General features: G+C 50.7%; 1 protein-coding gene across 1 annotated transcript; it reads left to right on the plus strand.

Moving 5' to 3' along the window:
* Positions 1-20,296: 20,296 nt before the first annotated feature.
* Positions 20,297-52,751, plus strand: TGFBI (transforming growth factor beta induced). The gene is made up of 17 exons (XM_082651898.1): positions 20,297-20,482; positions 25,122-25,220; positions 34,811-34,875; positions 36,106-36,266; positions 36,582-36,746; positions 36,994-37,140; positions 39,178-39,319; positions 41,898-42,110; positions 42,945-43,082; positions 43,648-43,793; positions 44,386-44,522; positions 45,363-45,493; positions 47,874-47,998; positions 49,444-49,546; positions 50,131-50,210; positions 51,602-51,626; positions 52,101-52,751. The coding sequence occupies exons 1-17, from the start codon at positions 20,349-20,351 to the stop codon at positions 52,139-52,141; spliced, it is 2,052 nt and encodes a 683-aa protein (XP_082508024.1). The 5' UTR covers positions 20,297-20,348; the 3' UTR covers positions 52,142-52,751.
* The last annotated feature ends 17,957 nt before the right edge of the window (positions 52,752-70,708 follow it).

The raw sequence follows: 70,708 nt of genomic DNA on the forward strand, positions 1-70,708 counted from the left end.
CTTTGCCTCATCACACATGGGTTAAATAACGTTAGGATCAAAATAGACATTTTAGGAAGTAACTGACTTCACTGTTTGTTGAACTTGCCGTCATAAAACTTTACCACACGGAAAACAACATTGGATGGAGGAAAGGCACTAAATTTTTTTTTCCCCTAAAACTCTTACCAGGGCTTCCCTGGTGGCGCAGGGTTGAGAGTCCGCCTGCTGATGCAGGGGACGCGGGTTCAAGCCCTGATCTGGGAAGATCCCACATGCCACGGAGCGGCTGGGCCCGTGAGCCATGGCCGCTGAGCCTGCGCGTCTGGAGCCTGTGCTCCGCAACGGGAGAGGCCACAGCAGTGAGAGGACTGTGTACCGAAAAAAAAAAAAAACAACTCTTACCAGTCCACATTTTGCTCTAGAGTTTAAATTCTTTCATTCATAAGAGTGCTCCTCTCCAACTTCTGTTCTCTCCAGGCTCTGCCACCATCCCATACTTCTTAGTTGACACAACTAATATAAGACAGTTAGTTCTTTTGATTTAAAATTAGCAGGCAACATTTTCCTATTTCGTTTTTCTTCACTTGGATAAATGTCTAGTTCCCAATTCATCATCACCAATAACTTAAGACTGCCATTTATTCTTCACTCCAAGGAGACTGTCCCAAACTGTTGAAAGCAATGCCGCTATGACTCACACTTCACATAAAATATGTCTGGGTGTTTGGGAAAACGGCCAAAAGGATTGTTTAATCTTACCTTGTGATAAGAGATATAAAGTAGTTGGGAATATAATAAGAGGATTTGTTTTAAGCTTTGAAGGTTTTTTTTTATTTGTTTATCTTTTAAATCTCTTTTTTAAAATTGAAAAGCAGTGCACAGTGACAGCTAACAGGAGACTTATCCAATGTCTAAGTATTCACATGTGTAAAAAGTTGAATGTGGAACTGAATAGATGCATTTGAAACAAATCATGGCTGAGAAATAACAGAGGATCTTTTATTTGATAATTATTCTCTCTAGGTTAATAAAGGAGAAGTTTACTCTGGGTGGTTGTAGCCAAAGATTTAAAAGCTAACTATTGTTATCATCCTTTGGTTTTGAAAATCAGAAATGAACTTGGAAAATGGTTTTCTAGAATTTCCAAGGAACTCGGGGAAGGTGAGGAGTCTCTCCCTTGTCTTTTCTTCCTATAATGCCGTATGCTTTTCTTTGCCTGTAAAGAGCACACGTATATAATTTTAGGATTTATCATTTAGCGTTTGCTGTGGTTTTGTGTATTTAATATTTCAGACAACTGCTTGTTCACATTAGTTGAAGAAGAGAGGAAGTGGAGTATTGTGTAATTAAACGGAATCTCGAGAATTAACGCTGGTATTTGGTAAGCCATTTCCTCTTCTTACTATAAGGGTCTAATTCATGCTTTTCCGGATAAATAGCAAAATTGCAGTTCTCATCAGAAACCTTGAACTCAAAATAGAAATCTCTAAGTGCCTAGTGAACTTTGAGGTGGCATTTTCTTTAAAAATTTTTGGAAACAAGGGGGAGTTCAGAATTTAGATCTTTGGTGATTCTGTTAGCTGTGAAGAGCTGAATGTAACAGGCACATGCAAACAAAAGTTTCTCAGTGTTTGGCCCAGAGAAAAAAGCTCAAATTTTTCCCCCTCTGGGCTGAAGTTTCTGTGTAGAGTGGAAGTTATACAGTGTGCTGAAAACCCTTGTTGAGATACAGGCACTGAAGCAAAAGTTGGAGAAGAACAGCAGGCTCATCTGGCTCTGGATGAGGCCAGCAGCACGTTTCACAAAGTCCCTGGCTAGAAGCAGCTTTCAAAGGTCCCTTTCCCCACCCCTCTGCTCTCTGTGCTTGTCCTCGGCCAAGGGTAATAGGCGGCTGTATGTTCCTAAAGATCTCCTCAGGACACCTCCCAGCAGCTTCTGCAACCCATTCCAAGCCTAACACTGAAGATAATCTTTTAAACATGTAATCCCAATTTGCCCAGCTCTAGCCTGGGGCCCTGGGGGGTGCTGCCTTAATACCACATGTCTAGGTGAGGCGCAGGGAAAGACTGACTCATTTCAGTCTCTGTCAAAAGTCTTCCTCTTAAGTAACATGCACTAAGGAACCAACACTTTCTAAAATATCTCTTGAGACCTCTGGTTTGGTGCTAAGAAGATAAGAATGCGAAAAATTGCTGGCTCTCTAGTAAATCCTACTGTACAGTTGCAACCTTGTCAGGATAAATTTGCATCTCAGAGACAAAGTGAACTTTGAATGTGACCCACACTGATACGCTTCAGGACCCTGTCTAAAAAATGGGCTGGCGGGCTTCCCTGGTGGCGCAGTGGTTGAGAGTCCGCCTGCCGATGCAGGGGACACGGGTTTGTGCCCCGGTCCGGGAAGATCCCACATGCCGTGGAGCGGCTGGGCCCGTGAGCCATGGCCACTGAGCCTGTGCGTCAGGAGCCTGTGCTCCGCAACGGGAGAGGCCACAACAGTGAGAGGCCCGTGTACCGCAAAAAAAAAATAAAAAAAATAAAAAATGGGCTGGCAGAGACATAGGAAGAGTGGGGACCAAAGCACTAACACAAAAATATATATGCACCCCCATATTCACTGCAGCATTATTTACAGTAGCCAAGATATGGAAACAACCTAAGTGTCTAGTGATGGAAGAATGGGTAAAGAAGATGTGGTGTATACATTTATATAATAAAATGGGTTATTATTCAACCATAAAAAAGAACGAAATCCTGCCATTTGTGAAAATGTGCATGGACCTCAAGGGCATTATGCTAAGTGAAATAAGACAGAGAAAGACAAATGCTGTATGATCTTGCTTATATGTAGAATCTTTAAAAAAAAAAAAACAATTCCTAGAAACAGAATAGATTGGTGGTTGCCAAACAGGGGAGTAGAGGTAGAGGTAAAAGGGGTCAAAAGGTACAATCTTCCAGTTGTAAAATAAATAAGTCCTGGAGATCTAACGTACAGCACGGTGACTATAGTTAACAATACTATATTGTATATTTGAAAGTTGCTGAGAGAGTAGATCCGAAAAGTTCTTGTCTCAAGAAAAGAAATTGTAACTATGAGTGGTGATGGGTATTAAATAGACTTGTGGTGGTGATCGTTTCACAATATATATCAAATCACGTTGTACACCTAAAGCTTATACATTGTCATTTGTCAAGTATAGCTCAAAACAACAAAAAAAAGTGGGTGCCTAGCAACGGGCAGGAGATGAAAGGAAGAAGGCCACCAACACTAAAGGAGCAGCAGCTTGGATCCCAGATTCCCTGGGGAGGAAAGTGCATGGTCAGCCCTGCTCAGAAGCACAGGGACGACAGTGATGTGAGGTGAAGTCTTCCCTGCATCCTGTTTCTAGACATTGAATATCTGGTTCCCTGCCTGAATTTTATAAGAGCAAATCACTAAATGATTCCCATAACATGAAGGGAAAACAGGAGAGCGGTCCAAGCCCAAATGCTAATATGCCAGTTTCTGCATCAAAAGAGTATTTATTAGGGGTTTGAATCGAGGCCAGGCCCAGGCAGCCAGGGTAAGCCAGAGGGGGAGATGGAGAATGTTTCCTTTGAGGTTTGGTGGTCAGGTTTCTGCTGGCTGTGGTAGTGAACCTATCTTGTCCCACCAAAGAGTAAGGCTATTATTTAGAAGGGAGAGGGCCCACATTTGAAGTTCTGCATTAACATTGCTACCAATGATAGAAACCTTTTTATTTCTAGGCAACTTTTATGTTGCAGAGACCAATGCAACTTGCCTAATGTGGGTTTTGCCCACTCCCCTTAGAGTAGTAATTTTAAAAGAGCTTGAATTTAATGGAACAAATTGGCAAGTCAGATAATCCCCAGCGGTGGTGGAGATGGTCTGCAGCGCTATAGGGGCTCTCAGGCCCTGCCTGAATTTTCCAGGCTCTGGAGTTGTCCTGGGCCTGCCCTCTGCCTGGGGAAGGAACAGGGCAGGGGACGCAGTTGTGTATGAGTAGGTCTCGTGTGCCAAGCCGAGAGCCAGGATAAACAAGGATACGTGGGACCCTAGTCTGCCCTTGAAGCCTTCAGCCTCAGGGGGCGGCTTGGAAAGGGGAAAGAAGATGCCCAGTGTGAGTCCAAAGCAGAAAACAGGAAGGGCCATGAGAAAGTCAGATAAAACATGGCGGGGAGGTCACCACCGGGCGGAGGGGATCATATTTCACATGTGCCTCACCAGATGGGTAGGATTGGGGCGAGAAATAGTACAGAAGATAGATCGAAGGGGGTGAACGTGTGGGAAACTTTGAGGGGTGCTTGGGGAAGAGCAAGTCCTCCAGTTTGATTGGAAAGTGGGGGAGCCTTTGGAGCCAAGGTTGGGAAGAGTATGTAGGGCTAGGTTGGGAGGATCTGGCTTAGGGAAAGGGCTGGGGGCTGCCAGAGTAGCCCCAGGGAGAGGAAGTGAGAGTGCAGCTGTGAAGGGGGTGCTGAAGGCGTGCCGATGCGTCCGCGACAGCGGCTCTCAGCATTGGCTGCACACGGGATCGCCCTGGGAGCTGAGAAACTGCTGCTGGGACCACAGGACCGGAGCTCTGGTTTAAATGGTCTGAGGTGTGGCCCCGGGCAACAGGATTTGTGAAAAGCTCCCCGTGGGCAGTGATTCTAAGATGCTGCCAACGTTGAGAACCTCTGGTTTGTGGCAGAGTCTGGTTCAGTAGGGTGGGGCTGAATCTCAGTCTTCGAGTGGCAAAGGTCTGTAGGACTTGGCCATGCCATGCCAGCAGAGCACCTGCCTGCAACCTAACCCTTGTGCGAGGAAAAAGTGAGAAAACCTTTGGCCTCTTTCATCTGGTTTGCTCTGGGATGCTGGGCCCCTGCTGAGGGAGGGCAGCCTTGTTCACTAGTGGTCGCTGACCTTCAAGGGCAAATGGAGACTTTAAACTGAAACACACATACCCCTGGGGCTCTAGGAAGCCCTGCAGGGGGTGTGTGGACAAACAGAGTTTTTAGCAGAATCAGTTTTCTCAGCTTCCACGCCTACGCTCTTCTACAGCAGACCTGCCTGAGCGACCCCTCCTCCATACCGATGCACCCATGCCGCCTCCTCGCTCCCACTGTCCCGCACGTACTCAAAATACAGTATTCTGCATCTTTGGCGGTTACTTAAACGTATGATAGAAAAAATTTATATATCAAGTTTAAAATTTGGCTCCGTGATTATGCGGTCTTGGCCCAATCCCGCCCCTTCTGAGGTTCAGCGCCTCCTCTGTAAAAACGGGGCCAACCAGCTCCACTCAGCAGGGTTGTTGAAAGATCAAATGAGGGAGCCCCAGAAGTAGCCTGGCCTGCAGCCAGCTCTGGGTGAATGGCAGATGTTAATAACGGAAAACCGTCTTGGCATGTGCATGAGCTCCTTGAATGTGAATGCCCTTCCCCCTTATTAATGGGTCCCAGATTTTATTCCCATGGAAGCCCAGACCTCTCGTGGAAGGTGGAGTGTGATGCAGTGAGGTTCTGTGCCTCTCTCGTCTTCCCTTCTCCAACTTTGTTGAGGAAGACCTTCCAATGCACCTCCTCCAACTGGCCTTCCCTGAGTAATGAAGCCTCATGACGCACGACTTTTCTCTTCTCTGATCATTTCACTGGCTCACTCTGGGTATGACATAAATGAGTTGATACATCAATGAATGAATGCCGGGAATAGGGTAGCGAATGAGGCAGGCAGTTCCCCCGCCCTTTCCAAACTTGCGGTCTAGATGTCACCAGACAGTTACAACACTGACAGATGCCACAGTAGTAAAAAAAAAAAAAAAGAGAGAGAGAAAGAAAAGAAAAGAGGCCGATGCAAGCCCAGTGAAAGGGCATGAAGGAAGGGAAGGCTTCCAGGAGGAAGCGTTGTCTAAACTAAAATCAAATGGGCAACTGGAAGTCAAGCAGCAGGCTTGCCTCTGACCAGTGGGTTCAAGGGCCTGGAGGTAAGAAAGAGCATGCTTGTCTCTGAGAACAGAAAAGACTTAGTAAATTTGGCCATGGAGATGAAGGTTTCCCAGTGTTTTTCTTCCCTTTTGTTGGCCCTCCCAGATGATGGTATGCTCTGGAAAACACAAAGGATCTTCTACATCTTTTATGTTTATCCCCATATTTGCTCCACTATGCAAAACCCACTACTGACACTTTAATAAATGCTCACTGGGCATTGAACTTACTAGCAAAGGACGCCTCCGAGAGCTTCTCTGGAGCTCTTCTCATACCTCCCCGGCTCTGGACAGCAGTGCATGGAACCCAGTCTAGCCAGGGAAAGGGCTAACAGAACCCCATCTGCTGGCCCCTAAGACATGAATCCCTGGGAAGCCATGCTCTGAAATATCTTTTCATGCGTTATTCCAAAATCGGGATTATGGAGGAGCATTTCATCTCCAAGGGGTGTGCACCCCAGTGGCCCTGGGGCTGAGGCCAGGGGCCTGGGGGATGGATGAAACGTGTGGCTTGTGTCAGCCTGCCTTTCATGTCCGAGACCAGAGAAGGGCAGAGAGACAGCAGCAGGGACGGGAGTGTAGGATCATTCATTTACTCTCTGGCTCTGTCACTGGCCCATCAGGTCCCATCACCAGCAGACAGATTCAGCCTTGCTTGCTACCCCACAGTGGCCCTGGCGAGCCACATTCTCCCCCTTCTCCCTCACACCCTTCGGGGCTTCCTGTTCAAGTGTACACAGTTTACTCCTGCAGATGACTCGGGAACAAGCTCTGGTCCCTGACAAAACCAACCGAGATCAGATATATCTTTTGAGGCACGAAAGCGGGAATTGTCTGTGATCTTTCGGCATGGTATTTTCCTGGAAATCCACAACTAAGCGCTGCTTGTGGTCTAGAAAGCCGTGAAATTCATTCTTACGGTTGGCTCCAAGCTGGTCAATGACCGCACAGGCCAGCTTACTCCCTATCTGTCTGCGGGACAAGGCCACATGTATGTCAAACCAGTTTATATGCTTCTAGTTTTGAATATTCAGAGCTGATTTTCCCTGTGGTTGGATGAGCAGGTTGGCAAATAAAAATCAACAGAAGAAGGAGGCTTTCCCAAAAGGCAGAGGAGGACGGAAGCAGAATGTGAGAAGCCTGGGCTCCGTTGGCCTGGCCTCACGGCCTTGGACCTCTTGGAACCTGACTGATGCCTTGACCGTGGTCGGAGGTCCATGGTCAAGTTCCCCATGTGCGGACGCTGGCCACTTGGTCTATGCCAGAACCTGCCATTTCCTAAGAGCACCTCTTTTTGCTACTGAAAGCAGGCCCAGCTGTCCTTTATGAGTCCTTTCATGGGCATGTTCTATAGGATGTCTTTCCTGACAAATCTCAGCTGGGCCCATTCACTCCTGGCTTTGTTTCATGGGTGTGTGCCCTGCCTCAGGTTGTAAGTGCCCTGAAGTCAGAAGCAAGCCTGCCTTCTCACCTCTCCTCTCGGGAACTGTAGAGGAGACATTTCATCAATGGTAAGGACCGGGTCCTGGGCTAACGACTACACATGTACCATTTCCCTAGTGATGTGATGTTTGCCCCCAACTCAGCCCCCATCTTTCTCCGTCATTTAGGGCTACTGTTATAAGGATACGATTCTTTCAGGAGACGCCTTGCACTGAGGTTCTTGCGTTTGACTGGAATCAGTTCCATGGCCTGTGCCCACTGAACACTCAGCAAGGGCCATGCTTCCAGCCGAGCAAGTCCCCTGAGATGAAAACACAGAGAGGAGGCCATTTTGCCGGGACCATGAGCCGCCTGCTGTTAGCTGGAGAGGAGGGACTTTCGTCGGTTACTGTCACCAGGCTGACACTGTACCAGACCCCACATCTGGAAACAGTTACGACCCTGCAGTCCTCCTTTCTGCTCCTCCATTTGTTAATTTACTGGTGTGGAATGATCAGCTCAGGTCCCCGGTGTAAATCATAGGAACCAAAGTTAAAAAAGAGGCCATGACTGTCACAATACTCTTTGAAAACAGACCAAGGCCTTTTTATGGGGTCTTGGGTGAACTTTGTATCTAAATATGTTTTTGCAGTTGCGTATTGCGTTGGGCTTTAACCCCCGAGCCATGCCTTTATGAGCTCTGCCATGAGCCTCATACCCCTCCCCGACTCAGCACAGCTCGGCCCCATCTGTCTCAAGGGCCCCATAGGATTTGCACTTCGTGGATTTGGACCCACACAGTCTGCTGTTTGCATGCACATCATACAGACACACACAGAGACGTACACTTCTTGGCCTACCCTGCCCCCTTTAAAACGTAAGCAAGTAGAAGGCTTGGAAGGAGCCTGAACATGTTTGCACGCCAGCAGCACAACATGCCATTAGTTGCTGATGGTGCCCTGAAGATGAAATAGAGCCCCAAAGGCGTAGGGGCCTGCTTCAGCGCCTGTTGCTTTTGGAGTGGAAAGTGCTCGCATAGAAGACCTGGGTCTATTTTTGACGGGAACCAAAAATTAAGCCTTAGGATGTTTAGTAGATTTCTAAACAATGGAGGAAAAAAACCCTGGATGATCTTGGGAAGATGGCGTTTTCCTTGGCCATTAAGAGTGGACGCACAGAAAAGCAATTCTTTGAGGCTCTTCTGTCTCGGGAACTGTAAAGCCCTAACGAGAACCAGAAACGCGGACCAGCAAGTATGTCTCTGGTACTAACCCTGTCTCTGGTTTCTGGTTTGATGAGTTGCAGTCTACCTTGCTGACTTGGCCTCTGTTTCAACCAGATGATGAATCACCTTTTCTGGGAAGAATCGCGGTCCCCCGTCACCCCTCCCACCCTCCGCTACACCCCCCATCCTCTCTCTTCTTCCCCGTTACCCGCCCCGACACCACCCGCTGCAGCACCCGAGTTGTTGGGTACTTCCCTTTGGAGTTCCTTTCATATCAAGCCACGTATTCGGCACTTACTTCATCGTATGTGCGCCTGGCTCCCCAACCAGACTCAGTGCCTCTTGTTTAGAGAACGCCTGACTCATCCACGCTGGGCTTATAGCATGAGCTTAAGGAGTGTTTGTATTAGAATCCGTCCAGAACCACTCTCTGGAGCAGAGCAATTTGGTCGTCCATACATTGTCGGCAGTATTTTTCCAAATGATGTAGACCAGCAGGACTAACTCAAACTCTCATTCAACTGTAACTTCAGAAATGTGCCAGTTAATGGAGGCAAATCTTTTCTACAGACACTGGGGGTCATTTTAATTTCTTTCGTCGTCCTGGGGTTTTGTTGTATTAAATGTTATTTAAAGTGCCCATGCCGGGCTTCCCTGGTGGCACAGTGGTTGAGAGTCTGCCTGCCGATGCAGGGGACACGGGTTCGTGCCCTGGTCCGGGAAGATCCCACGTGCCGCGGAGCGGCTGGGCCCGTGAGCCATGGCCGCTGAGCCTGTGCGTCCGGAGCCTGTGCTCCGCAACGGGAGAGGCCACAACAGTGAGAGGCCCGCGTACCACAAAAATAAATAAATAAATAAAAAGTGTCCATGCCATTCGTTTGAAGAAATCTTGGGCACAGATACTTAATATTTGATCAGTAATTTAAAAAGGAATAAAAGGAACGTTTTTTTAAATGCTCCTTGCCAAGGTGTTGTCGCAGGTGGGGTCGTGCCAATTACCAGGAGAAAATTACCTTTCACTTATTTTACATCCTTTCATGGTGCTTTCAGAGAAACAATGACCACCAGGTATAGATTAGTCCATCACCAATGTGAAATACATCAGGAAAGAAAGTGACCCATCTTGCCAACCAGAGTCAGACAGAGGTCACTGTGGAAGCACAGAAAGCTGTGAGAGGCTCCTAGATAGTCAAGGAGGAATGGTGGGGCCTTGCCAGCTCCTGCTGCAGCATGTTGAAGAATCCCACGTGAGCTGAGACCGTAAATTGGCCCCTGGAGCCCAGAGGAGACCTGAATGGGGTGTGGCTCGGGGGACGTTCCCTTTAGGAGGTCCCAGGCTGCAGGGAGCCCAGGGTCAGTGATGCAGATTCCCTCGGCTATCTACCCAAACCCCGGGGAAAAGACAGGGCTGTGCTTCCCACACGTTCAAGGAAACAATTGCCCTCTTGCCCAGGCTAGCTGAGGAGCAATTTTACTTGTTTAACTCAAATTCTAGAGACTTCGTCAGAGGGGGATCCTGCAACTGGATGATTTGGAGGAGCCGAAAGTCGGGGCTGCCGGAGCATCAGTGGCCCTGGGCTCATCGTCCGGCCCCCGACCCTTGTGCCTGGGAGGCACTGGCCCCCACGGATTCACTGAGCAGTAGATACAGAGCACTCTATTTGCAGGCTGGAAGTGGCCATGGCAAGGTTGTTAAGGATTGCTAAATAAGTCTAGCTGATCCGTTCAAGGAATACTGATTTCCTGGTGAAAATAAATTGCGGTTCCAACAGCTCAGTTCCCCTGCCTGTCTAGGGTAGGGGGGCAATGACTGTGCCGGCTGCTTTCCTCACCAAGACTGCCTCATTCTCCAGAGTGGCTCCTGGGGACTTGCAGGGCTTTGCTCTCCCTTGCTGTGCGAGGGAGAGAAAGTTCCAGGGCTCTCCAAAAATGTGCAGCTACACTACCTGGAGAGGGGCGTAGAGCAGTGATACAGGTAGGGCAGGCGCTGGGAGCTGGGCTGTTTCCACTCAAACCCTGACTTTTCTGCTTTCTGGCTTCCTCACTACTCTGGCAAGTTGCTTCACCTCTCCTGGCCTTTCCTTCCTCATCCGTAAAACAGGAAAAATAACAATACCCAACCCACAGGATGACTTTAAGGATGGAATGACTTAATGCATGCAAAGTACTTAGAATAGCACCTGTCGTTGGTAAGCTATAGCTCTCCTTTACTAGGCTCTGACTGTGTGTGTGCGCGTGCAGGCACACATCCGCTCTCCTCCCTGATTGCTTCCCTGCATCCCTCTCAGGCTCACAGCCTTTCCTAGACACAGCCGCACCTGGGGGAACCTCAGAGGCAGAGACCTCCCTGCTTTGGCTGTCCTTAGAAGCAGCCATCCAAGTCCCTTTAAGTGCCTCCTCTTATTGCAGCATTTACCCCATTCACGTCCAGTCAAACATCAGGAGGCCTCTGAAGGAAAGAATGAGGAGGAAGATGCAGGAAGAGGCTGGGGAAGGGGTGTTGCACTAGCTGACGCTGACAGGTGTGCCCTTGGGCCTGCCTGCTGGGTGAGGGGGAGTGGAGGGTGCAGAGAAGTTGGGGTGGGTATCGTGGGGCACGCGCATGGGTTTAATTTTGCCCTTTCGTTCCAGGGTAAAGGAGAATGAGTTTGTTCCACCGTGTTAAAACCAACAGGCTAAATTTTGTGGCTCTCATCTCACAAGCTCCCCAGCCTACACAGATTGCCTTCTATACCCTGGATTCAAATGTCCAGAGCTTTTTGGTGGAGGCAGGGTGGTGTCAGGTTAGAAGCAATTTCTTGGGCACTTTTTTTTTTTTTAATAAATGTATTTATATTTGGCTGCGTTGGGTCTTCGTTGCTGCGCGCGGGCTTTCTCTAGTTGCAGAGAGCAGGGGCTACTCTTCATTGTGGTGTGTGGGCTTCTCATTGAGGTGGCTTCTCTTGCTGCGGAGCACAGGCTCTAGGTGGGCGGGCTTCAGTAGTTGTGGCACGCGGGCTCAGTAGTTGTGGTTCACGGGCTCTAGAGCACAGGCTCAGTAGTTGTGGCACACGGGCTTAGTTGCTCCGCGGCATGTGGGATCTTCCCGGACCAGGGATCGAACCCGTGTCCCCTGCATCGGCAGGCGGATTCTTAACCACTGAGCCACCAGGGAAGCTGTCTTGAGCACTTTGAATGTGGCTCTCAGAATGGCTGCTACAGAGCCAGCAGCTTCCCCTTTCTGCTCTCTGATGCTGGCACAGCTCTGCAGCTGAGCCTTTCTTTTCAGCTAACATGGGGGAACCTTCCGTGAATTGGGGAACATCGGCCCCAGAGACGCTGACGCCTTCCTGCTAGGGAACTGAACACCCGGCTAGGGAAGGTGGGGAGACGAGCCAGGACCAATGTTCCTTAAGGCCCATCAGAGTCTCTGCCTGACCCGGAAGGCCGCACAAGTCAGTCTAGCCCAGGGTGTAGGGTGGAGCACCCACCTAAAGCAGTGCCAGTCTCTGTCTAGAATCCACTGGAAGGGGTGTGAATTGCACCAGCAGGGATTTAGGCTAGACCTTTCAAAACACAGTCCATTAATGAATCTGTAAATGTTAACTGGGTTCCTTGCTGACTTATGATGAGGTTATAAAAGAAGCACAGGTATAAATACGTGGGCCAACTGTGATGGCAGACCCAAGGGCTAAAGGCTAGAGCTGGTGGACATGGCAAAGGAGAATCTCCATGAAGTGGGAAGGTCATGGAAGGGAGACCAGCTGAAAGAACAGTAGCCCAGAAAGGTTAAGGAATTTGCCTGAGGACACACAGCTTCTCAGTAACAAAGCCGGGTTTAAAGGGAGAGTATTATACAGGTAAGTGGAAGCAAAGAGGTAGCCCAGGGCTCTGCACAGAAGAAGCGGAAGTGGGCTGTGTGAACCGTGTGTGGGGAGGGTGGAGGAAGCACGTGCCCTGCAGGAGCCAGAGCTGACCCTGGGACACATGGGAGAGCAGGCGAGATGGATGACGAAGAGGAATTCTACGAAGGACTTAGAAGCCAGGCGCAACAGAGGGAGGGCAACACCTTGGAAGTGTTTTGGTGTAGGAACCAAATTTGGTGTAGGGTGGATAACTTTTATGCTCTAATGTAGCCTTTTCAGTGTGTTCCAAGCTTTGTTCAATGTGCATGTATTTCTTTTTAAATCAGTGGCTAAAAAAGATGTTCATTTAAAAAAAAAAGAAGAAGAAGAAAATAGGCAGAGAAGTCTGGATTTTCTCTCATAAACAATAAAAGCCATTGGTAGTGTCCTAGGAAAGCAGTGCTTTGGTGAAAGTGGTGTTTGGGGAAGATAAGACCAGTAGTGGTGGGATAGATGGATGGCTGTCGATCAGAGGAGGGGTGTGGGCTGCAGGTGGTGAGAGGTGAGGCCTTGGGGATCTGGGGTATTTGAGTGGTCGATGGGGAAACAAACATCTAGGAGCAATTTAGAAAGAACACTTGTAGGGTCTTGGTGACCGATCGCATGTGGGGGGGGGGTGAGGGGTGGGGGGAGAGGCAAAACTGGAAGCAGGCTTTCCAGCCTTGGGCAGTGAATACAGAAATGGAGAGGAGCTGGACAGAGGCGGTGTGAGGATTAGTGGACTTGGAAAGGCGTTGTTTCTCTGGGGCGTTTGCCCTCCATGCAGGAAAACTTGACGGGAGCAGAGGAAAGGCATGAGTAAGCTTTGCTTCTCAGGCCAACAATCGTCTGGTAAGTTCCCTACAGTGGGCATCACTCCATAAGAGTATTTGAGGTCAGGCAATTGAAGCAACCTCAAAAGTGCCTCTGGATTCTTCTCTTGTAAGATATTTTATCTGAGCCAAATCAATGCAACTCTCTTGTGAAAAATCAGTTTCCCTGGAAATAAAGTTGGGTTCTAGCCAACAAGTAGCATTTGGCAAGCCCTGATTAAGAAAGCCAGTGTTCAGAGAAGTTGTGAAAATACAAGTCATTTAGGAAGGTAAACACTGGGTACCTAATGCCATTTTAGGGCTGTGACAGCTGTTCTGTCTCCATCAGTTGTAGAGCCTGAAACTACAGGTTTATTTTAAGTTCTTGCTGTTACAAACCTGTAGACCACCCACGCCCCCTTTGCAGGCTTTGAAAGGGGAGACGAATTGAAGATGACCTGGACTGAACACAATTTCCTTTCCCAGTTCAGCGAGTGGAAGCCACCAAATACCCAACAGCTGGACCTAGAGAAAAAGCCACTTGCCAGTCACCCAGGCATCTTGACTGTCATTCACAGTGTGAGCTGGGCTTCCATGAGAGCAAAGATTTCCAATGTGGTCCTTGGTACAAATTTTCAGGGGGTTTTTTTTTTTTTGGTCAATGGCTATGTTTCTTGAAAAGTTTTATGTAAATTGAATCCTATTTTGAACGCATCTGAGCTTTAGCTATTTAACAGAAACCTGTAGGCCTGTGCTTCTCAAACTTTGAGGTACACACAGATGACCTGGTAAGCTTATTTAAAATGCAGAGTCTGATTCAGTGCGGGGGGGGGGGGGGGCAGAGGGCAGTATCTAAGATTCTGCATTACTAATACGTTCCAGGCTGCTGTTGATGCTGCTGTTGCACATCACATTTTGAGTGGCAAGGTTATGGAAAATCCTTGAAAAACCAAATCTGAATCCCCTAAATTGCACTATAATCACCCCTTAATTTTAGTAAGTGGGGATGTTACTTGCCTTTGTTTGTTGGGTGGATGGAATAATTGCAGTGTGTAAAGTACCATTCTAAGTGCTGTGTATTGTACAAGGAATGGAAAATTTCTCCCAAATTTGATTCAAGTACTCTTAAAAATTGGATATCTCATGCCAAAACCCACCCTTCCCTCTCCCTGGCGAGTAGTGGGGAACTGAATTGTAAGAGCTCTCTCATTCACTACATGGTGGCAGGTTAGAAAGCCCAAGTGTCCTCTGGGAATTATTTTGACCGTGTCACCTGTCTTCACTGATGCCTAACATCACCCAGAACACCACCCAGGGAGGATGGCAGAAGGGAGGCATGAAGTTGGTCAAGCGGCAAATGCCAGGTCTCCTGCCGACAGACCCCAGAACCAGTTTCTTTCTGTGTTTCCTTTGCGGAGAGCTTGTTGGAACTACTCACTCATCTTGATGTTGAAGCCCTGTTGTCAAGCACAGCAGGGTTGTTTTCAAAAACTAAACTGTTCTTGGTGATCTCGTAAAAGCCACAAAATGAGAAACTAGTCACTTTTATAAAGTGTCTGAAAAAGTCTAGTAATTATTGTTCCAAACAAGCCTCTCTTTCTCTTTAGTTGGTCTAACATGGAAAGAAGAGGGAAATCTTTCCCAAATGAAAGTGAGCGGGGCCAGCCGCAGTTGGTGGCAGGACATCTGGGATGGAGGACCCCTGTTCCTATCCCCAGCAACATCTTTTCCTGTGGAAAAGCACCCCTCCCACAAAGCAGCAATCTATGGTGGAAGAACGTGTTTACATTCACAGGGCTCTGCATTTTCTGGTTTTGGAGGGAGGCGAGTGGTGGAACACAGAGTTGGAATTTTTTTTACATCTAAACAGTAAATGAAGTATTACTGTAATCTCTTTCCTGAGCTCATGGAAAAACTCAAGTCATCGAATGTTAGTTTTACAGATCAGGGAAGTTTTTCAACGAGATTACCTGACTTGTCCCGGAGCCTATAAATCTTGCTAGAGGGAGAGCTGGGCTGGGGAAGGCACAGCTCCCAGGCTCTTACACACACGGGGCATCTTCCCTAAAACTGTGAAGCAGCCAATGCTCCCTCCCCAGGGGAGACATCAAGCCCAAGCTTGAATCTCTGTGAGCACTTCCCAGTGTCCTATGCCAAGCAGTCCTGTTGAAACAGAGAAATGTTTTGTTTTCAATCAATTAAATGATTATTTTCAGATGATTACACTTCTGTACGTGCTAACCTATCATATCTTTTCAGTGATCTCTATTACATAGTGCCATTACTGGGAGAGGTAATATCTGTTGGCCACTTTACATTAATTATATCATGTAATCTACCCTAGAGTCCTCTGAGGTAGGTTTTGTTATCCACTCTATGGGCAAAGTAGCAACTGAGGCTCCGAGGGGTTGAACAACTTGCCCAAGACCACACAGTTTGTAAGTAGTAGGACTGGGATTTGAACCCAGGTCCCCTGCCTCCGGAGCCTGCACTCAGCAGCTTTGTTTTACCAATGCCATCACTCCGGCAAGGCTGGCAATCTACCTGATGGATCCTGGCTTGGGCACCCCAGCTGTAAACCTAAACCGTGAAGCAAAGTTGCTAAAGGCTACTTCCGCACTTTTCAGCATGTATCCTTCCCAGAAACTTCCTTTCATTCCTTACCCTACCCTTCTGGTCGGGACCACCTCGTTTTTATAAAGGAGTTATTTTACAGCAGCTTAGACTAGACAATCCATGGAGGCTGCTGTGTTCTTAGACCTCAGCCCAGATTTCCAGCTCATGATCTTAGCAGCCGTCCACCTTGACTCACTGAGTAGTCATTGCCAAAGACACCTCTTTCTTTGCACGAGCACTGTCTGAGAACAAAGCCAGCAGATAAGATTTTTGATGTGGAAATCATCAAAACAGTTCTTCCTATCCCCTGGCTTTTCTTCTTGAGGCTCCAGAAAAAAAAAGAAAATGATAAACCCTACAGTGAGGAAAAAGGACTCATAGATAAAGTGGAGCTAAATCCCAGGCGCCTGAATGCTGAACTTAAAGCCACGGGAGAGGCGTCCTCCTCCCTCAGAAAGTTGTTTCCAGGAAAGTCCACTCATTCCAGACTGAAGTATGCGTTTGACAGTCCTCACCAGCCAGCAGAATGAGCCCCATCTGAACAGAGATAGACAAAGGGATCATCTCCTCCAAAGTGGCAGAAGTCCCAGCCCGGGAAGCAGCGCCCCACAGCTAGCCAGGGGAGGGACTGTCCCAACCCTCCCTCCAGGGGAGATGGGAGGAGAGGAATGAGCAAGGGGATCAGGGAAGGACCTGGCTCTCCCCAAGGTCAAAACCACCCCGGAACATCCCCTAGTCTTCAATGAGGAAGGTACAAGCTGGGGTTAGAATGTTCCAGAAGACATTCCGTAGTCTTGTGGTCTTTGGTTTGCTGACCAAAGACTAGGAACCGCACAGTGATAGGGTTCAGCTTGGATCCTCTGCCCCACCTGGCAGTGATGGTGGCTCTCTGAAGTCCTCCTCTCCTGTGGCCTCTCAGGATCTCCCTGGGCCTCGGTTCTGTCAGGGTTCCTGCTCTGTTTCCCCTCAATCCCTCCAGATGGGTGCTCCCCAGGGCCTGCCATCTCCTCCTCCTGTTCTCCAACACACGCGCCAGAGGGAGACTGCCCAAGTCCAGGGCTTTAGCCACCACCTGCTAGTGTGATGACTCCAATCTGCATCTTCAGTGCTCACACCTCCCCTGAACTTCAGACCTTCAAAGGCAGCTCCCTCCTACACATCTCCACCGGAAACGTGGGTGTCTTGTCAGGCATGATACGAACGCACCTGGAGTCATGCCTCCCTCCCCACGGGCAACCCAATGTGCACCTTCACCAGCGCAGCGTGCCCATCGTGCCCGTCCTGCCTCTGATCATCCCAGCTAGAGACCTTGAGGTTGTCCCTGACTCCCCACCCCGCTCCCCTCCATGCCCTCAGGTTTCCCAGTCTAGTCCATGCTACCATTGAAATCTCCCTGAAACCTGAACCGCCCTCTCCTCTCCCTCCGCCACACTCCCAGCTCAGGCCCTCAATGGCTTTTACTCCCTCTGCTCTCTGCCCCTCCTCCAGCCCCAAACTGCTCTGCTCCAGCCTCTTCTTGCTTCCCTTCCCCTCACTCTGATGATCCCCTCCTCCCTCCCTCCTTTCCAGCAATGTCCTAGCATGTCCAGGCCTCTGTAGACTGTGTCCCCTGTCTTCCACACTGACTCTCCCCTTCCTTTCTCAGATAATCTTCTTGGAAGAATCGTCCACACTCTCTATGGCGCCATCACTTCATCAAACCACCATCATCTGGCTTCGCCCTCCTGCTCCCATAGCCAAGTCCCCAGCGCCTGTCTGTTTCCCACAAAGCAGATAAGCTTCAGATCTGTGTGCAGCGGTACTCGCTGCTCACAGCCCCCTCCTTCTGGGGCTGCCCATTGCCTCCTGCTCTCTGTCAGCACTGCTTCACCTCCTTGCTGGCTGCTCTCTGCCATGCCTCCTCTCCATCATCTGTCGTCACCCACCTCTTGCTCCACACGCCCAACCAGAGAATCCATCCGCTCCCATGCCTTCAGCTGCCTACAGCTAAGGCGGACTCCCATGTTTGGATCTCCATCCCAGGATCCTCGATGGAGCCCCAGATCTTTACATACAACTGCCCACAAGACAGCTGGATGCGTCGCAAACACTTCAAGTCAGTATGTCCAAAACCACTGACCCTTTTGCGGCAAATCTGCACCTCCCTCCATGCCCCTGCCAATAGCACCTTAGATATCCCTGGCTCCTCCCCGCCCCCCCCCCCGCCACTCTCTGGGTACAGCCTCCATGTTCTGCCGAGTCTGTTACCTCCTAGACACCCCCTGGTGTGCCACCCTTCTTCACGCCCACCTCCACTTCCACGGAGCAAGCTCTTGGTCCCCTCCTGGTCACCTGACCTTCCTGCCTCCAGTCTTGCTTATTTTATGTTATCCTCTCCTAGCCTGCTCCTGCCCCTGGCCTGCTTCTCCATCATCTGCAGGACTCTTAGCTTGGGTCTGGGTCCTGTGACATGCCTTCCCTTCTCTCTCTCCTTGACTCTGCCTCCCCGTGCTTCAGCCAGCCGGACACTTTGAGGGCCCAGAACGCCCTCGCTTTGCCTGGCTAACTCCTTCTCACCCTTCCAGCCTAGAGCAGGTGCCACCTCCTGTCAGGCCGGTGCTTCCTCGAGGCTCGCAAGGCCCCAGCTGCCCCTCCCCATAGCAGCTTGTTTTCTGGCCCACGGGTATCCGGCCTGTGAACTTTTTCAGAAAGAGCCTGGATCTCACTCACGCATCCATCTTTGTCTCCCCAGGCTAGCAGCTCAGGTAATTGGTGGGCGATTAATAGGTGCTTCAGTGAATACTTATCTCCCTGCCAGGTGACTGTTTGTTTACTTGCTCTGAGCTCCTCCAGGGCAAAAATCTTGTCTTTGCTATCTTTTTCCAGCATCTTTCTCACACTTAGTGCTATACAGATGTTTATGAACAGAGACATTTCTCCAAAGAAGATATACAGCCTGCCAACAAACACATGAAAGAATGCTCAACATCATTAAACATTAGAGAAATGCAAATCAAAACTACAATGAGATATCATCTCACACCAGTCAGAATGGCCATCATCAAAAAATCTAGAAACAATAAATGCTGGAGAGGGTGTGGAGAAAAGGGAACACTCTTGCACTGCTGGTGGGAATGTGAATTGGTACAGCCACTATGGAGAACAGTATGGAGGTTCCTTAAAAAACTACAAATAGAACTACCATATGACCCAGCAATCCCAGTACTGGGCATATACCCTGAGAAAACCATAATTCAAAAAGTGTCATGTACCAAAATGTTCATTGCAGCTCTATTTACAATAGCCCGGAGATGGATACAACCTAAGTGTCCATCATCGGATGAATGGGTAAAGAAGATGTGGCACATATATACAATGGAATATTACTCAGACATAAAAAGAAAGGAAATTGAGCTATTTGTAATGAGGTGGATAGACCTAGAGTCTGTCATACAGAGTGAAGTAAGTCAGAAAGAGAAAGACAAATACCGTATGCTAACACATATATATGGAATTTAAGAAAAAAAATGTCATGAAGAACCAAGGGGTAAAACAGGAATAAAGACGCAGACCTACTAGAGAATGGACTTGAGGATATGGGGAGGAGGAAGGGTAAGCTGTGACAAAGCGAGAGAGAGGCATGGACATGTATACACTACCAAATATAAGGTAGATAGCTAGTGGGAAGCAGCCGCATGGCACAGGGAGATCAGCTCGGTGCTTTGTGACTTCCTGGAGGGGTGGGATAGGGAGGGTGGGAGGGAGGGAGACGCAAGAGGGAAGAGATATGGGAACATATGTATATGTATAACTGATTCACTTTGTTATAAAGCAGAAACTAACACACCATTGTAAAGCAATTATACTCTAATAAATATGTAAAAAAAAAAAAAAAAAAGACAATGAGCGTGTACCAAGGTGGCGGACCCCACCCTTCTCCACGGTTTCCAAGAGTAGCTTGGAGTCTAACAAAACCTGCCATATATATACATATATACACACACATATATATATATATATATATACACACACACACATATATATATATATATATATATATATAGTCTTCTGTCAATCAAAAGATTTACTCCCTATCCATCTTAAAGTTAGCAAGTTGGGGGAGGAGAGAGGTGCGCGTGGAATGCAGAGGCAAGTATGATGGGTAGAATATTGTGGGAATCAGCATGGCCTGAGACCGCTGAGGCATGTTCGGACTCAGGACCCTGCAAACCTCGAGGAGGGAGTGAAGGAGTGAGGCCCCGTAGGCCCGTTGGTGGACGCTGGGGAGCACGGGAGAGAGGGGCTAGTTGTGAACGATCTTGGGCCGCGGAGGGGGAGTGGGCGGGGCGCGGGGCGTCCGCAGCCCGCCCTCCGCCCGCTCCCCGCCCCTCGGGCGGCTCCCTGCGCTCCTCTTACTTAACCTGCCGGCGGCGACGGCATTCGCACTCCCGCACCGCTCGATCGAGCGCTCCGCGCCACCTCTCGCTCCATGGCGCTCCTCGGGCAGCTACTGCCCCTCGCCCTGGCACTGGCCCTGGGCCCCGCCGCCACGCCAGCGAGCCCCGCCAAATCTCCCTACCAGCTGGTGCTGCAACACAGCCGCCTCCGGGGTCGGCAGCACGGGTAAGAGGGCGCCCCATGGGGGGCGGAGGGACTGGGCGTCGGGGCCGTCGGAGCGGGCTGGGGGCGCCGGAGACAAAGCCCGAGCCTAAAGCAGGCTGTGTGGGACGCTCGGAGGGACCAGCTCTGCAGGAGGTGGAGGGAGGGAGGCGGGGACGATGGAGGAAAGTCAGCAGGAGGCACTGTGTAGAGGAAGCGGATGGGAGAGCTGACCCGTCACCCCAACTCAGGCCAAGAGCGTGAGAGGGACCCCGGGCTTTGAGCTTCTCCCAGCGGAGAGCGCTTGGCAGCTCTCTGCCCCGAATCACCGTGGGAAGGTGGCCAGGGCAGAGAGGGAGCCCACCCAGCAGGGCACAGATTCCAGTCCAGCCAGGTCCTTGTCCAGTACCTTCAGCTGTGTCGCTGGGGCCACACAAGCTGGCAGCAACCGAGGCCCCCAGGCTCCTGTTCACCTGTCCAGGCCTACACCCGCGACCTGGCACCAGACAGTGCTCTCCAGGCGCAGCAAGGGCAGTGCGGCATCTGCTCCCCAGGCAGATGAAGAGCAGGAGAGTGCGCTGAGCCTCGCACACATTGTACAGATGGGGAAACAGTCTGGAGGGGACACACCACTTCCCCACAGACCTTCAGTACGTACTGGAGCAGGGATTGGAATCGCTCTTAAAACACTGGCTGGGTTTGTAAATTTGGGACATTATCATTGCAGATATCCCCTTGAGACACTGAAGATGTGTTGGTTTTAGGGGGCAAACCCAGGCAAAAGGTCTGACCTGGTAAAGACCCTGGCCCAGACGCAGGCAGGGGTGGGCAGTGTTTCTACATCCCAAACTAGGCCCTCCCGCTTCACACGTAGCCAGGCTGTGCTGCAGCTTACAGCCCACCTGGGTGCACCGCCTCCTTTTTCACAACTAGGTAGAACTGTATGTGGACAGTCGTGTCACGGCCCGAATGCCATTGGGTCTGGCATTTGCTCCCAGGTGGTTCCCAGACCACCAAGTGACTGGGCAGATCTGTACTCAGATCAAAACTCACCATTGGAAGTGATCAGTGTTGTCTCCATAGGGCTTTACAAAGCCTTGGCTCCCCGCCCTTCAAAGCGCCCCCTCCTTGGGAGCAGTCATCCTTGTACCCTCTGCCTGTGTGTGGCCTTGTGGCCTTACTTGGCCGTTCAGGTGCCCGGGGCTGTGGGGAGGGGACTGATGAGAGTGAGTCTGACCCCTCTGCAGAGTGAAAGCCATCCAGGCCGTGCTACAGCCTCAGCACCCTGCAAGAGAGAGGAGAGCACAGGGGATGTCCCGGGGGCTTTCGCGAAGTGAAAGATGCCCCTTTGACTTAGGCCGGGTACAGAAGGGTGAGGGGACAGGGCAGAAAGACGAGGGGGAGACGAGGCATAAAGTCAGAATGTGAGCACCTGGCATTGTCATTGTCTCTGCCCAGCTCACCATCGTCCCTCTGCCTTTCTTACCTATGGAGCATGTCCTGTTTGGGTGCTGCAGTCCTCCTGGGAGGTTTCTGTTCCTGCTGTATCTTCTTAGGCACTAAGTCAAGAAGAAGCCCCAATAGCATGCCCTGCAGCACTGTTACCTGGAATGGAAGCTTCCCCAATGGTGTTGACAGGGTTCCAGCAGGAGCCACCTCTGCGGCAGGCCTCCTTCCTGTCAAAGCCCAGAAAAGCCACAGACCAGCTGGAAAATAGGTTTTCTTTTTCTTTTTTAAATGCACATGCTCTTTATTTTAAAGTTCAGACATTAGATCAATTTCCTCCCTCCCCGCCCTCCCCCCACCCCTGCAGGCTAATCCTCTCGATTAGCTGCTTGCAGTGCAGTTGGAAAGGCCTATAGTGATCTGTGATGGACGGGATGGTCTAAGCAGTCCCTGGTGTGCACCCTCCCCCAATAAAGTCTGGACACGCAGGCAGGTGAACTGTGACAAACAGCTGCAGACACAGTTGCGTTTACTCTGATCTAAGTGTCCCTGAAAACCTCACAGGGCTGCCTGACTTTGCCCTTGTGGGTGGCACCCTGTGCAAAATGGATAACCGTGTTCAAACTCCCGCCATCTTTTAAAGTGAGATCTGGTGGGAAGGGAAAGGTAAGCTCTTCTTTAACGGAAATGTATGTGTGCTTCACATGGCGTGAAGGAAGAAATAATAAGCAGGCCCTCCTCACCCTTTATCACTGTCACCACTTTCGCTTTCATCTATTACCACAACACAGTGAGCTCTGTAGTGTGCGTTCCCATTTTACAGATGGAGAAACTGTGGCTTGGTGAGGTGGAGTGACTTAGTCCAAACACAGAAATATGTTGGGAAACTAGGGACTACGATGTGGTCTCTTGACTCCCGGCTGTTATCTGTGTTGCTATAGGGAAGGAAAAAAAACAGTACTGAAAGAGAAGTAAAAATGCAGTCACACTTCCAAATATCAACAACCAAAACTGGACTGAATTTTCTGAAGCAGTTGATTTTCAAATCCAAGTTGAACAGCAGAGCTGTTGTGCTTGAGGTAGAAGGCCCAGAAATGGGGTGCTCATTTTGATTAAACTTCAGCATAAATTTCCTGTGTACACAGCCCACCCCTCCCACCCCGATGTGAGAGGGAGTACGTCACAGAGACCCCCAGCCTCCGCTCCTGTCTCAAAGGGCAGCGGCAGTGGAAACTCGCTCCGCAGAGGAATGTTGGAGCCACATCCACAAGAGACACTGAAGATTTTGCCAAACGCCTACGGAAAGTTGCAGGGAATTCATCAACAGTAATTGTTTCCTGCTTGGTCAGATAGAAGAACTTCTGACATTGTACAGCAATAAACAGCACCTACAGCTGGAGTGTGGCCAGCGGGGACTCTCTCAGGGTTATCTGGGACTGCTGTAACCTATGAATGCCGAGCAGCAAACTGAGAAGCAAGTTGGCTTCTGTAAAAATCCTCTGGAGGCTGTGGGCATTTGGTCAGACTCAGCCAGGAGCAAGGGGATAAGGGCTGTTCTCCCTGCTGGCCTGCGGTTTCCTCTCTAGCCTCAGCTTCTCTCACCCTCAGGTTCTTAACAGTAACTCACTAATGTTTACTGGGCTTCCTTGGCCCACTCACCTTTGCCTGCTGAACCATGAACTGGACAAGAGGTGACATCCAGGTGGTAGAAGAGACAGGGCAGAGAGGTAAAGGGTCAGTGTGCCCTCCCACCCAATAACCTGACTCTGAGTATTTGAGAATTGACCAAGTTCCTGTAGCCATGTGATGGGGACGGCAGGTGCTGCCCTCACTGCGGTATCAGTGTCTTCCCGAAAAACACCATGCATCTCAAATGAGGCCAATTGATTATATTTGTAAGGTATCAGAGGAAATGATATTTAGAACTGACACCTGAGGTTCTCTGGGCGTAGAGGTTTTGTGAAAGCCCGCAGTCTCTCCGCTTTGCTTTTCTCTGGCTTGTGATTCAGCCAGGTGAACTGCCTGCCTCCGGCTCAGGAAGACTGCCTCCACTTGTCACCACACAGCCACAGCTGCCTCCTTCCCCAGGGGCTCCCAGTAACTGTCCTGCCACCACATGGCCTGAGCATGGTTTGGGTCAGAACTTGGTACACCGGGTAAAATAGGCAAAGACAAAAGCCCACGTCTCTGGGAAAGCGGACTTCTCAGCAGAACCTGGGTGTTTGCGCAGGGTCGCTCAGGATGCTTCTGAGCTGGGTGCTCCTGGGAGCAGGTCATTCCAGGCCCTGCTGCACCTGATCTGGTGCTCAGCCGCATCTAGAACATGAAAGAAAGAACAAGGCAGCACACCTTCCCTCGGGGTTCTTTGGAGGGTAATTGAAGAGAAGACATACACGCCCTGATCAGTTTTGGGTTCTGTTTGGTAGCCAGCGTCAAACAAGGGCTGTATCACTGGTCAGAGGTGGACAGAAGTGTGTCACCTGGGGCACTGGAAGAGGGCTTTCTGCGGGGAGTGGGATGCAAGCCGGGGCCTAAGTAATAAACGACTGAGTTCAGTGAGTGAGCATCTCCTTCCAAGGTCCTGACAGCAGCTGGCCATGCCCCCTAGTTTCCAGGGTGGACGCTTCAGATAGGCCGTGTTTGGGAGCCAGGCAACTGCCTAGGGACGCAGAGGATGTCTGTGTGTGGAGCTGCCTGGGAGGTGCTGGGGCCCGGACCTCATGACCACGGGACCAGCAATGCCCACAGGGAGGCCAGGTTAAAGCCTGTGAAAGTTTGGGCTCCGTGTGGAGGAGAGGTGCAGAGGAAGGCTGGGGGGCCTCTCTAAGCTGCTGTTCTTAGCAAGCACACCACTTTTACTTAGCTGATATTCTCCATCTATAACACAGAGTCTAAAATTTTTAAGATGTTTGTAGTTACACTTACCAAATGTCTGTGTCAAAGAAGAATGCTTAAATGAAATTACATCACTGTATGAGATATACTTTGACAATTTTTAAATCGGTGGGGGGGGATATTTTCAGGGGGATGCTGGAAATCTAGGTCATGAGGGCCAGAATGTACCCCCAAGTCAGCCCCTGGAACCAAGACCGAAATGACTGTATCTTCTCCATATCTAGAACATTCTGGTGACCCAGGAGGGCCCACGTGGTGGGAAGGATGTGGAGGTGGGTGGACATGCTGACCATCTTGCTAACACGGCAGCTTTTGTTTTCAGCCCCAACGTGTGCGCTGTGCAGAAGGTCATTGGCACCAACAAGAAGTACTTCACCAACTGCAAGCAGTGGTACCAGAGAAAGATCTGCGGCAAATCCACGTGAGTATCTGGAACTACCCGAGACCGCCAGCCACTGGGGAGGCTGCCCTCGATGTGCACGGACTGCAGTCGCCCCTGGGCGTGGGCTAGCCTTCTGGAGCCATGAAGATGCGTGTGCAGACATGTCAGGGGACTGTGTGCTTGGGAGTGGTGTTTTTTGTAGGCTGACCAATTTTGTTTTTCATTTTTAAGGCTCCTGACAATACTTGGATACATTTTTCAGGGCTGACTTGGGATTGCAAGAAACATGAAACATGGTGTGCGTGTGTGTGTGTGTGTGTGTGTGTGTGTGCTTCCTAATCCTCACTAAGTGATACAAACACAAATATTCAGTGGAGAAGCCATCAGCCTCTGACTCTGGGAAAGAAGGCCCATTGGTGAGCTTATACCCGCTTCCTGCTCTGCAATCCAAAAGACTTAGAGCGCCTAGAAATAGGCGCATAATAAGACAGCATAGCGTATTAAGAACACAGGCTCAGACTCCCTGATTCAAAGGCTGGCTCTGCCACTTACCTGGGCAGGTGGCTTCACCTTTGGAATCCTCAATTGCCTCATCTGTAAAGTGGGAATAACAGTAGGACTACCTTACGTGATTGTTATGAGGATTGAATGAAATAATGCACAGAAGAGGCTAAATTAGGTACCTGGCGCATAGTAAGTGCTCAGTAAATGCCATCTGCTGTTATTTGCAAATCTCAGCCTTCCTCAAATGGAAGTGAGACACGGGGGGTGTGGACACCTGTGGTTACAGGAGGCCTTGCTGGTGCCTCTGTCAACACAGCACGGAGGTAGACGGCATTCACCCCAACTGCCCTGCGGCCTGCGTGTTCTAACAGAATTCTGGGGAAAGCTAATCTATTTTCGCACCAACCATCAAAAGATCTCAAAGCTGGCTCTCTCCTATAGACAGGAAGATGTGCCGTGCATAACTCCCTGAGCCACTTGTGAGGAACGGACCTTCTTCTCATCTGTGTAATGAGAGGATTAAGAGATGCTAAGCCATGATCTTGAAGCCTTCCCCATGTTAGGGATTTTTAAATGTATTGCTTGTGACTTGCTTTTGAGCAGATGTCTCCTCTAACTGAAGGAAGGGAAAACGCTCTTTCCTTGAGATGTACCTGGAAATAAATATCCCAACTTGTGACCCTGACTGTGTCCTAACACAGTTATCAACTCTAGTATGGATCAGGGAAATTGTAGATCAGGGCAGAGGTGGGGAGAGACCAGTAGCTCCCTGCGAGCCTGTCAAGGGCAGGGCCATGACAATTGGTTCCCCACTTGACCAAGCCCAGCCACAAAGGCAAGAGTTGAGTGAGCTAAGAGGACCCACCTCCCAGGTTTAGTGAACAAACAAACCCCCAGCTAGAATTCTTGCTGCTGTGGACAAAAAGAGATTATGCAAATAATATACCACACATCCTTACCTGGAACCCAAGTTAAAAAAAAAAAAAGAATACCTTCAGTACTCTTTGACTTTTCCCATGTGTGTATATTATTTACTAAAATAAGCAATTAATTACTTAATTAAACTCAGAGCCAGGCCTCACATAATTGCTTCTTGGAAGATGACCAAAGCCCTGGTATCAAGCATCTCAGAGCCCTGGGTTTCAAGATGCCACCTTTTTGTTCTTTCTGGTTTCCCTAAAAATGGGACCTACTTAGGATGTCAAGCTGGCAACAGGGTGGCGTTGGCCATGGTATTTCAGGGTGGCCCGTGTTGAAGCGTTTGTCTGACTAGTTAACAGTAGCTTGGGAATATTCCCCAGCAGTTCCCAGGTTGACGCTGTTGTGGGTGATGAGTCGCCTTGACTTATTGGCTCTCGGTACCTGCACCCTTCTCCACTGATGTGCCAGGACGGGTGCAGGCGGCACAGCTGCATGTTGGCCAAATGTTCTTGATAAGGGGTCATTAAGGTGTGATGGTGCAGCACCAGTGAGCACAGGGCACTGGGGGAAGGAATAGACAGGTAGGTGTGGGTGGGGAAATGGAGGTGTAGAGCAGGGCCAAGCAGAGCCCAGGGCCCAGTCCCAGCCATTGAGCTGGTCTTACAAAGCCAGAGGGGATGACCTGCACTTACAACTCTGCGATGTTCTGTTGCTTTGGGCAGCTTAAAAAAGAGGAAATCGGGGGCTTCCCTGGTGGTGCAGTGGTTGAGAGTCCGCCTGCCGATGCAGGGGACACGGGTTCGTGCCCCGGTCTGGGGGGATCCCACATGCCACGGAGCGGCTGGGCCCGTGAGCCATGGCCGCTGAGCCTGCGCGTCCGGAGCCTGTGCTCCGCAACGGGAGAGGCCACGGCAGTGAGAGGCCTGTGTACCGCAAAAAATAATAATAATAAAAAAAGAGGAAATGGGGACAGAAAATCATGAGTTGATTAAAAAAAAAACTTCACGATCCAGGATAAGAAGGTCCCTTCCTGGAACATTGCGTGCAGCGTCAGGAAGGTGAAGCTGACCGGGGAGAAATCCAGAGAACTCAGGGAGGGAAAGGGGAAGGGGTTGGATTCATCTCCACTGTCCCCGAGAGAGCTGAGAAGGGGCAGCCTTGTAGTTTGCTTGTGCCCGGGATTAAGACCCATGAAGGGGCTGCCATCTGGGCACCGGGAATTCAGTGCCATAGCTGGTCAGGAGAGGAGAGGGTTGTGCTGGCTGGAGTTGATGTCATCCTGGTGACAGTGGGTCCTTTGGTGCATTTATTTGGGAGATGACCAGACTGGGAAACCGCAAGCATGGTTGTGGTGGGAGCAAAGAGGGCATTCTCAGCATGTGGTCAGCCTGGGCAGTGGGGATCTTCCTAGCGTGACTCCAGGGAAGAGGCTGGGGCAGAGGAGTGCACTGGGATGCACGGCAGCAAAGGTCACCAGGGGGCCCAGGACCCACAGGAGAATTTGAACTTGAAAGCAGATAATTGGCGCTAAGTACAGGACCAAGGGATGAAGGCTTTGCCGGGTGAGGTCACGCAGAGACCCAGGAGCCTGGAGCCAAATGTCTGCTGCAGTGAGGCCCCGACTCCACCTCCACAGAGGGAGGGAGGGAAATGGCCACATTCAGCACTCAGCACTCCCATCAGGCCACCGCATCCATCATCTTTAGACGATAGCTTTTCTGTATTACCGAAAAGAGTCTTGGTGCTGTTTGTCGAGCCTGATGCATGGATTTTATTATAGGAAGTAGTTACCAGTGGGCCCCTATTTAGTGACTTGAGTGAATTTTATTACTTAGAAATTCATTTAACTTCGGATCCTAAAGAGCGCCAGTGTGATACAACAGCTAATCAAGCAAAGAGGGTCATTTCAGTCCTCGGTGATGATCAGTAACCATAACATTTTTACATACAGCAGCTGAAGCAGTGGTGCAGGAAATTGTGCTCAGGAAGCCTGGCTGCCTCTGACAGGCCTTCTTCGTAGAAGCCCCGGCAAGAGGGAGGTCCATTTAACAGCCAAGTCAGAGCTGACATCATGGGGATGTAATGAATCATAGCAAGAGCTCAGGCATCCTCAGTGTGGCACAGGGAGGGCCAGCGCAGGAGCTAGCAGGTAGGGGTGGCAGCTGCCCATTCCAAAAGGCTTAACGTTGTTTCACAAGCAGCGCAATTCACAAGCACAGTAGCCAAGATGAGCTGGCAGGACATTCCCCCTTCTCTAGTAGCAAGCATTGCTTTGCCCAAGGGCTGAAATATTAATACTTCTTCAGCACTGCCTTCAAGTTTAGACATTTCACTTCTACCAAAGCCAGCTGGTGTATGGTCGAGATTTTCCATCATTTGGCAGAGCTGTTACCTGTAGATCTTATTCGGGCAGGGCACCCAGGGACATCTGCAGTGAAGCTGAGGAAGAGCCTTCCTTTCCTCCCTCTCCTGTATCCCACAGCCTCGGTCCCAAGAGGATAAAGAAGAGGATGGTGAGAAGCCATCTAGGGGTGACAAGCTATCCTCAGACCCACACCAGCACCTCCTTCCCTGTTTCATATTCCCTGTGCAGCCCCCTGGGACCGCGTGGCTAACCTGCTCTGAAATAACTCAGGTTTGACATATGCCAAACACCTCTGTTGTGCAGTGCTTCTGAAGGTTCTCTCCCATTCTGTAGACTCCTAGGAGTCAGCTTAGCTGACAGGGAATCTTGTTCTGTTGAGTATTTACATGAACCCATGTACCATTTGGGGTAAGTCCCTATGGTAGGCAGAATAATGACCCCCTAAAGCTGTCTACATCCTCACTCCTGAACCTGTGAATATGTTACCTTACAAAGGAAAAGAGACTTTGCGGATATGGTTAAGTTAAGAATCTTGGAGGGGGTGGGGGGGAGATGATTATCCTGAATTATCTGATGAGTCTAATATAATCATAAGGGTCCTTGTAAGAGGAAAGCAGGAGGGTTAGAGTCAGAGAAGGAGATATGACAATGAAAACTGAAGTTGGAGTGATGTGACCACAAGCCAAGAAATGCAGGCAGCCTCTAGAACTGGAGAAGACAAGGAGTAGGTTCTCCCCTAGGACCTCTGGAAGGAATACGGCCTTTGGTTTTAGCCTCGTAAGGCCAAATTCTGACTCTAACATCCAGAATTGTAAGATAAATTTTGTGGTTTTAAGTCCCTAAATTTGTGATTTGTTCTAACCACAATGGACCCTATCTATTAACTTTCATAGCTGTGTTATGGGGAATTTTATTACATGGGATTTGATCAGTGGTCTCCTGCAAGGCATGGCTCTCAATGAAGTTATTAACCTAACTTCAATTTGAAGTTTATACCTGGAATTTTTTAGGAAGAAGCTCCACAACTGAGTGCTTAGTAACTAATATCAAGTAGCTGGTAAGTGCTTTTCATAGGTTAGCTCGTTCAGTTCTCACAATCATCCCTTAAGGTCAGTGTGATCATTCGCCCATTTACAGAGGGGAAGACTGAGGCTCAGAAAGCCTTAGCAACCTGCTCAGTCATCCACTGGTAAGTGGGAGAGGTCCAGTCATTCTACATGCCGCCCCCGGGGGAGAACCAAGCCCAGCAGCTAGTTTTGGTGACATGGGGGGAGCCCAAGTGAGCAGCCCTGGAGCGCCTGGGTCCACTGCCCCAGATCTCTCTCTTCAGCCCTAACACCTGTGACTCTAAGCCCCAGGGAGAAGGCCTCCTCGGGATCAACAGAGGCCCTTTGGCCCAGAGCCACCAACCTTTTCCTGGTTGCTCACCCGCAGCCTGGTGGTCATTGAGAAGCCCTGTTGCAAGGGGACTCCCTCCCTAGTCAGATGGAGAGCATGGGAACTGAGGAGACACAGCCAGCATCCAGGAGCCCTCCCCACCCAAATACCTTCACAAACCACGTGCAAACAGACGTCACCAAAAAATGTAAGTGTGTTTTCCCAAGGTTCCGTCTCATCGCTCGCCAAGCTGGACCCTGGTGAATGGGATAGTGGTGGAGTCTTTAGTGGTAGCCAGTAGGTTAAAACAAGCCCTTTTTTTTACCAGGGGGCTCAAGATTTTCATTTTCTCCTGGGAGGCTTAAGAGAGCTCAGCTGAGTGCGGAAAATGAACCCATCCAGGCAGGCGCCTGTCTAGACCACGTCAGCCTGTGTTTGTTCAGTGATTCCCTTGGAAATCATGACACGCTGGATGGTTTACCTTCGGTCATAGGAAGCTGGCTCTCAGGCTCCGTTCCTTACCGCACTACTTCGGAGTCAGGTTAATCCCTAGGTGTTTACAGCCGTCACAGCGGCCAAAATTGTGAAGCATGCTTGGGAGAGAGTGATTGTTTTAACTTATTATATTACCTCCTTGAAAAATCATTTTGGGAAGAGAAAAACCAATGCTTCTCACTCTATCCAGTCGTGAGTAAAACTTTGGAGGGGAATGGAGGAGAGCTTTGAGACTCTATTTCAATTCTTTAGGCCTTGGATTGACACTACCTTTTGCACCCCACCCCTGCCTCTTTCAAACGCCCTTCTAAGTCAGGCACCTTCTCTGACTTTCTTCCTCAAATTGCTCTTCTGACCTGGGAAGTTGGAATAAGAAAATTAGTGTCTCATTACCCTAGAGGATATACTTTTTCTGAGGTTTTTGCTTATTGGACTGTGTCAGGCCAAGGAGAAGCCAGGAGCCTTTAATCAGAGCAGCTTTTGCTGATAAGATCCGATCCAGAGACCAGCAGATTGGTTCTCTCTGTGCAGGGAAGCCAGGGAACCAGGGAGGCACAGATGGGGGCCTCCCTGTGTCCATCCTTTCCTGCGTTCATCCTGGAGAGATGAACCTCTCCGTCAGAACCACAGAATCACAGAACTCTGTGATTGCCCCAGGGGCCCGTCTCCCCACAGCATGTGTGTTCTCCCCAGGGCCAGAGCCCAAGGAAGGTGGCACACGGGGCTGAGAAAAGGGCGTGTGAGTCCTGAAGGGTTTGGTCAGGATCACCTCAGTGGGCTGTCTTCTTGGTCTGCAATTTACAGCTGCCCTCTGCTTCTCCAGGGCCAGGCAGGCTGGTTCTGAAAAGACCTGGTGTTGTTGGGATAGTTGAGCAGGGTAACAGCCAGCTGTGGAAGCGTTTCAACCCATAAGGCTACCAGGCTGAGGGTGAGAGGCGTGGCTCACCTCATGCACCTAGAGAGTGCCGGGGATGCCAGAATATGGGTAGCACAAGGGAAGAGGAGGGAGAGGCCAGCAGGGCGAGAGGGTTAGGAGAAGATAACCAGGAAAAAGCCTTTGGCTAGGAGGCTGAGCCCCTGCAGGGGGTGGTGTGTCCCCCACGTCCAGCCCCTGTGGGACACGGGTACAGAAAGCCCACCTGGAGAGAAGGGGCAGTGAGTGCTGACAAGGGTTAGCTCTGATCACATCGGAGAGACCACCTGTGTCCTTTTGATGTCAGACTTTCCACATCAGTCCACTTTCCCCCAAACATGTGCACTGTCAAGAGCAACGGAAAAGGGTCTGGACCTGCTGAAATGTGGGGAGAGTCCTAGATCTGCCCCTCCCCAGCTGTGATCCTAAGAAACCCCTTTGCCCCCAGAGCCCTTTCAGCTTTGATTCCATTCTGCATTTCCTTCTGCACGCGGAGACGTCCCTGCTTACGTCTGTCCCTGCTCCCCTGCCCGGCAGCCTCCGTTTCTCCTGTCATTCTCCCCATCTCTCCCCGCCTCCACACACACGTGGCCACAGGAACCAGCAAGTTCACACTTGGGGGGCTGACTTTCTGTTGTCCTCAAGGAAATCCTGGTGAGGCCCCCTGAGCTATCGAGCTCTCTTGTGGCTTTGTAGGATGGAACTCAGAGGCTGACACCCTAGAAGAAGGGTCTTTGGCCAGAAAAGTCTTTGGCTGGGGGCTGCAAGGCATGGAGTGTCAGCACCATGTGCATGGGGGATCCCAGAGATGATGAAGGCTTTGAGGAGAAGATCCCCCCTCCAACTGTGCTTCTCCAACTCCAGGGAAGGTCACCAGGCACTTTTAGAAAGAAGCTAAGCTTTGGGGGGCTTGACCAAATCCCACTTCCTCAACCCCAGCCATAGAGCCCTGGCATTTATCAGAGAAAGCCTGAGATTCCACGCATGCGTGTTCCCGGTCCTACGGGCCCAAGGCTTGCGGCTCTCCCTAGGTTTAGCTACGAGAAGCTGGCAGACACTATCCTACTTTGAAAAAGGGCTTCTCTACCCCCTAGAAATAATCCCATTGGCTGGAATTCTGAGTGTGAAATTGGAAGTAACCTTAGAGGTCATCTGCTTTAACTTCACCTTATTTTACAAAAGATCAGGAAGCTGAGACCCAGAGAGAGAAGTGGACTTTCAAGGCCACCCTGCTAGTTACTGATGGATGACAAGCCTAGTCCCCTCATTCTAATACTGTTTAGTTACATCCTGTTGCCTTTGAAAGGTTGTGTGTCAGTCAAATCTCACGTTTGCTGCAGAAGATGACTGGTTTTCAAAGAGAAAACCGTGGGTTCGTCAAGATCAGTCCTGAGACCACCAGCCTGTTTAACCCTTTTAAATAGGGCTGAAAGGTTAGAAAGGAAAAGGCTGGGAGGAAGGCTGGGAGAGAAGGGGGAAGAGGAAATCAGGAGGATGGAGAGAGCAGGGCAGAGAAGAATGTGCATGGTGTCACTCCTCAGAAATGTCCTGGGGGCTCATTTCTGGCACAGTGACACCCACAGCTCCCTAGCAGCCTGAGAATCCTAACGAATCTGTCTCTGAAAGATGAGTTAACAGAAGATGAAGCGTGGATAACAGATGAGCCAGGCTTCATCGTCACATGACTCACCCGGGCTTCCCTGAGACAACTCCAGTGGAATTGGTAAGAGCAGAATGTCCTGGGCTCACTGAGAGCACCCTCCCCCCTTCCAAAGCCCAGACTTCTGTCTGATCTGCCTGCTTCTCTTCTGGTGATGTCATCACACACCCTGTGAGTGGCCGCGGTGAGCGGTTCTGTGGTAAAGCCGCGGCAATTCAAGGCTGAGTTCTCTCCTGTCCTGAAGGGCACATCCATGTGAAAGAAAGGAAGGGGCAGGACAGGGCTGTTGGCTTCTGGTTCCAGGGCTTCCGAGGAGGGGCTGTGCTCACGCCGCTGGTGCAGGGGTGGCATTCGACGGGACGGGGTTTGATATGAAGCAGGTCTTTCCTAGAACGCTTCCTTCCTTGTGACGTTCTTGGAAATTCTCAGTCTTCTGGGTCTCACCAGGATGTTTTAGCTGAAGCTTTGCGTTTCAGACCTCCAGGAGGTGGTGAGTGTTCCACAGTGGACCAGTCTGAGTTAGAAGAGGAGGCTTTAAGTTTTTCTGCCAAATGACTTCAAAGTTTAAAACCATAAACGGCCAGACTTGTTCATCCACATACAAAGAATCTCACAAACTGGTAACCAGTTGCCTCCTGGAAGGACAAGGAGATGGTTGAGGGATGAGGGTGGATGGGGGGCATTTTACTATAGAATCCTTTGTAGATTTTGAAACTATATGTTTTCATTGATAAAAACTTTGTTTTTAATTTAAAGAAACAGAAGAACAAGCGTCTTGATAAAAGAAGGGCTCTGTTTTTATTTTAAAGTGTGATCGTGAAGATTGAGAAAAAACTTGATCATATATACAATACACTACCCTTCTTGGTTAGTACGTCACAGAACCAGAAGAGCATGGGCTGTTTAATCCAATGACCATTGCACGATACATGCATACATCTTACAGATGAGGAAACTGAGGCCCAGAGAGGAGACGGGACTGGCTGGCGTGATCTGGTTTAGTTAGTGGCAGACTCAGAGCCAGAAAGGCCCAGGGCTCCTTCGTCTCCTCCCTGCTGCCTCTCGGGAATGCTGCCCGCTGGGTTCCCCATGGATTGTGTTGGAGATGCACTTTTGGTGAGGATGTTTTCTAATGCCACCGCGGATATGCTGCCGCCATCCTCTGACTGTATCCCGGCTGCATTGCTGTAGGTGACGGCACCTGCTGGGCACCTTGTACAAAGCTGAAGAGGCGTGACAAGCTTCTTGCCAACGAAAGGCACAAAGATGACCGAGCGTGTGGTCTCCTCTGAGAGCAGGCTATGCGCCCCATCGTGTCCCTTCCCGGAGCGAGGGCTGATGACACGGGAGGGGGAGGGAAGTCCTGCCTAACACACTTGTGTGTCTCGTTACAGAGTCATCAGCTACGAGTGCTGTCCCGGATATGAGAAGGTCCCGGGAGAGAAGGGCTGTCCAGCAGGTGAATAAGCCTTGCCTGTTGGCACGGATGGAAAGGAAGGAGGGAGAGAGGAGCACCCACGTGAAGGGCAGCAGAGTCGGAATGGGGGTCCGAGGGATGGGGCTCCATGACAGGGCCAGAGGATGGAAGCTGGAAACAGCAGGTTTCCTGCGCTGCTCCTTCCTGTACAAGCCGACTGCTTAACACGCTGGGGGAGCAGACTCCGATCCTGACCTGTCCGTGCCCTCTGCACCAGGCACAGGCTTCTGGCCTTGCTGTCTCTGGCTGGGAGTGATTCTAAACACATCCAGCGTTTCTCATCAGCCCTGCTGGAGAGTGGATGGCGTGGGCCTGGTCTCCGGCTGGGCTGGGAACACCAGGCCACCCCACCTCACTCTGTCGGAAGCCATCCCAATGGAGCTCGTAGGGTCCCACGATGGCCGTGCAGGTCCACAGACAACGTGGTACCTGTGAATTTCCTAGATCCTTTCCTTTAGTCCCACACAGCCCTGGGGACTGTACAGAGGAGGATTTTTTGTTTTATTTTAACTTTGACATCTTCACTATTTCGTTAGTGAGAATGTGAGACTGAGACTTAAAAGGAAGGGGGTGATTGGGTTGGTGCCGTGGTCACGAAGGGGGTGTGCTCGGCATGGGCTGGAGCCGCGGCCTTCCTGACTTAAGTGGCAGGACAGGTGGGAAACGTGGGATGGGGAAGGAGATGACCTGGAAGGTGGGACCCAGCCTCTGGGCCTTAGTTTCAGGCCCTTTAAAAGGAACACGAAGCTCCCTGTGTGAGGGGAAGGGCCTCCTGAGCTTCCGGCTACTTTCAGGAAATAGCATTTTATTACTTATAAATACCTAAAGTACTTCCAAGATCTGTTTCATTCTGGTGGAGGCCATTAGGGAACCAGTTTCAAAAACAGCTAGATAGATCCGTAAGGCTAGCTTGTAACTGGGATATCTGTTTCCGGCGTATGTTCCCACCTGTGTTATCTAAATGTCTATGAACAAAAGCTTTGCTCTGCTTTAGTTAAAAATGATTAAGAATGACCAATCAGTTGAGTTCAAGTAGGGAGGCACTTGGCCCGTGGAGTTGTTCTAAGGAGCACGTGACCAGCCTTTTGGGCTCCCCGACAGCAGGCTCTCTGGCCTTCTCCAGCGGGTGTACCATCCCATCTCAGACAAGGGTGCGGTCTGGTTGGAGGGGCATCCCACAGGCCATCCCCGCTCTGTGCTCCGCCCCTGCAGCCCTGCCGCTCTCCAACTTGTACGAGACCCTGGGAGTCGTTGGTGCTACCACCTCTCAGCTGTACACGGACCGCACGGAGAAGCTGAGGCCCGAGATGGAAGGGCCCGGCAGCTTCACCATCTTCGCCCCCAGCAACGAGGCCTGGGCTTCCTTGCCAGCTGTGAGACGACCTCCCTCTGCCCGGGGACCCGTACTGGGGACGCTGTGACTGAGACTCCGTAGTGATTTCCCACCGTCTCAGGAAATGTCTTCCTTAAGCCCTCAGATAAAGCCATGACACTTGAGCTAAAATAAGCCCCCCCGGGTGGCTTCCAATGCCCCATCCACTTAAGTGTCCAGACAGACGTTGATGCTCACGGGTGGGGGTCCTTGGCAGAATGGGGGTCCCCGGGGAACCTTTCCCAGGGTGGCAGGGACCCCTCTGTTGAACGTGGGGCCTGCAGCCCCCTCACTGCCGTGCTGACCCTCCTCCTAGGAAGTACTGGACTCACTGGTGAGCAACGTTAACATCGAGCTGCTCAACGCCCTCCGCTACCACATGGTGGACAGACGGGTCCTGACGGACGAGCTGAAACATGGCATGGCCCTCACCTCCATGTACCAGAATTCCAACATCCAAATCCACCACTATCCCAACGGGGTAGGGCATCCCGCTTTCCACAGCTCTGCCCCGTGCCCCCCCCGAGCCCGCACCCGGTCCACATGTGGGGCTGGCTTCTCGGGTGGTGTCCCGCGGGTGAGGTCAGCTGTGCCTAGCCATCTGCCTCCTGCACCTGCTTCTCCGCCGCTCGTGGAAGCCGCGTTCTGTCCTGTGTTCTCCCCGCCTGGGCCTTCGAGGCCGTGCCTCCGAGGTGTTAACTGCTCACGCTTGCTCCTTCTCTGGGCAGATTGTGACTGTCAACTGTGCTCGGCTGCTGAAAGCCGACCACCATGCGACCAACGGTGTGGTGCACCTCATCGATAAGGTCATCTCCACCATCTCCAACAACATCCAGCAGATCATCGAGATCGAGGACACCTTCGAGACCCTTCGGGTGAGGGACTGCCCCGGGGGAGGCCCAGCTGGGGACCCACCACCTCCCAAGAGGGCCTTCTTCTGCGGGAGGGGTGGAGGATGTCTCCATGTTCGTGGGTGCTTAGGTGACATGGAGCAAGTTCCTTGAAATGCCCATGAACATGGCGAGTCCACTAATCAGGCTGTCAGCTTGACCCCAAGGAGACATCATAATTCCCTGCGGGGAACTTCCCCCTGCTGGTCTCCTGTGTACTTTCCCTTCCTTGACTCCCCTGGGAAGCTCAGAGGTGGGCTGCCTGGGCATGCACTGTGGGTTCCAGCGGTGGGAGGGCCCTTCCTCCCCTTTGCTGGTTCTCTTGTGTGGGTCTAGATAAATGGCCTTTCAGCCTGCATGATCTTCTGGATCACACGACCCCACCGTGGGACCCCTGATGTAGCCATACCCCTGTTTCCTTGGAGCCCTGATCATCAGAGAGGACACATGTATAGACACAGGCATGGAGTCTGGGATTAGACTTCTGGCCTGAGTTCTGCCTGCTCTGGGGCCCCAGAACGCTGTTCCTGCCCCCCTGCCCAGCAGGCATTTATCTCACTACTGGGGTGGCAAATGGGCCTTCCTCTTGGCACCGGCCGCTCAGAGGAAGTTAGCACAGGCTGCTCCGTCAGGGTTTTTGCCCCGATTCAAGGAGAACTTCCTGACCACAAAGGATACCAAGTGGGCGTGGGATGCTTCTTCCCCTGGAGATCGCCAACACAGAGAGACAAACATCCCCGGGCTGGGCTGGCACTCAGGTGTCCTCAGGAAGTGGCTCTGGAGGGCCCTAGGGAACCTGCCCTCTAAGCTCTTCCCATGCTTTCCTTCCGGGTCACTCAAAGGTCAGGGGTCTGCAGGGGGACAATGTTCCCACAGAGTTGGCGGCACAGCTTTTGATGAATAGCAGCTGGTCCCCACTGAGTAACGTCCTCTTACTGTTCAGGTTTGGTACACATCCCTTCCTTTTTTCTTCCCTTTGGCGCTTTCGAATGCCCATCTGTCCTTCTGCTAACACATACTCGTTAAGCCCCTGCTGCTTCCCAGGTGTGCTCTGTGTGCCCGAGGGATAGAGGAGAACAAGACAAAGCTCTGTCCCCACTGGCACTGGTATTCTTCTGGGGGACACAGACAAGAAACAGACAAGGCAGTCACAGGTCATGCTAAGTGCTGCGAAGTCAGGCAGTAAGTGGTGAGCAGAGGAGGCCCGTGGGGACCGGCTGGTCCAGGCAGGGTCTGTCTGGAAGAGGTGACCTTTCAGCTGAGGCCTGAATATTGGAAATGGCCAGTTATACAAGACACAGGGGCAAGAGCTGAGCTGGCAGAAGGGAGATCGCGAGTAAGGCTCCGAAGCAGGATGAGCAGGGAGGAGGCCTGCAGGGCTGAGGGAAGAGTACTAGGCAGCCGACAGGTGAGGCGGGAGTGGCCAGGCTGGTGAGGCCCGATCCTACGGGGCCTTGCAGACCCTGCGAGGGGTGTGTCTCATCCTGGGAGCAGCCGGACGCTTTGAGGAGATCATTTTCCTGCTCTGTAGAGAAGGGGTTACGTCATCCTTATGCTCACGGAGCCCACACAAATAATTATCGCCAGTAGCGATTGAGTCGCACGATGTGAGAAGGACAGCAAGCTGTGCAAGTGTGTCTAATAGACTCATTTTCATCTAGGGGCGGGGGCAGGGGCTGGGCAACGCCAAGTTGACTACCTAGAGAAACGACATTTTCGTCAAGGCCCAAGGAACGAATAGGAGTTAGAGAAGCAAAGAAGGGGGAAAGGGCAGAGGGAACAGCAGAACAACAGCCCCGGGGTGGAAAAGAGAAAGGCAGGGCAGCAGCTAAGAGGTGGTCAGAGTGGGCGGAGCTCAGGCTGGCAAGGCTCCTGGAGGCCGTGGGAAGATGTAAGCCTTGGTTCAGCCTATCTTTTCATCCAGGGCTTCTACAGAAGTCTGGATCCCTCCAGAGGAGCACTGGTGAGACTGTGTGTGCCCAGAGCCTTCAGGGAACGCTGCATCTTCTCCCCTCCCCACAGGCTGCCGTGGCTGCATCCGGGCTCAACACCCTGCTCGAGGGTGACGGCCAGTACACACTCTTGGCCCCGACCAACGAGGCCTTCGAGAAAATCCCCGCTGAGACCTTGAACCGGATCCTGGGGGACCCAGAGGCCCTGAGAGGTGAGCACCCCTGGGCTTCTGCTGCCGCCTCATTGGAGTGGCCAGACTAAGGCCAAGGCCTGCTCTTGTCCAAGATAGACCTGGACAAGATAGGCCTGCCATCCTGTCCCATTGCGCCCAACTGGCTGTATCTCTGCAGAGGCCACAGCAGAGCACTGGTCAGAGGGGCGGGTGAGGAATCCAGCAGCCTTTTTCCAGGGACACAGCTGGGCTGAGGAGGGAGGTGGAGCTGGAGGTCCAAAGCAAGCTGTGGCCAGAGTCTGGAAGAGTTCAAGGCCCAAATGATCAAAGCTAGAGTGAGGCTGCCAGAGTGGGCAGTAGCTTGGAGGTGTGGGGAGGGGGTGGCAGGTGCTGGCATCCTCGAAATGGAATCATCATGTTGACCCTTGAACTCTTCCTGTGTCTGGCCAGGGGCCTCAGGGATAATCCAGAATTACAATGAAAAACCCGAAACAGTCAACTCTTGACTCTTCATTGCTGAGTCCTTCCTAACCTTCTCAGTGAGCTGATAAGTTAGGAGGAGTATCGATTATTGCTGGAGGAGAGGGAAGGACCATGTGAGGGCATGTGAGGGAGATTAGGAGGGGAGGCCAGGCCCTGCCACCCCAGCTCCCCAACTCCAGGACCACTGAGATGCTGCTTGCGGGTCCCTGGGTCCCCTTCAAAGGGGAGTAGGCCCCAGGTCCCCTGTGCACTCCAACCCTCCAATCACACTTCCTCCTCCCAAATATAATCCAGGGATGACTTCATTTCTTTTGAATCTATTTAAACCCACCTTCGACATGCCTAATGCATTTCAGACACCCCATAAATGTAAAATGTTCTCCTTCCAGCCATGCAGGGCTGGGAAAGGGCACATTTCTGAAAGCACAGATGGGGATCTCTTACGTCCAGATATGGTGGTACCAGGAACCCAGGCCACAAAAGTGAGCGTGGTACAGTCAAGGAAGTTTAAACCTAGTTGGTGTAACAGGCTTAAAAACGGGTCACTGGGGATCTGATGAGCTGAGCATAGCACTCAGAGATACTCCCAAGGTCACGGGGATGAGAGCAGAGGTGGGCACCCGCAGCCTGAGGGTCCTGAAGGCTTCCGAGGAGATGAGACTTGGGTGCCTCTCAGCATTTTAGCTGTTTAGTTAGAACCGTTTTCCCCCTAAAACATGTTTTGTACGGAGCACATTTTTATCTTTGTAGCTATCAGAACACCTTATTATAAAGTGAAAAAAACACCCCAAGTGTATCCCTTTTGCACATCTGCCTTTTCCCACTTTAAGCTGTTTTCTCAAAGCGAGGGAGCTGTGTGTGGGGCTGCCACTGCAGGCCGGAGGGCGGGCGGCCACGGTCCACCTGACAGCCTCCTGGTTGCTAGCGGGTCAGCAGATGGACGAGAAGTGCCCGTTCGCAGACTGGCTTCCAGCCCTGGCCTGGCTCACCCTCCGAGGGGCCCTGGCAGGTCACCCACCTCCCCACCCCCGGCCTTCAGCTTCCTTCCCTGAGAAACTAAATCCCCAAGGCCTCATTCCCACCACGGTCTTGCCGTCCTTTGTCTTCCCCACCGGCTGAATCGGGTCAGCACTGGCCTTCAAGGCCCTCAGCACTTCTGCAGGGCCTCAGAGCTTCCTCCTGCCTGTGACAGTGCGGTTTTGGTTCCCACACTCAGGACACATTGGAACTCGCCTCCGTGGTGAGCACGCAAGACAAAGGGCCCCAGGGACCCTGGTGAGCGACAGTCCTGGAACGGCTCTGCCTGGCTGGGGCTGGGGCATGTCCCCTCCACTGCTCCTGCAGCCTCAGCACCCCCAGCCCCTGCCCTGTCCCTAAAGCAGCACTTGGGCAAGTAATTAAACGATTCTATTTATGATTTACGGGTGGGGTGAATGGGGCTGCAGAGACCATGTCTTACTGATCACCATCCCCAACCTCTAACAGGCTCTGACGACTAAGTAGACCCTTGGGGTAAAATGAACAAAAACAAATAAAATGTATAAATAATTCAGAACTTTCATTTGCTACAGTTTTCATCTTTTTCTACCACACTTTACATTTTCATAAAGGTCGTAGATAAAAAAAAAAAAATCCCAAGGTAAACTCATTTGAGTTTTCCCCCTATCTGGGAAGTTCAGATACAAATAAGAGAATTCACCCTGAAGTTCAGGTACTGAGAAGCTAATCACGAGCATTTGCTGGGCGTTTACTCTGTTGTCAGCCGCTGTGCTGGGTGCGCACATTCAGAGTTTCATGTCCTCCTTACATCAGCCCTAGGAGATGAATGCTGTGCTTATCTCCACTTGACTGATGAGGAAGTTGAGACTCAAAGAGGCTCAGTGACTCACCCAGGGTCCCCCAGCTGCCAAGTGGCCGAGCTGGGATTCAAACTCAGGTAGACTGCACGGAGCCCAACTAGTTTTAGAGGCTAGGAGGAGGAGAGAAAGAGGAGGATCCAGGCCACGTGGTACCCCAGGCTCGTCTGCTTATTGGCCTCGGAGAGAATGGAATCCTAGCCAGGGCAGGCGGCGAACTGGCGCCTCAGGTCAGCCCGGCTGGCACTGACTTGACCTGTGTCCTGTTCGGCCCCCAGACCTGCTAAACAACCACATCCTGAAGTCGGCCATGTGTGCCGAAGCCATCGTGGCGGGGCTGTCCTTGGAGACCCTGGAGGGCACCACGCTGGAGGTGGGCTGCAGCGGGGACATGCTCACCATCAACGGGAAGCCCATCATCTCCAACAAAGACGTCGTGGCCACCAACGGTGTGATCCACTTCATCGACGAGCTGCTCATTCCAGACTCAGGTGATCCAGGCCTCGGGGGCCTTGGGCCTGCCAGGTCTCCTGTCCCCTGTGCCGTCCACGGTGGCGCGGCTGGGGGAATTTGGGGATCTTGGGAGCCGCTTCCCTGTCTGCACCCAGTTCACAGCCTTCCAGGAGGGACAGCGTGGGCACCTGGCAGGTTGCAGTCAGATTTTGGAGAGCTGCAGGCTTGGGAGTCCAGGCGTTACCTTGTGGGCAGGGGAGAGCCATTGGAGGTGTCTGGGGAGGGAGCGACTCAATCACGGAAGCCTTTCGGAAGATCTGCCCGCGCTGGTTGGGCACAGAGGGCATCTACTGACTTCAGAGCATTTGCCTTCTCAGTCATGCGCAAGGATCCCAGGGGCACTGACCCAGGGAAAAAGGACTGAATGGACTTTGGCTTGGGTCCCCTTCAGCATCCTTGCCCCATCCTGGATTTCCAGGCAGTTCTACTGCTAACGAGTGAGGGAATTTCACAGGAAAAAACAAACCCAGAAGAACACTTTCTGTGGGTGTGGTCACTGGCATTGTCAGCTCTTCAGAAGCCATGACACAGACAAATGCTTTCTTCCTCCCCAGCATTGGACAGGACCCTGACCAAGGGCTGGGACAGAGGCCCTCTGCCCAACTGAGCCTCACCTCACTTCCCCAACCGGTGAGGTTTTCTGGGTGACCATTCCCCTGATGACACAAACCCGCTGTGCCCCAGCAGTGTTTAGAGGGGTTGTTGACTCAAGAGATGACATTCCTGCTGATGTATGTCATGCTCTGGGATGGACGAATGATAAATGAAAACAGTACTTCTAACTTTTGAACCCACGTTCTCCTTCCTTATAGCCAAGACGCTATTTGAGTTGGCTGCGGAGTCTGATGTTTCCACAGCCGTTGACCTTTTCAGACAAGCTGGCCTTGGCACTCATCTCTCTGGAACTGAGCGATTGACTCTCCTGGCCCCCATGAATTCTGTCTTCAAAGGTATCGTGGGGAAGGCATCCCTGTGCGTTTGTCTCTGGGGACAGCTGCCCCACCGCTGTCACCTCCACGGCACCCTCCCCAATTTACAGCTCCCCGTGGACCATTCGTGCTTCCACCCAGCTCAGCCAGAAGCAGATGTGACTTCACCAGAAAGTGAAGAGGCTCTGCGATTTCATTTGGTAGAGCAGAGGATGCACGTGGCAGTCTTGTCCTCAGAATTCAAGAGTGTGCATCTGTTGGGAGAGCAAAGCACTCCCTTGTCTTTTTATTTGCGGGGTCAGTTGCCAATGTGATAGGCAGGACGTCAGAGTGAGGATACAGCTGAGCCATGGCCATGGGGAAGGCAGAGAAGGGCCAAGTTGTGTCCGTGCCTACCCCTCCCTCTTAGGGCAAAATTCCAAACACCCTTGATTATCTAGACATTTTTTTTTTTTAGTTCTCAGAAGATGCCAGATGTTAAGGAATATTGGCAGCCTTGCTTGATTTCTCAATTTCTGTTTCCAAATGGAAGGAGGGACGGGCTTTCTGCTGCATTGTCTGGACCTGACCACACCTTCTCTTGCAGATGGAACCCCTCCAATTGATGCCCGATTGAAGAATTTGCTTCTGAACCACATGATTAAAGATCAGCTGGCCTCCAAGTATCTGTACCACGGACAGATCCTAGAAACTCTGGGCGGCAAAAAACTGAGAGTTTTTGTTTACCGTAATGTAAGTTCTGGGTCCTAAATCGTGCTCTTTCTTTGTCTCAGCTCCAAGAAGTGCAAGCTATATTCGTGTTAAAAAAAAAAAAAAAGTGTTGAATAATCAGGAGCTACACTCAGCCCTCCTTGGTCCAGAAGCTTCTCTTCCCTCTTCTCCTGTTTCTTCTCTCTCTTCAAACCCAGTAGTTACCCTGGAATATCAAATAGGAAGTACAACACAACATAGCCCTCGCTCGGGACCAGCCAGCACCATTTGGCTAAAGACGGTTGTCATTTGTTAAATAAATAAATGAAGAGACTCGATCTCTTTATTTGATCGTTGTCAACGGCCCTCTCGTGTCACGTAATAATCCCATGATGGGCCCTCTCGGTACATTTATCGGGGCCTCTATAGCTCTTCTTTCTTTGAGGAACGCCAGTTTTATTTTCTTCTTTCCTGGAGGAAACACATGCTTTTATCCTAGTCTTGACGCTGCAGCCCCGTATATATTCACTGATCTCTGCGGAAGAAGCCGTCAGGGCGTGCCCTGAACAAATCGGGAGGCCCCTGCTTTGGGTTGGGGGTAACCTGGCCTCTCTCTGCCCCTCTTTTTGTACAGAGCCTGTGCATTGAGAACAGCTGCATCGCTGCCCACGACAAGAGGGGCAGGTACGGGACCCTGTTCACCATGGACCGGGTGCTGACCCCCCCAGTGGGCACCGTCATGGACGTGCTGAAGGGAGACAGTCGCTTCAGGTAACCGGCCCCATCCCAGGGCGGTGCTTCTGCAAGTGGCCGTGCTGGGGCAGGACGGTGGCCTCAGCTGTCTGTCGAGCTCCCCACTTCCTCGGGGCTCCAGTGAACACTGGCCGTGCGCCCGTGTGATCTCCTGAGACGGGGATTCGGAAAGGACGAGGGTCCCCTTGGAAACTTAGGTTGAGAAGAAGGGTCGCTTCTGGGAGTATGATCCTCACACCCGTGGGAACAGGGAGGGGGCTGCCCCTGTATTCCTGAAGGGCAAGGGAAACATCCTGCTCTCCTTTTAAAGTCCCAGGGAAGCTGAGCACACCTGGCTTTGCGCGCGCGGTGAGTCTCGCTCTGTCGTGTCTGCTTACTGCCCCTGAAGTTTCCTTCCTTCTCAGGCTCCTGGTGTCCCTTTGTTTTCTCGCCTCGCTCTCTCCATTTCTGGTTTGCTCACTCACCCCTGGGTGCTGTGACATCGAGCATTTCCTGTCACTGAATTCAGCCATCTGCCCAAGAGCCTAGGAGACCACCCACCCTCTTCCCCACCCCCACTCCCCGGAATCACATCCCTCGGGCCCTGGGGCTCAGTCAGTCTCTGGGTCAGCCATGGCACTGACCTCTCCCTACCTCCTTCCGCCTCTGGCCACTGACTTCTGGCTTTTACCCGAGCTTAGCATCTACGGAGAGAAGATGCAGACCGGAATCGTTTCCCGTCTGTACGAAACCCAGCAAGGGGTGCGCATGCCAGTGCTCTGGGCTCCACCTCCCCACAGCGGTGCGGTATTTGGGCAAATGACAACCCCCCCTCACACACACGGAGGGAGGTGACCTTTTCCGTGTATGTGTCCGCAGCATGCTGGTAGCCGCCATCCAGTCTGCAGGGCTGACCGAGACCCTCAACCGGGAAGGGGCCTACACGGTCTTCGCCCCCACCAATGAAGCCTTCCGAGCCTTGCCGCCGGGAGAACTGAACAAACTCTTGGGTAAAGAGCAGCCTAAGTACATTTTTCAACTTCTCTAAAGTAACTGTGTCGGTCAGGGTTTCAGCAGGAAACAGTTGGCACATTAGGAAGGGTTTGACTGTAAGGAATTTAATGACAAGACTATTTTGCAGAGGTGTGGGCAGGGTCAAAGGAACCAGCAAAGGGTGATGGTACCCGGTGTTTACCGCTCCAGGCCTGGGGGTGCTGGGGGCAGGGGGTGGTGGGGGGAGGGCCGGTCCAGGGAGACCCTAGGAGGAGGGGCATAGCACAGTGGCTAGAGCCGCAAGCAGCTGCTGTCAGAACCATGACAGGGAGGCCACTGGGTGCCTTGGCCTCCTTCAGCGGCCACCTGGCGGCTGACCGCAGGAGGGGGAGGGAGCCTGGATGATGCACTAGACGGTGGTCGGCTTCCCCGGGCAGTGAACAAGCCAGAGGAGAGTAGAAGGGAATTGAGGGTAGATGACAACCAGCCCAATCAACAAGGCATGGCTTCCCCTGCGGGCCTGTGAGAACCTGCTCGTGAAGCCATTTACCTGCATCACACGTACCTCAGGATGAAAGCTTTACCGAGAAGCTCCTCAAGGCCCTGAGCAATTATGTTGAGTATGTTTGAGAGACAATCTAGTGGTGAAGAGCTTGGGCTCCCAGATTACCCGAAAGCAGACCAAACCCTGGCTCTGGCGTTTACCAGCTGACCTCCTGCAGGTTGCTTAACCTCTATGGGCCTCGGTTTTCCCAGTAGTAAACTGGAGGTGGTAAGAGTACCTTGCTCAGAGTGTTAATAAGGATTAAATGAGCATTGCCCACAATGCTGGGCACACGTCCCCCATCGATAATGGGATAATGGCTATGATGGTGCGGAGGTAGGATGGGCCTGCGGTGTTTACTCTGACGCGTGCCTGTGAACGACGCATCCACCCAGTGCGGAAGGGTGAGTCTGAGGAGGAGGAGGAAGGATCCTGGCTGAGCCTTGGGACCCGAATCGTCTGCACCTCCCTTCCCGCTCTGGAGTGCAGAACAAAAAGCTCGGGGAGCTGTGAACTGAATTTGTGTCCTGTTTAATTTTCCTTATTGCTAAGTGAATGCCTGTGTCTGTGGTGCTGACGTATGTTCCTGAGGAGAGGGGAGACATTCATCCTGGACATAAACTTGCCATTCTCTCTCTGTTCAGGAGGAACGGAATATTCCCTAGGTGTCCCAAGCCTGCTTGGCTTGCCTTTCATTTTCATCTGTGCGGGAGCTGAGGGAGGGCTTGGGCAAAGCTCCCCCTACACGCCCTCCCTCAGGCCTGCGGGCAGGATTAGACCCCAGCACGCCTGGGGCACGGAGCCCATCCCCTGTGTTAGAGGTGATCCAGATGTTAGAGATCTCAGAAGAAGGAGACCCCTCCCCTCCTGGGGGCTGGCTGGGCTCAGCACCTCCAGGCCGTATTTCGGTGGAAGGGAAACTCTTGCCAGCTCCAAGCTGTGGACGTCTGGAAATCCCTTTGCACCTGGTGGCTCCATCCCGTGGCACTCATGTGGATTCGTCCATAACCAAGTGAACTCCCCAAAATACTTTAAAGCTTCCTCTGTTCTCAGTTTCAAGTTGCTGGAAATAGCCGTCCATAAGCCCTGGGGATACCCAGCCATTTGGCTGGTAACATGAGTATCAGGGGCAGCCCCGATGCAGAGGAGAGGGCAGCTGGCAGCCTTAAGGTTGCCTCCCACTCTTAATTTGGGGACTGCCTGTGCACCTTTATGAATAATTGGCTGCATTCCGCAGTGGGTGGAGGAGCTGATGTGGGCCGGAAGGAATGCTGAGACGTGACGAGGAGGGACGCTGTGGAGGGATCTCCCCTTCGGCCCTGACCTCATTGGCTCCATAGCTCCTCCAGACCGCAGCTGTCGACTCTTTTAAGTTCTCCCTTCAGGAAACAGCCGTCTCAAAATATGCATTTGTGGGCAGAATGTGTAAATATTTCACTACTGTGTCATAACTATTGGGAGCCACGTTGATGATGAAATGTCTCAGATGCCAGTGCTGTAAAGGCCCCTGGCTTTCCAAGCAAATATTTAGTCATGGAAACAAGAGTCATACTCACAGAAGAGTATAGATTAAATCCTTCTCAGCATCACAGAAGCGTGTACTTAACCTAGCAGCCCATCCAGTGCACAGGTAGAGTCATGGCCACGGTCATATGCCTTGTTCCCCTGACCGTTACGCACATGGTGGGTCGGAGGGCTGAGCACACAGTAGGTGCTCAATAAGTGCCTATTACCTGGGCAGGGGGTCTTCCCCTCGGGGGTGACTGCTTCCATCTTCTCCTTTGGGCCCTCTCTGACCACACCCGTTACCAGCCTTAGGATTAACTCTGCTTTCTTTTCCCACAAACCTGCAGGCAACGCCAAGGAGCTTGCCAACATCCTGAAATACCACGTTGGCGATGAAATCCTGGTTAGCGGAGGCATCGGGGCCCTGGTGCGGCTGAAGTCTCTCCAAGGCGACAAGTTGGAAGTCAGCTCGGTGAGTACGTTGAACAATTGAAAGGCTGGCCGTGCCCTACCGCTGGGATTTAGGGCACATCTCATCCCTGGGATGGCATTAGACACACAGTCTGTGTTTAAGAAGCATCTTGAATCTCTGAGTGTATTTTGAAAGAAAAGAGAAGAAAAAAGGAAAGAAAAGAAAAAAGAAGGGGCTTCCTTGGTGGCGCAGTGGTTGAGAGTCTGCCTGCCGATGCAGGGGACACGGGTTCGTGCCCCGGTCCGGGAGGATCCCACATGCCGCAGAGCGGTTAGGCCCGTGAGCCATGGCTGCTGAGCCTGCGCGTCCGGAGCACAGAGGGAGAGGCCACAACAGTGAGAGGCCCGCGTACCACAAAAAAAAAAAAAGGAAAGGAGAAGAAAAAGAGTCTTCAGGGAAATCAAGGGAGATTGTGGTTAGACCGGAATAAGAACTTCCAGATCTTCAGGGGAATAAAACATCTGATTGGCATCTGGGAGAAGCTATTAAATCTTCCTTTCCTTAAGGAAATGATAGTTACTTACAAGTCTTGAAAGATCAATTCCCAGTCCCCTTCCCACTCTGTCCCCCCCAAGTCCAGGGGTTCACTGAGCTGTACCATGAACCAGATCAACCCAGGAGGCTTTTTCTTCTGACACTTGTTCTGTGAACCTTCCCTTACTCTGCACATTCCACTTTGGAGCTCCCTCCGAGGGGCCCTACCTTGAAGAGAGGGAACAGATAGGCAGCCCAGCTCTGCGAAGCTGCCTGTGGCCTCCCTGGCTGTACCAGCCAAGGCCACTGACACCCCGTGGAGGGACCACCCTTGCAGCATGTGGCTGGCTCAGCTTCTGCTCCCTGCGCCTCTCTCCTGGCCTCCAGCCATCCCTGTGCTCACCAGCTTCTCCCGGGAGCACGGGAAGGCAGGCAGGGATGGCATGACTTGTTTGACTTCTGCAGGTCACCTGAGAATCTCCCAGCTCCTAGTCTGGGATGTCAGGGTCCTGTCGGTCTCAGGCTCCAGTTCCCCCTTCCCCCTTGGGTCGTTCAGGAAAGCCTGAGACAGATTTACCCTGTGAGAAACTCTGAAGCCAGGCATGGAGGAAAAGTGGAAAGAGCCCTTCACCCAGAGCTGGACGCCTGGCTTCTGTTCCCAGCTGTCCCACCTGCTCAGCTTAAAGGAGGCCATAATATCGACCTCCTCACCACGCGCTGCTGTGAGGATAAGGGAATCACACAAAAGAGCACTTTGTAAATTGCAACACGCTGGGTCCACACAAGGATGAAATTGAGTCTCCCAGACCGAGGGTCTGTAGCTGACAGGGTCTGTTCCAGTCACCAGAGTGTCCCCAGCACTTAGCACAGGGTCTGGCATCCAGAAGTGCTCAGTAAACATTTGCTGGGGTTAAGAATGGATAAGGGAAACGTGCTTGGTGTTCAACAATTGCTGTCTCTTTTTCTCCCAGAAAAACAACATGGTGAATGTCAATAAGGAACCTGTTACTGAAGTTGACATCATGGCCACCAATGGCGTGGTCCACGCCATCTCCAGTGTCCTGCAGCCTCCGGGTAAGGCCCTAAAGAACCATGTCCCCGCTCATCCTGCTGCTGGCCCTTCTCGACACACAGCCGTTGGTGCTCGATAGAAACCCTGCTGTAAGCAAAGATGAGAATGATGTGGGATGTGTGGACTGAGCATCTGTGGACGGCATTGCTGGGTCTGGTTGAAAAGTAACTTAGGAACTCTTGGTTCAAAGGCACTACACCCAGCACCTCAAGGACAGATTTCTCTTTGCTGAACTGCCCGGCTGTCCTAGCCCTGTTCGAACAGAGCCCAGTTGTTTGTTACATGTGAACGCTGTGAACGTGGGTCAGAGCACCCCTCCTGCAGCATCCCGCCCTGGGTGAGCTCTCTTCACCTCCAGCAAAGCTGCACTGGAGCCTAGCCTCTCTCCTCAACCTGTGCATTCACCTTTCTTTGAGCTCTCTCCCCACGGGCCAAATTCCACCACGAGTTATGGAAAGTTATAAAGGAAGACTTCCTCTGAGAATGTGAGCCAGAAAACCCAGCAGTGTCCCCTCAGTCCTGGTGGTTATGAATGACATGCTAATCATTTCTCTCTCATTGAAGCTGCCTTTCTTTTTATCTGCAGCCAACAGACCTCAGGAACGGGGGGACGAGCTCGCAGACTCTGCGCTTGAAATCTTCAGACAGGCATCCGCGTTCTCCAGGGTAAGATGCCTGCCTACGCTGGCTCCTGCCCTGAACAGCCTTGGGTCCTGTGCTTGGGCTCCTGTCTTCCTTGGCTGTCCTCCCAGGGCTCTCCTGTAATTTCTCTCCACTCCCATGGGGCATCCTTAGCCCTGGCCCGTGTGGAGTTTGGAGAAAAGAACCCAGGCAGCCCCGGCTTCCTTTGTGGGCGACAGCCGAGGCCTTCCAAGCGAGGCCTCTGAGCCTCAGTGCATGGGGAAGCCATAGCTGGTGAGAACAGACACAGCTCTGGAATCCAGCTGACCGAGAAGGGCACTCCATCTTGAATTTTCCTTACAGCGGACTGGCCTGCCCTGAGCCTGGGCTCCGAGTTACTCTTCTGTTTTCTGTGATGCAGCCCGCCATGGCCAGTGCTGGGGCCCTGCTGGGCAGAGGTGTGGGTGCCGGATCCAGGGCCCTGTCTGTGTGGGGCACCTCCCTTCCTTGCCTCAGCGCCACCTCCCTCTCAGAACCTCTCGGAATTTCTGTGCTTTTCCTCCCGTTCCCCAGCTTGCCCAGGGCCCGGAGGGGTCCACTCAGGCTCCCTTCAGGTCAGGTGGAGCCCCTTGGGAATACGGGTCATGTTACAGAAGGTTTGCATTCCCACAGAAGAGCCTGCTGGAGGTAGTCTTTAACCCAGAGGTATGGAGCTGGAATACGTCCCTTTACTTTTGGACATAGGGCTCTCCTTCGCGCCCCTTGAGGAGGGTTCTTGGCCCAGAGTTCCTATTCCTGAGAGCCACCCCCTGTGCGGTCCCAGCTCCGCAAGCTGCAGCGGATAGTCTGGGGGGAAGCCTGACTTCGGGGCATCCCAGGAATGTCCGCCTCAGAGTCCCTTGGTTGGGGCTAGCGCATCATCACTTGGGGCTGCCACGACTGACTGAGTGGCTCCCTGGGGCCCAGCAGTTCCACATTCCCCTTCCTCTTCCTCATTCCCACCATTTTTTTTTTTTTAAGAAGATGTTGGGGGTAGGAGTTTATTAATTAATTAATTTATTTTTGCTGTGTTGGGTCTTCGTTTCTGTGCGAGGGCTTTCTCTAGTTGTGGCGAGCGGGGGCCACTCTTCATCGCAGTGCACGGGCTTCTCACTATCGCAGCCTCTCTTGTTGCGGAGCACAGGCTGCAGACGCGCAGGCTCAGCAGTTGTGGCTCACGGGCCTAGTCGCTCCGTGGCATGTGGGATCCTCCCAGACCAGGGCTCGAACCTGTGTCCCCTGCATTAGCAGGCAGATTCTCAACCACTGCGCCACCAGGGAAGCCCCCATCCCCACCATTTTTTCTGAGCAAGGATGGCAATGGGCAAAGCCACTGCCATGAGCAGGTGTAGGTATTACATCCACTAGACAACTTGACACCTTGTGTTTTCTTTCAGGCTACCCAGAGCTCTGTGAAACTAGGTAAGTGTGGTCTGGGTTTGAAGTCCTTGTAGACGTGTTTGGGTCTTACCCCCAAGCAGGCCCAAACCTGCCATCTGCTGTCTATAGCTAAGAACATCATGGTGCAATAAAACATGGCTTTTGGGGTCAGACACAGAACACCTAGTTTCCTTCTCCCTAAGATGGAGATAATAAGAGTGCCAACCTTTTTAGGGTTGATACGGGTTTTTAGGTTTGAGAACCTGGGAATATTGCACAGGGGCTTGGCAGGAGCCCATGATGAGGTCGTGGCCCCAAGCTGGTAGACGTAGAAAATCCCGGTTCAGAACATCGCTGAGTAAGATACGAAGTTTCACAAGCCAGAAAGTACCTGCTCTGTGCAGGAGAGGATGGCAGAAGAAGGCTGCTTGGCCCTCGTGCTCGTGATTCTGACAGTATCCTAGACAGACATGGGAAGCCTGCCCCTTTTTCACCTTTCACATCTCTCTCTTTCAGCCCCTGTCTACCAGCGGTTATTAGAGAGGATGAAGCATTAGTGCGAAGACCGCAGGACGAATGCATTTCAGCAGCTCCCCACCAGTTTCTCTCAGTTTGCCAAAGAGACTGAATGTCTTAGAAACCAAATATCACACTTCAATGTACCTGGGCCATAATGTACACCGTAATGAGATCTGAGCCTTGGGAGGGTGGGGGGAGGAGGGAGAGAGAGAGACTTTAATTTTTGCCCCCTAAACGACACTGTTAGCCCCATTGCATGCAGAGACCTGGATGTCATTGCCTGACATTCAGTTCCAGGAAGGACCTGTCCCAAATGTGGAACTTCCTGCCTATGCTACTTACTCTGGAAAAGGGAGCCAAAGTTTCTGAAGCTCACAAAACATGAATCAAGCAATCCAGCATCATGGGGGTGTCGTGGCACTGTTTCTGTAGAGCTCTTTCACAGTTGGAGAAGTAGAAATGGCATCCTTATAAGCTATGAGTTGAACTGCTCTGTCAAACATTTCTTGCACCCACATGTGGCTTGGACCCTTCTGTGTGACCTGTCCAGGTAGAAAAGAGAGGGTAGGTAGAGTACCCAGAGCTCAGGCTTCCCCCGGTTGTGGTAGAGACATGGTGTGTCTGTAATAATAAAACCAAAGAAACATATGCCGCTGTGGATGGGAACTGTGTGCTGGCTTGGGTATTTCACAGGGTTGGGTTTCTGTTTCTTGGGGCTGTGATGTGCCTTCCACGGAAATTCCACCAGGAGCAGCTAGGCGGGAAGCCCTGAGGGATGGTCTAGGGACGACCATAGCATCAGCTTCATAGGTCCGTCGCGAGGATGAAGGGACATGATTCTTGTAAAGCACTCGGCACAGCATTAAGTATCCTTATTCTTATCACGCTGTCTGGAGCTGCTCAGGATCAGTGTAGCTGAGAGCCTTTTTTTAGTGTCTTTCCCACAGGCAGCCCCCTTTCCTGGAGACTGGGACGCCCCGCCTTCCCCCACATCACTGCCAAGGCTGAGAACTCATTTCACTTAGGGGACCAAATACCCAAAGATGGTGCTGCCGGGAATAGAGCAGTGGCGCGGCAGACAGCCCCTCCCTGGTGTGGCTTCCGGTCTGGGGAAAGACAGCCGTTAACACGGCATCCAATACGATCGTTCATCCATCCATTCCTCAGATGTGAGTGTTAGGCCTTGGGGAGCAGACATGGCCCTGTTCTCATGGGGGAGAGACTCATTCGTCAGCTAATGGCAGTGCTGCCTGCCCAGACACGTGGAGTCAGAAGGACAGCACCGTGGTTCTGTGACAGGAAGGAATCTGAGCACGTGGGGGCCGGAGGAAGGGACACCCAGGAGCTCCTGGATGTGGGAGGAGGTAAGAGGAGTTGAGGGAGCTGACCTGGAGGGGTGGAGGTCAGGCTGCGGGGGGCTCGGGAGACGTCCCAAGAGGTGAGGTTTAGCCTTCTGCACGCTCCTGCCACTTTCCCACCACTCTGCCTGGCTCCCCGCCCCCAGGGGCTCGTACAGGCTTGGGCTGCCTGGGATGCCCTGCTCCCCCTAGAGGTGCTGCTCTTTGAGCACCCAGTATTGTACACACCTGGACTCTACAGGATGCCATCAGAACCCAAAGAGGTGATTAGTATAACTTCTATAGATCCTTTCATTGAAAACAAAAATCACCACACATTTCCTTAACAATGCCAAAGCCCCTCCACCTGTCCCTGTGACCCCAGCCCTGTCCCTACCCCAGCCTCCCCAGTACGGGGGCTCCATCCCTTCTTTCAGCTGGAGAGTCCTCCTTGTGACTGAGAAGCATGCACAGGCATGGCCCTGCCTCCCCCTCCCAGCCAAAGAGGATTGAATTCCCTTTTGGGGTCCTAAACATCCCCACCCCTGGAGACTCAGGCAAAGCATTAGGTGCTGCCATCTGAGGATGGATGCCCAGGGCCAAGGGGTCGGCCACTGGATGTCTCCAGGGAGGGGTGATCACTGGAGGGAGGGGTGTGCTGCCCTATGTTGCATCAGAAGGTCAGAGAACAGCCCAAGCCAGGAGGTTGCCCAGGCCTCTCTGAGCACTGCCTGTTGAGCGCCAGCCAGGTAAAGGAAGGCGAAGGAGAAGGGAAAGGGGCTTTGCTTGGTTCCCTTCGCTCCCTGCTGTCACTCTTGGGCTCCCAGGGCTCTGGGCTAGAGAGGACCACAAAGACCCTCAGCACTGGGGCCCCGGGGCCTTCCAGGCTAGGGCGTGCGTTTCACACACACAGGCCAGCTCAGGGATGGCGCCAGGGCCACTGCGTTGGGCTCTGCTCCTGAATGCATTATCTTCTCTATTTCTTACATCAGTCCTCCTGTGAAATGCGTAAGGACTCGTGGAATCTCTATTTTACTGCTGTCAAAGTGGAAGGTTAAAGGGGTAAGGTAGTTTGCCAGGTCACAGAATAGGAAGAGGCCGGCGCACAAACCCTACACTCTTAACCATCCCTTGTGTCCCACCCGCCCCAATGTCCATTGAGGAGGAGCCCCGGCAGCCCCGGGCCAGCAGGACACGGGTGGCCTCCTGAGAAGTCCTCTGCTTGCACAGCCTAGACCGTAGCTTGTTGACGTGCTGCTGGGGAGCCAGGAGTGGGGTCAGCGCCAGCCATGGACACCCCAGACACATGGATGTCAGCAAAGAAGGGAGAGGAGAGGGATTTCCCATGCAGAGGAAAGTACCTCTGTGCTTGAAACCATAATTCAATGGCATGGTCTGAGAGGAGCTGCCCGGAATATTGTGCTCAGAAATCTTTCTAAAGCCAGGAAAGAAGGCCACGGGATGAGGGTTGGGCGCGGTGCCCTGTCCTGGAAAGTCAGCTGGGGCCACCTCCCTGGCCGTCCCTGCCTGGCGAGGAAAGGAACACACCCGCTCCACGGGATCCTTTGTTCAAATCCCAGATTGAACCAGTTCAGAGAAGAAGCGGAGTGGCTGTGGGAGTCTGGTACAACCCTCTACACACACACACCCCTCCAATGGCCTGAGCGGCCCAAGACGGAGCCTCAGGCACAGATACCTTGCACTCCACACCTACTCCTGGGTTGGGGGAGGACTCTGGGTGGGGAGGAAGACAGCAGCTGAGGTCTGGTTGCCCCACAGGAAACTTCCAGCTCTGGCCTGCTGGGGGCGTGTTCCACAGAACCATCTGTACCCCAGGCGACGGAGCTCCTTGCGTGACAGGGGCGGTAGAGTTGACACTGAGACCTGAAAAGTGAGGGGCTGGGGAAGAGAATTTGGGCTGAAAGAACATGAAGTGCATAAAGTCTCCAAGGCACGTGCTGGAGAGATTTGTGCGGCCAGAGTGGGGAGAGGAGAGGAAATTGCTGAGATAGATATCTGGGATCAGACCATGCCTGGCCTCGTGGGCTGCGGTAAGGATTTTAGACATTATCTTTCTGACAGGAGCCACAGTGGGCTATCGCTGGGAGAGCTGCGCCGTGATCAGATTTCTTTTATTGTGGTAAAATAGACATAGCGTGGAGTTTACCATTTTAACCATTTCTAAGTGGACAGTCCAATGCCATTAAGTACATTCACACTGTTGTGTGACCCATCTCTGGGACTCTTTTCATCTTTCAAAACTGAAACTATATCCGTTGACACGAATTCCTCATTCTCCCTTTCCCCCGGCCCCTGGTAACCATGGTTCGACCTTTTGTCTTTATGAATTTGACTGCCCCAGGTACTTCATATAAACAGAATCGTACAGCGTTTTTCCTTTTGTGACCAACTTATTTCACTTAGCATAATGTCTTCAAGCTTTATCCTCCTCATAGCACGTGTCAGTTTCCTTCATTTTCAAGGCTGAATAATATTCCATTGTGTATATACCACATTTTCGTTTTTCATTCACTCATCAGTGGACAGTTGGATTGCTTCTACCTTCTGGCTGTTGTGAAGAATGCTGCTATGAATGTGGGTGGACAGATATCTGAGTGCTGCTTTCAGTTCTTTTGGGTGTATACCCAGAAATGAATGGGGGAGAAGCTGCCAGTAGAAGAAAAGTGAAGGTTCTGTTTTGGATATTTTACTTTGGAGAAGTCGTTCAACATCCAAGTGGGATGTCAGAAAGGCGTTTAGAGCTCAGGGAAGAGGTCAGGCCTGAGATGGGGTGTTTGGGTGTCATCAAATGCTGTAGGTGCTGTTCAAAAACACTGACTGGGTGAGATCACCTAGCGAGAGAATATGGAGAGAGGACAGTGCCCCAGACAGAGCCTGGGGCTGCCCCAGCGTTTAGAGGTTTGGCGGAGGGAGAGAAAGCAGCCAAAGGGGTTGAGAAGATATGTGAGGAGGCCTGGAAGTCAAGGCCTTCAAGAAGGAGGGAGCAACAACCATGTGAAATCACTGGTGTGCCCATTGGATTTGGCCACATGAATGTCATCAGAAACCTCGGCAAGAGGACTTGAATCTGGAGTGAGAGGGAAAGAGGGGTGAGAAGGTGCATTTTCTGGTTTGAGTGCTTGAAGGGATGCCATTTTCAAGGGCTGATAAACCTGTAGGTAAATGAAAGACTGGAAATAATCTCTTTGTTCAGAAATAATCTATTTGTTCAACCTCATCCTTTATGCCTGGATCAGAAACCCCTCCCCCCATTCCCTGTGAATCCATTATCACAGCCCTAATAGCTTATTTGGAGTAATTCCCTAACTTCCTTTTCCGCTTCCCCTGCTAGCGAGTGATCTGCTGTGAGGGAGGGACTCTGTCCCACCCCCAGGTCCCAGCGCCTAGCACAGGGCCTGGCACACAGTAAGTTTTCAAATGGTGTCACCCCAGAGCCTGGTTTCCAGAGCACAAATGGTCCCTTCATTCAACATGGCAGGCTCAGGGCCCTGTTGCTCTCTGAAAAGGAAGAGGAGGCTTCCTAGACAGTTGGGGTATCCTTCTGGGGGGCTCTCATGGATGTAGGTTGGAGGAAGCCTGCATCCAGCACCCTTCTCAGGTCTCTTCCAGAAAAGCAGACGGTGGCCTCGTGGGCATTCCTGTCCCCGAGGCAGCTTCAGTCCACTTTGGCTAAGAAGACTCCCTGAGAGAGCACACTCATGGGTCACCAGGCCCCAGGTCAGGGAGAACATCTGGGTCCAGAGAACAGACATATGGCTACTTAATCACATCGAAGGAGACTCCCCGCTCCCAATGCAGGGGGCACGGGTTCGATCCCTAGTCACGGAACTGAGATCCCACGCTGCACAGTGCAGCCAAAAAAAAAAAAAAAAAAAAATCACACCACAGAGCCAGTAACTTCATCTCAAGCAGGTGACCTGACCTTCTAACAACTTTGGGGAGGAAGTTTCATGCTCAGAGAGTTACTCCCCCTTTCCAGGATCCTCTTCCTCCAGTTCTGTTACAAGGAAGAAGGTCTGAGATTTGGGAGCAGCAGAGAGAGAGAGAGGAGAATTAAATATCCTTTAAATATCCTTATTTGGGTGGAAATGAGTTTTTAAATGAACAGATGGAAAACTACTCTCTTCACTGTCAGGGGGGCCAGTGAGTCCCTGTGGCTTCTTGGCAACAGCTCATACATAATTCAAGTTCAAGGAAGCCATCTGTACGCAGGGCCCTTTCCCTGATGACAGCTCTCAGTCGGGCTCCCAGACGTGAGGATGACGGAAGTGGAGGAGAAGGTCAGTCCCACCGTGGTGGGGGAGGAGAGTGAACACAGGGCCAATGTGTAAGCACCCTGTGACCTCCGTTCTTCAGTCATGCAGCTCCTCCACACGTGCCTGAGAACGAAGGAAGAAGAGTCTCTGAAGTGCCGAGATGCAGCTTCCAATCCCAGCCCAACTCGGAGAAGAAACACCTTCATTCAGATCCTAGTAACTTCCAGCCTAGAGCAGGGATTCCTAATCTTCCATAAACCAGGGACTCCTGACAAAAACTGGGGACCCTTTCCTCAGAGGAATGCACAGGGACCTACAACACAGTTTTGATGACCACTCCCCCTTGAGTCCTATTCTAAACACTTTCACACGGGCCTGAATTCCACAGCACTGCACGCTTCTTGGTGCGGCAAGCAAGTCTGCCCCAAAGCACCTAGCTTAGATACACAGTAGGTTGTCAATAGATACAGAATGAGTAGGCCATCAAAGCGCAACCCGTTTATGAGCCTACAACAGGGCATCGTGGCTGTCCCTCAATGGGACAGTGGCAGCTTGACAGCAAGAGAGGAGAGAAGTCGTAACCCGGTGTGATGTGGAAAGGCCTTCAGAGAGCCTTCACAGAGCAGCCCACCTGGGCAAACCTGCAAACACACACCGGTGAGAAACCCTGCGGTGCCAGGAGTGTGGGAAGACCTTTACTCAGAACCTAAACAGTTTGCAACATGGGAGAATCCACACTGGTGGGAACCCCTGGGCACCTGAGTAATGTGGAAACACCTTTATTTGTGGTTTACAGTTTACATACTTGAGACGTTCATCTAGGAGGAATACCCCCTACAGAAAATAGATCTTTGAAGGTATTTATCAACCATGTTTGGAGATGATGGAATTTACACCAGTGGATGATTAAAAACAAAAGCCCTTTTTCATCTTTCTAACCTTATGTTTAGCTTTAGGTCTTAGTTGTACATTTAGTTTTATTTCCTAATATGTCTATCACTTTCGTGTTAACTTTTCAATCCAATTTGAATTTGATTTAGTCTAAGACTGGGAATTTCACCTCCAAATTTTTATCTCATCCCCAGGAAGCCAGCAGTTCCTTCCTTCCCCAACATTTTGCTTTGCCTTCTTGGAGATACATTTGATTATTGGTATCAGCTTATGTCTCGACCACATTTTTCTGTTCCTTTGATCCACATATCTGTGCTTGTACCTGTATCACACCACTTAAATTGGTGTTAATTTAGTATCTTTTAACATCTAATAGAGTCAGATGTCTTTGCTTTTGAAGATAACTTTTTCCCTTTTGTAAAATTAACACTTCCTCCTTGCAAAAGGTTCAGAAAATATAGAGAAGCAGAAAGAAAAAGTAAAGATGACTTATAACTCTAACAACCAGTGATAGTCTTTGTTAAGTTATTGCCACAGATTCTTCCAGATTTTGTCTTTGAGGAAAATGTGAGCATATATCACATACTGTAATCCTCCTTTATCTTGCCCAAATAAATTACTAATAAGTTTCAAGATAAAACAGGCATTGTGGTAGGCCAAATTATAAGACGGCCTACTTGACCTCCTCACTTCCTTGATGGCCAAAGGGAGATTATCCAGGTGGGTCCAATGTAATCACATGCCCCTTATTTAAAAGCAGACTTTCTCCAGCTGGTGGCAGAAGAGGCAGTCAGAAGTTTGCAGCGTGAGGAGTACTCCGTGCGGAGTTACTGCTTTGAGGATGGAGGGGACCAAGTGAGAAGGCACACAGGCCACTCTAGGAGCAGGGAGCAGCCCCACGGACAGCCAGCAGGGAAATGGGGCCCTCAGACCCTCAACAGCCACTACCTAAATGAGCATAGAACCCAATTCTTCTCCAGAGCCTCCAGGTAAGAGCCCACTGACACTGTCAGTTCAGCCCAGGGGACCCTGAGCAGAGAATCCAGGCATCCCGGAATTCTCATAGAACCGCGAAATAGTTGGTGTTGTTTTAAGCCACTAAGTTTGCAGTAACTTGTTACAGGCCAATGGAAACTAACATAGGCATTTAAACGGGTAAACGATTAAAACGAAAAACCCTTTGATCAACTTTCTAACTGTATTTTCAACATTAGAAAAATCATGTTTGGTGATAAGCCTGAGTTTAGTTTCATTTTCTTTACTCAGCATCTGCGGGGGCCTCTGAATTGCCCTCGCTCCGTGAAAAGCCTGTGTCCTGGACCAAGATGGGGGTCTCTGGGGCTGGGCTTCAGGACCAGGCTCTGTGAAGCCCCACCGGGCAGGTCACGGCCCTTCCTCTGGAAGTGGGGTGATCCGCTGCCTCTAAAACTGTCCCAGACCCACAAGAGACCTGCTGAGAGCTGGGGGTGTAGAACTACCTTGGGTTGGCCACACCCCCTCCTCACATGTTCTAGGGCACCCCCCCTGGTGGGTTCGCTGTCACCCCAAGGGCACCCACACACAGTGGAACTACACTTGACTGTCAAATTATGATGCCCATCAGCTGGGCCTGTGCGTGTTCACGGGGGCTTCTCGGAACAAGTGCCCACCTTTGCATTTTAACATTCTTAACAGCCTGCAAGTTTCTAGCCTATAGTAGCCACAGGTGGCTGCAGAGCCGGCTAGTAAGAGGGAAATTGGATCACAAAGGGCCCTGGAGCTCCTCCAACCCGCGCCCCCCCCCCCCGCCGCCATGCCAACTATAATAATTTGAACGCTAGGACACATTCTCTTGGATTCTGACCCAACTCTGACTCAAAGCTCTTCTAACCACTACTTTGGGTAGCCAAGGGGAACCCATACATCCAGCAGGGACCCAAGACCAGTGGTTCTCAATTCTGCTGCCTGTTAGAATCCTGAGGGACTTTTTAAAATCCCAAAGGCTAGACCTCATTGTCAGAGATTCTGATTTTAGTTAGTTTGAAGGGAATCAGGGCGTCAGTAGTTTCAAGACCTCGCCTGGTGATTTGAATGTGCAGAGCAATGGTTCTCTACCACTGCCCTGCCTAAGAACCCCCTAGGGACCTTGTTACAGACGCAGATTTCCACACCCTGCCTGTGAGATTCTGTTTCAGCCGGTCCTGGAGAAGACCAGGAGTTAGCATATTTAACACACACCCCAGGTCGGTTCTTCTCGGACTTGTTAAAATGAGGACTCTGATTTAATGGTTCTAAGATGGAAGCTCAGATTCTGCGTTTCAAATAAGTTTCCAGGTGACACTAATGCTACTTGACTGGGGGTTACACTCTGAGTGGCAAATGTCCCATCAGATTTGGAAGAACTGCCATAGACGAAAGTTCCTAAACTCGTAGTCCTGGGAAGTGTGGTCACAACAGCAACACCTGTGAACTGGTCAGAAATGAAAATCTGGGGGTGCCCACCTCAGACCTATTGGATTCGAAACTCGGGATGGAGCCAGCAATTTGAACAAGCCTGCCAGGTGATTTTGATGCAGGGCAGGGTTTGAGAACCACTGTTAGATAAATGGCCACATCTGCTGGGGCAGCAGCTCAGGGCCAGCAGAGAAGTGGTGTCTGGTTCTCTGTCTTCTCTGCTTTGGGCTCCAAAGGCAAAGGTTTGTTTCCCCAGGGGGTCAGGTCAGGTTGAGCAGGAAGCAGACGAAGGTCCTGCCAGCCTCATCTGGAACCCAGCATGAATCCCTCAGTTTCCAGCCGTGTTGGTATCATCATGCAAATATGCAAAAACAACATTCTTAAAAGGAAGCCACTGACTTTATGATTTTAATGAGATCTGGCTCAGCCCTCTCTCAGGATGTCTATGTAGTGGTTCACCAACACCTGCCAGGGAGAGCAATACAGAGTTTGTTTGTTTTCTCAATTGAATGCATCAGTTTTTTGGAGCCTAAACGTCCACTTCTGGAAAGCAAAGGGATTTCCCTGGCCTGAGGAAATAGGGAAAGTTAACACCTCCCTGAGAAGAGGGGGTGGGATTATCCCTCTGAACGTTCATTCTTCCAATTGATATATATCGGATGCCTGTTGCATGCCAAGAACTATGCTAGGAAACGGAGACATGGCTCTGGTGGCAGGAAAGTGAGGAAATTCTCCTGGGTGTACGTGAATTATTTTATGAAGTATAAGACAGGGCCATCAGTTGGGGAGGAGGTATGAAATAATTCTCCTAGAGTTCTTTAAAAATGCAGACTCCAGAGCACCACTGAATGATCCTGATTCGGCTGCCTGAGGTGCAGCCCAGGAATGTGAGGTTTTAACAAGATCCTCTCGTGATGACTGTTGGGGGTGAGTCCTCTGAAGCATGGCAGTAGGGTTTGCTGGTTTGTTTTGTTTTAGTTAAGTAGTTTGTGTTCTTCAGGTAAAATTAGAAAATAAGGATTGAATAAGGTCCAGTTTAATCCCTCCCTCCTCCCCCGTCACAGCTAATAGCTCAGCTTCCAAGCTGGACCTAGCGCACCAGTTCCCCTCTCACTCAGTTTCTCCCCCTTGCATGGTTCAAGGTCCTGTGGTTGGTGGGTGGGTGAATGGGAGAAGAGAGGGAAGCTCCTCTTTCTGCGCCAGGACTATTTTCCCCCAGATGAGGGGTGTTTGCTTTCGGGCTGTCCGCTGTTCCCAGTCCTCTTTCAGGATCCTGCTGCCGATCTGGTGGGGAGAAGAAGGGGTGCACGAGCCTCAGCTTTCTTCATACCCACCAGCTTGAGGGGCATCAGGGGACCACACGAGGCTTGGTCACCCATCGCCCGAGGGCATGCGGTTCCAGGAATTCTCTCTGCCTGGGTCGCCCACAGGCTGAAGGGAGGTGCTGGGAGCCCCAGGCCTGAACCAAGCCTGCGGGCTGAGCAGTGTGAGGCGAGGGGGTGGGGGCAGCGGCCCCTGAGAAGACTTGAAAGCGGGATAGATGGTGGCGTGATCCAAGGCGCGCCAAGGCGGGTGGAAGGCAAGGTCGGCTGGTGCGCGGTCCCCATCCTTCAGAGCCAAGAGGAGCGTTGGAAATGGAGCTTGAGAGTGCCTCCGGGAGACCCTCTCCGTGCCCCTGGCCCCCTTCCCCCAGCGCGCTGTCTCCTCCTCCCCGGGGTCGCTGGGATTTCCTTCCCCAAGAACCAAGGACCCTCATACCAACCGGCCTTTCCGGAAGGTAGCACGTATCTAAAGCCCTGAAGAAAGCAACTCCACTTCCAGGCATTTCATCTCAAAGATGCTTGTGCGCGTTTGTGTGCTCGATCTGGCCTACAAAGTGCTAGATGGGGCAGACACTACGAAGGTCGAAGGTCCTACCTGAGTGCGGCTTAACCCCACATTAAACCATGTCACGTACAATGTCTGGAGATCATGATGGAAACCAGGTGGAGGAAAGATAAGGGCAGAGATCTTTTAATTGGGAGGGAGATGCGCAGCCGATCGTTCCACAGGCATCGTTCCACGGGAGTACAACCGCGTTGCAAGGGAGGGCCAGCTGAGGTGTAAGGAACGGGAGATCTCACTATGTGGTCCACTGACCGCAGCACACACAGAAAAAAAGTCGGCAAGGATAAGATAAATGGCAGTGATTGTATTAAAGTTGCAGAGGCGTTTTGTTTGTACTCGTACATGTAGGATATCCGTAATCCACACCACGGCCTCGAGGTCGGGGGCTCTGACCTTGACTGTAAACCTCTAGTCGCGTGCATTTCTTCTTTTTTTTTTTTTTGCCGGCACCTATCCGACCTTGCAGTAGATGTTGGTCAGTCGGTCATCTAGGACCAGACTGACTTGGAACCCAAGAGTGACCCATTCCATGCGCTCCATCCAGCCATCAAAGGATTTTTAATTCAGTAGACAAAAGGGTGAGAAAGCACCCACGGGTCTCAAACCCCACTATAGGTATAAGAAAGTCCAACGGAACTGAGTAACCGCTTCAGCTAAAGCCAACCCGGATAGCTAGTAGTGATCCTAACTTCTAAAGGCTTAAGGAGTGACGAGGAGGGGCGGGGCTACATCTGCGCCACGCCCCCGAGTGGTTTGCGTCACCCTGTCCTTCCCTGCCCCCAGCTCCGTGCCTGAGAGCTTGTCCCAGGCATAGGGAGGCCTCTCAGCCCCACACACCCGCCCTTCTATTGGCACCACGGAAAGGGCCGGGAATCCATGGCGGGAGGACCCATGAGCAGTCTCTGAGCTTGCCAAGGGCTGAGGCCAGGTTGTTTTAGCTCCCTGTCAGGCGTTGAGCTGGGTCCTGGGGACACAGAATTTGTAGTCAGCAAGTGCTTTTTGCATGGGAAGGTGAGTGAATTAATCAGGGTTTCGAAGTCGAGGAGAAAGCCGAGATGGGGCCCACAGGCCCAAGAGTTTAAAGGCCCATAGCTCAGGAGAAAATCCATGTCTAGGATAAAGTAGGGTGACTTGTTTTTCCTTTCCCCCACCCCGCCCCTTTCTCTCCACTTCTTTTCTTTTGGAGGATTCGGAAGCTAGATGGAGACCTTACCATAAATTGCTAACACAGGGGCTGAGACCTCAAGGATAACAATGTCTCAGTTTATTGAGCACACACCAGGTACCAAGCTCTGGCTTAAGCATTTTCCTCATTTAATGACCAGAAAAACTCGGTGAGGTTGTTAATGATGGCCCATTTTGCACATGAATAAACTGAGACTCAGAGCTAAATAACTGAAACATTAGAAATTGCAAAAAGTGACAGACTTATTCAGGAACACAACCAAAGTTTGGACTCTCAGGAAAGGGGAAGAGTTATCTGTAGAATCTGTCTTTTAAAATATTTCAAATAATTAGTAAGCTCCACTAGACAGATCTATCATTTTGCTCTTTACTGTTTCCCTGTACCTAGCAGAGTGCCAGGTCCACAGTAGACACTCAGTAAACATGTGGTGAATGAATGAGTGAGGACAGTAGAAACCCATTATGTAAGAAACCGTGCTGCCACCAACCTGAGTTGAACCCCAGCTCCCCCTACTTCCTAGCTATGTGACTTCAAACTCACACTTTGTACTGTTTTCTTTTGTTTTTTTGCTTTTGTTATAGTTTTTTTATAAATTTATTTATTTTTGGCTGCATTGGGTCTTTGTTGTGGTGTGCAGGCTTCTCAATGCAGTGGCTTCTCTTGTGGCAGAGCACGGGGTCTAGGCGCATGGGCTTCAGTAGTTGTGGCACACAGGCTCAGTAGTTGTGGCTCAGGGGCTTAGTTGCTCCGCGGCATGAGGGCTCTTCCCGGACCAGGGCTCGAACCCGTGTCCCCTGCATTGGCAGGCGGATTTTTAACCACTGTGCCACCAGGGAAGTCCCTGCACTGTTTTTTTATATTCATGCTGTATGAAACAAAAACCACATGAAAAATTAAAACCATTACAGGCAATAAAAGCTATACTTGACATATTCCCGGCTACCAATACAAACCCCTCCCCAGAGGTGACAGCTATTTTTAGAAAGTTTGTTGTGCCTCCTTCTAGTCCTCTTTCTGTAAACTTACATATAGTAGTAAATAAAAACACATAACTTTGAGTTACGGCTCTGTTTTGCTTTATATGATAGGACTGTACTGCACCAGCTTTGTGGGAAACTTCACTGTGTGTCTGGGAGATGTTCCCACAACAGCATCTGGGGAGATCTCATTATTTATAATAGTTCCCCAAGAGAACATGAACTATGATTTATTTTGCCATTCTCCTTGTAGGACTGGACATTGAAGTTGTTTTTGTTTTCTGCACCAGTTTACAAATACTGTTCCAGTGAACATGTTTGCCCAAGCCTCCTCACGAACAGAGGCAAATACATCTTGAGGATAAATTCCCAGAAGTGGAATTGCTGGGCTAACATACGCATTTAAAATTGTAATTGCCGTGTTGCCATCCAAAAATGGCCTACTAATAGTATTTACCGGATGGAGGCCTGGGAAGATACACTGTCATAATGGGCTTCATTCAGGCCAGGCACGCGGTAGGCTTGGTAAGCATTTACCAAAGCAATTGCCAACGTTCATTTCTATCCATTCCCAGCCCCTGATCTGAGCCAGCCCTGGCTGTGGTGCCTTGAGCCAGGTTGAGGAATGAGAACTGGCCAGCAGAAAGGGGAGGACTCAGCGGCTGCGTTCCAGGCGCTCCCCCTGGTGGGCAAATGTCCCTGGACAGTAAGAAATCCCCCATCTTTGTAAACCCTAAAGCAGATGATACTCATTCCCGCTCAGAACCCTGATAGACCTCCTCTCATTCTTAGAATCCCACCCAGACTTCATTTTGCTGGCTGCTCTGGTGCCTTTGTGCCTGTCTCATAGTACCTCGTGCCACTCTCCTCTTCCCTTGTTTTGTTGCAAAACCACATTGCCTCCTCTAGTTCCTCAAGCATGCCCTTTCTACCGCCTTCATTCTTTCTCAGAGATCTCCCCACCCTACAAGCTCGTCTCTAATACTCAGCTCATATGCCACCTCTTCAGAGGGCCCTCCTGTAGACACGCTGTCTAAAGAGCCATCTCTCTACTCTCCGCATCCCCGTTCCCCACCCCTTACTCTTTGTCTAATCAGCCTGTGTATTTCCTGTACTAGCAAGTTCACGCCTAAATAAACCCAGATGTTTCCAAGTGTGGCAGAGTGCAGTGTTATGAGGGCAGGGACCATATCTGTCTAACATGTGATCCCCATCTCCCAATGCCTGCCAACAGCACCTGGCAGTAGCAAGCACTCAACATTTGTTGAATGAGTGGATGAATGAATAACTAAATAATACTAACAAGCAGGAATAGAATTGACATTGAGAGCTAACAGGGGCTAAGGCAGAACACGCTTCCCAGGGTTTTGGCTCCGTTTCTCTTTTAGATGCCCTTTATGATCAATAAGAAACCATTTTCCTGGGGTAGGTTTTAGCCAGGGCTATCATCCTGTGTGCTGTGCAGTGGAGTGAAGGCGCCAAAAGGCAGGGGTGGTTTTGACATCTTTGCCTCAATAATCCTTGCCTTAGACTACAAGGTAGACCATATTTTCTGGATGAGCAAACTGACACTCAGAGAGGTAGAGTAAGATTCACAGCTGGTATCAGCTCAAAGAATGGGAGTGTCTGGTGAGAGGAGGGTTAGCAAACAATCTTTTCCTCTAGTCCAAAAGGACACATTGTCTAAAGGAAGTACAGCCCCACACTTATGGCATGGTGGCCCTTGTCAGTGGAGAGATCTACACTGGCTGGGATTGGGTGGTGGACACACCCTTAAAATCATCTACAGTGTGCCAGGCCCCTCAGACATGATTAAGAGGTGAATTCAGCCTTCAAAAGCCTCACAGCCAAGAGATGTGATAGACCATTGTTCTGTAGGATGTCAAGTGTTATGTTTGGACCGTGGACAAGCAGGGAAGCCACATGGCCATGTTGTGCATACTTCAAATCTGGGCATTGCCTTTCAGAATGACCACAATGTGAATGGGGCTCTCTGGAGCTGAGCAGTGTACAACCTGAGCAAATGTATGTAGCTCCTGAGGGGGATGGGATAAGTCATCTGGAACTAGGTGATCAGTCTGAGAAGAGAGACTAGATCTCAGGGGAGCACCAGTATGTAGGAGTCTGTGGAAGAAGCAAAAGCCAGAGAGGCAGGAGGAAGACCAGGCTGTTAGAGAAATCAACAGAAGAGGAATCAAGATGGAGAGGTAGCTAACAGCACCAAAGGCCCTGAAGGGTCAAGCACAGAAGGGCTCCCACGTGACTGGCAACAAGGAGTTCGTTGGTGACCTTGGCAGGAGTGACGAGGATGAGAGTCAGAGTCGTGTTTATTGAGAGGTGAATAGGCTATGTGGACAGAGTGAGGGTGTTAAGTTCTTTCTGGAAGTTGGGCTGTGAAAGGAGAGAGGAAGCAAGGGTGGTGAGGGCCTTCAGGAGTGAGGAGAGCTTTGTTTTATTGTTGGGCTTTCAGATGAGAGCCTTGTGCGTGTCTCAAGGCTGTTGGGGAGGAGGTGGTAGCAAGGAGAAGTTGAACACTCCTCAGAGAGTGTCTTTACCTGCGTGATTCACAGAGGACAGTGGGAGGGGGGTGAGATTCAAAGTGGGCAAAGGTTCCAGATGATGGCGAGTCAGGATTCCAGAAGACTTCTTGGAGGTGGTGTGCCTTAGACCTGGGCAAAAGTGGCCCCTGCCCTATGCCTGGTGCTTTAAAGAGCCTTGTCTGCAAAGCTCTCCACGAGGCAAGAAAGAATTGTTGAAGAACCAAGGGAAAATGCATCCCCAGGACTCTTCTAGATCATACTGTAGGTGACTGGAATACCAAAATCACCTGCCAGAAGGGCCCTGATGGTCTTCCAGGGTCTATGTGGGCCTTTTTCTCAGGATATCCTCCCAAGAACAGACCCCACCCAAAGAGAAGCCAATTTATTTTTATGTTGCTAGCATCACTCTAATACTACACCAGAAAAACTCATTATTAGAAAACAACAGACCGGCATACCCCATGAACATAGATAGATGTAAAAATTCTAAACAAAATCTTAGCAGAATCAAACAATCTGTAAAAGGGATAAAATATCATGACTAAATAGGGTTTATCCCAGAAATGGAAAGTTTGCTTAACCTTCATATAGTTGGTTAACTAGCATATAGTTCACTATATTAACAAACTAAAAAAATATGTATACACACACATACACATGCACACACACAGATACATAAACACACATGAAATCATAGCAGTGGATACAGAAAAGGCATTCAAAAATCCAATATCCATTCCTGATTTTTAAAAAATACTCAGTAACCTAGGAACAGCAGGGAACTTCCTCAGCCTGATAATGGGGATCTATAAAAGACCTATATCCAATATCATACCTAAATGTCAAAGACTGAATGGTTTCCCCCCTCTAAGATGAAGAACCAAACGGGAATGTCCAGTCTTATCACTTTTATTTAATATTACACTGAAGGTTCTACTCAATGCAATAAGTCAAGAGAAATAAGTTATCCAATTCAGAAAGAAGTGAACCTGCTCTTATTGGCCAATGACACAATTGTCTATGTAGAAAATCCAATGGAATATACAAAAAGCTACTAGAACTAATAAGGGATTTTAGCAAGGTTACAGGATACAAGATCAGCATACAAAAACAATTGTATTTTCATCTACAGCAATAAACGACTGAAATTGAAATTTTCGAAAATACCGTTTACAGTAGCAACAAAATTTATGAAATACTTCTGGAGAATATAACATGTGCAAGACCCATAGACAGAAAACTGTAAAACGGTGCTGAGACAAATTAAAGAAAACCTAACTAAACGGAGAAACATACCTTGTTCATGGCTCAAAAGATTCGATGTTGCTGTCAATTCCCTCCAAATTGTTCTATAGAGTCAATACTCTCCCAGTCAAAATCCCAGCTGGATTTTTTGTTGATAATCTGATTTTTTAAATTCATATAAAAATTACAGGACCTAGAGTAGCCAAAACAACTTTAAAAAGGAAGAATAAAACTAAAGCACTAACACTACCTGACTTTAAGATGGCAATAGTTAAAACAGCGTGATATGGGCATCAAGATGGACAAATAGGTCAATGGAACAGGACAGAGACTCCAAAAATAGACCCATGCATATAAAGACAACTGATTCTCCACGAAGTTGCAAAGTTCAGTGGAGAAGGTGGTAGTCTTCTCAATGAATGAGGCTGAAATAACTGGTTATCCATATGCCTCCCCCAAAAAAAGTTTGAGCCATTCCTCTCACCATATACAAAATGGAATTATTTTTAAAAGCTAACTAATGATGGATCATAGTAAAATCTAAAACCATAAAACTTTTAGGAGGAAATATTTTTGACCTTGAGTTTGGCAAAGTTTTCTTAGATGTGAGAGCAAAAAGCATACTTCATAAAAGAAAAAACTCATCAATTGAACTTCATGAAGATTTAAAACTGCTCTTTGAAAGATGCTGTTAAGAGAATAAGAAAACCATGGACTGAAAGTAAAATCTTTGCTAATCATGTACCCGATAAAGGACTTGTGTACAGACTATAAAAGAACCCTTAAAACTCAGTAATAAGAAAACAAGGTCATTTTATTTTAAATAGGCCAAAGATTTGGACAGCTCACCAAAGAAGATATGTGGATGGCAAACAAACACATGGTAAAATATCCTCAACATCATTAACCTTTAGGGAAATGCAATTAAAACCACAGTAAGGGCTTCCCTGGTGGCGCAGTGGTTGAGAGTCCGCCTGCCAATGCAGGGGACACGGGTTCGTGCCCCGGTCCGGGAAGATCCCACATGCCGCGGAGCGGCTGGGCCCGTGAGCCATGGCTGCTGAGCCTGTGTGTCCGGAGCCTGTGCTCCACGACGGGAGAGGCCACAGCAGTGAGAGGACCGTGTACCACAAAATAAATAAATAAATAAATAAATAATAAAAATAAATTTAAAAAAAAAGAAAAGGCAAATTAATCCATTTTGGCAGAAAGCAGAACAGCGGTTGCCTGAGAATGGTGGCGGGTGGAATGGGAGGTATAGGAGAGTGGAACTATAAAGGGTGGAAATCTTTGGGGAGTATTAGATGTTTTCACTATGTGATTGTGGTTCCATGGGTGTATGCATATGTCAGAACCTATCCTGTGGAGTTTATTGTGTCAATTATACCTCACTAAAGCTGTTTAGTATATAGGCCCATAGTATACGGACCTCCCTTAATACTCTGCCTTTTGGTCCACGAATGTTAGGAACGAGCTTATTGATAGCCCATCAAAAGATAAGGGTGAAACATTTAGAAAGATGAGGAGCATATAGCCTTTTCTAAGCATGTATCTGTGAGTGTGCTGTGTTTGTGAGTGACAGAAAAAGACATTTTTCTCAATTGCCCAAGCAGCCAGAGATTTCAAATAGTTACCAGATAAACATAACTTAGAGCAAGTATTTTTTTACTTAAGTATAGTTGATTTACAGTGTTATATTAATTTCTGCTATATAGCACAGTGACTCAGTTATACATATATATATTCTTTTTCATATTCTTTTCCATTATGGTTTAGCACAGGATATTGGATATAGTTCCCTGTGCTGTACAGTAGGTCCTCATTGTTTATCC

The sequence above is a fragment of the Grampus griseus genome (genome assembly GCF_964374135.1).
Source record: "Grampus griseus genome assembly, chromosome: 3".
In the NCBI taxonomy this organism is placed as follows: Eukaryota; Metazoa; Chordata; class Mammalia; order Artiodactyla; family Delphinidae; genus Grampus; species Grampus griseus.

Bases quoted from the DNA above. Each gene is read 5' to 3' on its own strand.
- TGFBI (XM_082651898.1), top strand. From the start codon at position 20,349: ATGGCGCTCCTCGGGCAGCTACTGCCCCTCGCCCTGGCACTGGCCCTG. The intron at 36,747-36,993 runs GTAGGGCATCCC...TTCTCTGGGCAG, and splicing joins TCCACCACTATCCCAACGGG to ATTGTGACTGTCAACTGTGC. The intron at 50,211-51,601 runs GTAAGATGCCTG...GTTTTCTTTCAG, and splicing joins AGGCATCCGCGTTCTCCAGG to GCTACCCAGAGCTCTGTGAA.